Genomic DNA, 72,089 nt, shown 5'->3' with positions numbered 1-72,089 from the left:
AAAGCTTTTAAACTTTTTTTTTAAATATTTTTTAATAATTAAAATTTAACATATATAATTAATTAAATTGTGTTTTTTTTAATTAAACCAAATAAATCAATTTAACCGAAAAATTAATGAATCAAATTTTAAACAAATTTAAATTAATTTTTTTTATAAAAAATTATTATAATATTTTTATTATAAAAAATAATTAAAATACTTCTATTATATATATATATATATATATATATATATATATATATATATATATATATTGAGTTTAAAATACAATTAATTTAATGATAATAACAAACATTAAATTATTGAGTTAAACAATCAATTGAGTTTGAATTGCTTCATTTGAATGATGTAGGTCCAAATGATAGTAATGAAGTTTAATGGACTCAAATATGTTGAATAGAATATTGATCTACAAATCATGCCCAATCCTTAGTACCATCATATGAGAGAGAGAGAGATTACAAACACGTGAAAATTGGATAATGTATGTTTTAAAAGATTTAAAAATTTTGATAAAATTAAGTAAATTTAGAAATGTATTTTCAAAAAGATTTTAAATATTGAATTTTGATATAATTTTTATAAATATAATTAAAAATAGAAATTTTTATCCTAAAATTTAATAATTTTACTCTATTCTTTTTTTTATTTTTTTTGTAAATAACTGAAATTGAAAAAATGAGAAATTTAGAGATCAAATTTTGTATGAATTTTTTAAAATTATACAAAAAATTTATACAAAAATTTGATTTAAATGTACAAATCATATTTCAAATAAAAAATTATTTTACTTATAATAATAATGTAATTTTTTATACTTTTGTCACTTCAAAATTAAAAAAAAAAAATTTGTCATCTATAATTTTCTAAAAATATTTTGTTTACGAAATCTTTTAGTATCATTTTAATAATTTCCCCCAAAATATAACTCAACAAAGATATTTATATTTACGATTTATTAATAATTTTCCCACATAGATTTTAACATCATTTTTCAACTAAGTCCGAACATCAAATCCAAAAGATTCAAGTTCTCCCCACAAATTATAAAGTTCCTTAATAGCAGCATCATTCATGTCCTTTACATCTTTATGACTCTTTAGAAAATGAAAAATTCTTCCCAAAGCCATGAATGACTTTTCAGTAAATTTTTCACTCCCATTTCTTCTTTTCATTCCTTTAATAAGTTTAGGATGCTTAGAACACGCTTCCTCCAATAGTTAACCTCCAATAGTTAAACAAAATATTTTTCTTACTTTGCATAAACTCTTGAAATCCACTTATTTGTTGTTGCTATTTCTTGTAATCAAAGGCATTATGTGATTGTCATTAGGAAGATGTTGATGGTCATCATTCTCAACACAAACTTCAGCTATAATGGCACAAGAATCGATCACAAGAAACCCTTTGTTAGATGATAAAACTCAGTTGAAGTTATAAACGATGAGTAATCTGAACCACTGAGTTTTCATATTATCTCCAACTAAATGAAGTAAAATTTAAAAAAATTTTAATTTTGGGTTGGATAGGATTATCTCCAAACATTTTTAAAATGGCAATATTAAATATATTAAAGTAAATATGAAATAATCATAATATTTAAATAAAGTCAAACATACTAATGAAGTTCAAAAAATTAAGCCAAACACACACTACTTACACTGAATTTTTTTGTTTTTGTGCTGGAAAAAAATAAAGAAAAAGAGAAACAAAGAAGCTAAGTTAAATCACATTATAAAAGGTGCAACCAAGACTCAGAAGGTTGAAGTAAAGTCCTCTAATCACAGTTACTTTGAACCCCAAATTTAACTAAGAGAAAGTCTGTTGTTCAGGTCAAACACCTTGTCAATAAGAGATGCTCTTCATGCTTTGACGGAATATTCTAATAAGTCACTAGAGGAAAAACTTCAGCCGAGTCTCCCCTGTTTCACACACAATGAAATTAGTTCCATATTATAAGCTCATCACTAAACTAAATCATATTACCCAAAGTTCACACAGGAGCGCACGTATTACCGAGACCATTCCAGCACTTCCGTCATATATTTTTTAACATCATTTTCCAACTAAATCAGATCATCAAAGATTTAAGTTGCTCCCACAAATTCTAAAACTCTTCATCATAAGTATCATCATTCATATCTTTTACGTCTTTATGACTCTTTAAAAGATATAGAACTCTTCCCAAAGCCATAAATAATCTTTTAGTAAAATTTTCACTTCAAATTTCTCCTTTTCACTCCTCTAACAAGTTCAGGATGTTTAGAACACGCTTCCTCGAATAGTTGAACAAAATTTTTTCATACTTTGCATAAACCCTTGAAATCCACTAAGTTGTTGTTGTTGTGGTTATATTTTGTAAACAAAGACATTATGTAATTATCATTAGAATGTCGATGACCATCATTCTCAATACAAACTCCAACCACGATAATACAAGTATCCTAATCAAATTCATAAAACTAATAGATTCTTAAGAAATAAGAGGTGTTTGATTTGAGTTTCTATTTTTTTTACCTTTTGTTTGTATAATTTGTGTGATATACAGTACACAAACTCTTAGATTTTTCATAAATATAATAACCTATCTAAAAGAGGAGATTAATATTAGCTTCAATAGAGAGATTAATATTAACTTCAATAGAAATAAGTGTCACGTTTTACAAAATTTCTACAATTGTGTGAGTTAATTGATAATCTTCATTCTTTGTGCAACTCCTTCAAAACTAGTTAGGACTGTTTATGGTGCAAGAAATTATGTTATTGCACAAGGATTCACTTGTTCCTTACAATCTCTGCATAGATTAAGTGAAATTTCAACAAAATAAGTGAGTCTATGGTCAATATCCTAGTTCACCATCCAAATCTCTCTTTTCAAAACCTTCTTCAACTTTCACCAATTCATTTCTTGCCATTTCAAGATCAACTTCTACAACAGCAACCATTGCCTTCAGCTTCTTCATTTCCATCTCCAGAGCAGCCACATTCTCCTTCACACTTTTCACCTTAGCGGATCTTTCCATATAATCATTGGAATTTGTGTTTGCTCCTCCTTCTTGCTTTTTTTCTTTCTTCTACAGCAGCAACCATTGCCTTTAGCTTCTTCATTTGCATCTCCAGAGCAGCCACATTCTCCTTCACACTTTCCACCTTAGCGGATCTTTCCATATAATCATTGGAACTTGTGTTTGCTCCTCCTTCTTGCTTTTTTTCTTTCTTTGATTTTGCATAGTCTTCTTGCCTCAATTCCGCTGTTGTTTTTTCTTCTTCCCTCAATTCTTTTTTACCCTTCTTAGGGCTGTCGACCACTTTTTTCTTTTCACTTTGCTCTTTTTCCACTTTAGTAGCCTCTTTTACAATCCTTTTCTTTGGTCGAACTGGTCGTTTAAGCACAGGTTGCTCTACCTTTGACTTAACCAGCCCCTATAACACATGCATAATTAGTGAAATTTCATTCGTTATGGATAAAAAATGAAATTTTATTGAACGAATAATGTAAGTACCATATGGGCAGAAAGAAGTTCCTTTGTCTAATGGGAAAGCCAAGGCAGTTGTGGTTCTTTCTCAAAATCAAAAGGTCCATATTTTTGCTTATGGAAGTATAATATCTGAATTCAATTAATTAAAGTTATATTATAATCAAACATGCTTTAGATAAAAGTCAAAAAAAATAGTTTAAATGAAAAATACCTGAAGCACATATATGCACCCATTCAAACTTGACACCAATCCTTTTTTATAGTTGTTCGCTCCATCAATAAGACCATCAACAATGCATCTAATCCAACAGTACTTCATTGGATTATCAACATCAATTACAAATGGAAAAATTTTATCCCGAGTCATTGTTGTATTTATTGGTAACAAAAATGTTATTAATGCATACAACAAAAACGCTCTCCTAAATGTGGGACCGCCTTCTGGATTTTCTAACATAATTTGTTTTAAAGCATTCGGACTTTTATTTTTGAACTCTAAAAGCATGGACTCATGCTCTTTAGTTACCTCCTTGGAGGATTTAAATGGTTCACCTGTTTTAAAGAAAATAATGAGAGAAACATGATTATAATCAAACTCGGTAAACATGTAAAATCAAACTCATCGTATAATCAAATTCAGTAAACATGTATAATCAAACTCAATAGTCAACATGATAATCAAACTCAGCATAGCACGATATTTTTAACATCAATAGCTTCAATATGTAAAAAATTCATCAAGCAAGTCATCAGTAATGCAAGATTTAGATTCAATATATAGTTATGCTTCAATATGTAAAAAATTCATCAAGCAAGTCATCAGTAATGCAAGATTTAGATTCAATATATAGTTATACTTCTATACGAATCAAGTGATATTAAAACATGTTATGCAGCATGTTTGATCTTATACGGTCAATCCTAATTAATAAAACTAAAGGATCTTAAAGTAATTTTAATTATTACCGAATGCAGGCATTCCAAAGACAGCTGCAACTGATTCCCAAGTAACATCTACTTTTCCTATTGGAGTGAGAAGATGAAATTTGGAGGGATTATAGGCGTTTGCAAGGGCCAAAATCAAATCATGGTTTAAATTCCCCTTGGGAATACCCAAGAGAGATCCAAAACCCATTGCTCGGACCTCATTGCGTTGCGCATCATTCAAATAATCAGAAGAAAGTGTCGCTAACATGTTTGGTGCGCATCTCGTGTCAACATAGCACTACATTAATGAAAATACTAATCATACTCAAATCAAATTATAGATATAAAGTAGTAGCATGCTCAGTTTCAATTCAAATTACCAACTTGCAATTAGTTAAAATAATAAACATTTCAGTAAGGTAATAATGTAACATCTATATGAATAACATTGTAATCAAATTATGTAGTTGCTATATAGAATGAGAATAGTAGAATACTGAATCTCCCATTTTCCCTTAGTAATTACCATTACTGCATTGTCAGGAGAAAAAAGGATCATATCAGAGTTCCTATTAGTGACTATATATAACAAGAAGGAATGCTGTTTCTTGAATTGCGACAACCTAATAGATGATGAACTGGTTTCCAATTAAAAGAACATGCAGATTCTTCATGGACTCAACACTACATTCAGTGGCTATTATTTCTGAAATTCAAAGATAATAATCAAACACTTTATACAGCATGTGTTAGCTAAAGTGGCATTTGTTTCGTTTTGTAAACTAATATTAGTAATGCACTATACATAATAAAATCAAAGCATGTAAAGACCTTATCAGATGGAAAAAAAATCTAGCATAGAAGATAAAAAAATAAAGACAAAATACCTTTCTCCATTCCATCTCCTTCGAAGTTTCTTTGGATACATTTTTTCTTTTTTTATCTTTGGTGTCCCTATTTTCTGGTTCTTTTTCTACTCGTTTTGGTGCAGTCTTCTTTTGCATATTTCAAAACTAGCAAATTAAACAACCAAAATTCAATCAAATTCAAAAAGTAAAAAAGTTATACATATAATCAAATATAGCACTGAACTTGAGCATAATCAAACCCAGCAAACACGTATAATCAAACTCAGCAGTTAAATATAGCACTGAATCTAAATATAATCATACTCAATAAACATGTATAATTAAACTAAAATTATAATCAAATTTAGTAAACTTTTTGTTGTTTACTTTGAAGCCTTATGCCTATGTTGCTATTACACTCTCTGTTTTATTTCTTAATTAAATTAAACTATGGTGCTTCTTTACTTTCCTTTATTTGATTCATGAATATGTTAATTAGATTGATGATTAAAGCATAAATTTGATTTTTAATTTTAAAATTGAGACTAGATTGGATATATGTTTGAATTCAGGACAAAACTTATAATTAGATGGGGGGAGTTCTACAGCTATCCTTTCTGGTATGGGTATATGAACACTGATAGGATAAATAATGAACTAGCTCATAACTACAAGTGTGACATAGCGGTAAGGTCTTGCTCAAAGTAACAAAACAGACTATCCATTTTAATCAGTTCATACTCTATAGTGATAAATTAATGACAGACCAATCCAAATTTTGTGCATATCTTGAAAACAAACAAGACCAGAAAACAGTGTTCTTTTGGGCCATTTCAGCAAACAGTTTCTGTGCAATTAAACTGAGTATAATCAAACTCATTCAGTATAATAATCAAACATACTCTAACTCATATCACAAAAATTCAATTATAATTAATTAATAGTCTACTAATAATCAGTTGTTAAAATTAGTTAACTGAGACTTCACTTCAAAACCCTGACTTTAAGTATTTTTAGTACAAATTATGCACAACACAAATTCATTTATAGAAACTCAAAATGAAGAAGGAAATCACAATTGAAGAAGCTGATAGAAGCTCAAAACGAACAAGAAAAATGCCATCGAAAAAGCTGATAGAATAAAATAAGAAAAAGTACAAAAAAAATGCAGAATCAAACAAGGAATAGAAATTTACCTTATAGAATCAAACAAAAGAGATGCAGAGAAATAACTGAAATATTATCATACAAGAGTAGTAGGTAAGTGAAATCTTGGCGACTTTGATTTCATATAATAATTCTTACATTTTATATTTTCGAAAATAAGAAATTACGAAACTAAAGTTATATATTATCAAATCAGAGCATGGAGGAATTACGTACCACGTTGAAATAAAAGCAAAGTGCAAGGACACAGAGAAAGAAGAAGGATATTGACGAAGTTCATATTCATACTTACGTGTATATATATATATATATATATATATATATATATATATATATATATATATATATATATATATATATATATATATATATATATATATATATAAGGGAGGAGGAAATCAAAGGAGTCCAAAGGTTCATTCTTGAGTTATGATGGTACGTTGGTATTGATGTCTAATATAATTGGTTGCACAGTAATCACTCTTTATTTCTAGGTTGAACATGCATTGGAAAATGTTAAGAGTAATATTTGAATTATGTTTACGAGACATGAAATAATACAAACGGAGAGGTGGAAATAAATTGAATAATGTATATCTAAAAAAATTTAAAAATATATATGATAAAATTAAATAGATTTAGAAATGTATTTTTAAAAAGATTTTAAATATTTATTTTTGATATGATTTTCATAAATATAGTTAAAAATAAAATATCTTTATTTTAAAATTTGATAATTTTACTCTAATCTTTTTTTTTATAATTTATTTTGTAAATAACTGAAATTAAAAAAATGAGAAGTTTAGCGATCAAATTTTGCATGAATTTTTTAAAATTATTCAAAATATTTATACAAAAATTTGATTTAAATGTACAAATTATATTTCAAATAGAAATTTTTTTTACTTATAAAAATGTAATTTTATATATTTTTGTCATTTTAAAATTTTTAAAAAAATTGTTTGTCATTTGTAATTTTTTTAAAGCATTTTATCCATAAAATAGTACCATTTTAATAATTTACCCAAAAAGTAACTAAACAAAATATTTGCATTTACTGTTTGTCAAATATTAATATATCATAATGACATAATTTGCTGTCTTTGTTATTGTTATAGACAACGATTTTTATAACAATTTTAAAGAACACTTTAAAATTGTAATTAGATAGGTAACAGTTTTACGTCGTTATAATTTTATTATTAATTTGGACAACGATTTAAAAATTGTTGTATCTTTTTATTTGTATAATTATTTAAACAATATTAAAAAATTATTGCTTGATAAAAAAGTTGTTATAATAGTTATAAAATCACTCTTTAAAATAGTAAAAAAAAAGAGAAAAGCTTAGTATACAAGCGATTAGGGCTTGTAACTATTACAAGTTCATTAACGCCTAATCCGCTAAAACACGCTGCAACTCCTACGTCACTTACACGCGCCATACAAAGATCCCGCGTTTGTATAACTACCAAATTTAAAAGATTTGTTTCCTTCTTTGTTTTCTTTCTTTTCAAATTTCATCGTTCTTCTTCTCGCGCGTCTTCCCCTGGTTTTTCGATCGTTCTTTTCCTCTCCTTTCTTATTGGTTTGTTCTTCGTCATTGACGTTAGTTTTTCTCTCTGTAACTCCAGCTTCGTTTTGACATGGTGTATTTATAGTTTTTGACATAGTGTATTTTGCAACCTCTCTGTTGTTGATGACCAGTTTGTTCCGAAGGTTGGAATGACCTTTACCACCCTTGAAGATGCTCGAAAATTTTACAGAAACTATACCAAGGTTGCAGGTTTTTCTACAAGAGTTCGGAGCACAAATAGAAAGGAAAATGAGATTAAGAATCAATTGATTACATGTAGCAGAGAGGGAAAATGAAACTCTCATAGCAAAGACTCATTTGATAGGAATTGGAATGATTTCCTGCTAAACTTTGGTCTTGTGGACAACAAGTGGCTTTCATGTAGTGTTGGGTTAAAATCTGCAGCAGGGGTGTAAATTTAATTTGTTATCGGGTGTATTTATAGTCTGTGTTTGGGTGTATTATGCAGATCTCTATGCAGACCGTCATATTTGGGTTCCAATCTATCTGGATCACCACTTCATATTATAGTGCCTGTAAATCAGACATTTTGAATACACCAGAGAGAGTTTAATTAATTTTGGTCTTGTGGACAACAAGTGGCTTTCAGGTAGTGTTGGGTTAAAATCTGCAGCAGGGGTGTAAATTTAATTTGTTATCGGGTGTATTTATAGTCTGTGTTTGGGTGTATTATGCAGATGTCTATGCAGACCGTCATATATGGGTTCCAATCTATCTGGATCACCACTTCATATTATAGTGCCTGTAAATCAGACATTTTGAATACACCAGAGAGAGTTTAATTAATTTTGGTCTTGTGGACAACAAGTGGCTTTCAGGTAGTGTTGGGTTAAAATCTGCAGCAGGGGTGTAAATTTAATTTGTTATCGGGTGTATTTATAGTCTGTGTTTGGGTGTATTATGCAGATCTCTATGCAGACCGTCATATATGGGTTCCAATCTATCTGGATCACCACTTCATATTATAGTACCTGTAAATCAAACATTTTGAATACACCAGAGAGAGTTTAATTAATTTTGGTCTTGTGGACAACAAGTGGCTTTCAGGTAGTGTTGGGTTAAAATCTGCAGCAGGGGTGTAAATTTAATTTGTTATCGGGTGTATTTATAGTCTGTGTTTGGGTGTATTATGCAGATCTCTATGCAGACCGTCATATTTGGGTTCCAATCTATCTGGATCACCACTTCATATTATAGTGCCTGTAGATCAGACATTTTGAATACACCAGAGAGAGTTTAATTAATTTTGGTCTTGTGGACAACAAGTGGCTTTCAGGTAGTGTTGGGTTAAAATCTGCAGCAGGGGTGTAAATTTAATTTGTTATCGGGTGTATTTATAGTCTGTGTTTGGGTGTATTATGCAGATGTCTATGCAGACCGTCATATATGGGTTCCAATCTATCTGGATCACCACTTCATATTATAGTACCTGTAAATCAGACATTTTGAATACACCAGAGAGAGTTTAATTAATTTTGGTCTTGTGGACAACAAGTGGCTTTCAGGTAGTGTTGGGTTAAAATCTGCAGCAGGGGTGTAAATTTAATTTGTTATCGGGTGTATTTATAGTCTGTATTTGGGTGTATTATGCAGATCTCTATGCAGACCGTCATATATGGGTTCCAATCTATCTGGATCACCACTTTATATTATAGTACCTGTAAATCATGCATAATTCAGAACTCTTTCTCTTTCTCCTCCTCATCTTCTGCTGCTTCTTCTTCTTCAAAAACGATTTTACCATGAAAAATCGAAAAAACGAGAAAACAGAGAGAAAAGACGTAAATGAAGAAGAAGAAGAAAAAGAGGAAAACGAGGAAGAAGAACGTGCAGAAACGAAAGAAAAGGAGAAGAAGAAGAGTAAGAGGAAGAAGAACGTGCAGCAAGAAGAATAAGAAAAATTTCAGAAACCATGAAAATCGAAAAAAAAAATGAAGAAGAAGAAGAGGAAGAGGAAGAGGAAGAGGAAGAGGAAGAAGAAGAAGAAGACGAAGAAGAGAAGAAGAAGAAGAAAAAGACGAAGAGAACCGTTTGAGTGGGGCGCGTGTAGTTACGCTCCATTCAAAATGAGTTAATGCGCGTGTTAATGAAGTTTGGGCTGATAACTTGTAAAACTTGTACGGCCTTTTTACTTGTATGTGTAGCAGGCCCCAAAAAAAACAGTTTTATTTGTTGTTATAACATAATAAAAATTTAAACTTCAACAACAATATTATAAAAATTATTGTCTAAGATTATCTAATAAAATAGTTTTAAAGTATAACATATTTTGACAACGTTTTTTGTATGTATTATAAATTAAGTATTCTTAGAGAATGATTTTTATGCGTATCGTTTGTATAATTATTTAAATAACATTAAAAGATTGTTGCTTAAAAATAAATCATTATAACGATTATAAAATTATTTTTTAAATTAACCAAAGAGAACGATTATATTTTATTATTATAAATAATAAAAAATTAAATTTTAACAACAATACTATAAAAGTTTATTGTCTAAAATTATCTAATAAAAAACGAATAAAATTTTATAAATTTTGATATTATTAAAGGTCATATTTATTGTATTAAATATTTCACCACGTTTTCCTTCAACTTTTTTATGGTATAGATTTTAATATTATTTTTCAACCAAGTCACATCCTCAAATCCAAAAGATTCAAGTTTCTCCCACAAACATATTAATGAAGTTCAAAAAAATCAAGCCAAACACACTAATGGCACTTAAATTAAGCCAGTTGATTGGAAAATATTATAGTTGTAAAAAGCAAGAACAGGATATATGCGCATTTTTCTTTCATTTTTTTCACTTTATATTTTTTAACATTATTTTTCAATCAAGTAAAATCATCAAATCCAAAAGAGTTAAGTTGTTCCCACAAATCCTAAAGCTCCTCGTAAGAATCATGATCCATGTCCTTTACATCTTTAAGACTCTTTAAAAAATGTAGAACTCTTCCCAAAACCATAAACCATCTTTCAGTAAAATTTTCACTCCAATTTCTCCTTTTCATGTGTCTTAGGTTTTTACATCTTTAAGTTCAAATTAATTTAAACTCTAATTGCAAAAATAAATAAATAAATAAATAAATTATAATAATCTTTTCACATAACATGATAATAGATAGGAGTTGAATACACTCTATTAATCAAGTACAGTACTCGAATACTAAATAATCATAACATTTAAATAAAGTCAAACATATTAATGAAGTTCAAAGAAATTAAGCCAAACACACTAATTACGCTGAATTTCTTTGTTTTCGTGCCTGGAAAAAAAATAAAGAAAAAAAGAAACAAAGAACCTAAGTTAAATCACATTATAATAGGTGCAACCAATTCTCAGGAGGTTGAAGTAAAGTCCTCTAATCACAGTTACTTTAAACCCCAAATTTAACTTAAGAGAAAGTCTGTCGTAATTTTCAGGTCAAATACCTTGTGAATAAGAGATGCTCTTCATGCTTTGACGGAATATTCTAATAAGTCACTAGAGGAAAAACTTCAGCCGAGTCTCCCCTGTTTCACACACAATAAAATTAGTTCCATATTATAAACTCATTACTAAACTAAATCATATTACTCAAAGTTCACACAGGAGCGCACTTATTCCCGAGACCATTCCAGCACTTTCAACCACCCATGTTCTTTTATGATCGCGCAAGACACAACCAAAGCCAACTCAACTGGAATTGAAAATGACGCTACCATCACAATTTAATCACACTTAAATTAAGCCAGTCGATTGAGAAATATTATAGTAGTAATAAGCAATAAGAGGATATTTAATTATTTATATATACTAAATGGCAAAGCCTTAATTCCACTTTCAAAAATTCTCCTTTTTCTCCTTCAATATCCACATTTTTCCTCATTTTTTCCGCCATATATTTTTTAACATCATTTTCCAATCAAATCAGATCATCAAATCCAAAAGATTTAAGTTGCTCCCACAAATCCTGAATCTCTTCATCATAAGTATCATCATTCATGTCTTTTACATCTTTATAACTCTTTAAAAAATGTAGAACTCTTCCCAAAATCATAAATAATCTTTCAGTCAAATTTTGACTCCAATTTCTCCTTTTCACTCCTCTAACAAGTTCAGGATGTTTAGAACACGCTTCCTCGAATAGTTGAACAAAATCTTTTCGTACTTCGCATAAACCCTTGAAATCCACTAAGTTGTTTTTGTTGTTGTTATATTTTGTAACCAAAGACATTACGTGATTATCATTAGGATGTCGATGACAAACTTCAGCTACGATAGTACAAGTATCCTAATCAAATTCATAAAACTAATAGATTCTTAAGAAATAAGACATGTTTGATTTGAGTTTCTATTTTTTTTTTTTACCTTTTGTTTGTATAATTTGTGTGATACAGTACACAAACTCTTAGATTTTTCATAAATATAATAACCTCTCTAAAAGAGGAGATTAATAATATTAGCTTCAGCAGAAATAAGTGTCACATTTCACAGAATTTCAGCAATTGTGTGAGTTAATTGGTAATCTTCCGTGCAACTCAACCAAAACTAGTTAGGACTGTTTATGGTGCAAGAAATTATGTTATTGCACAAGGATTCAGTTGTTCCTTATAATCTCTGCATAGATTAAGTGAAATTTTAACAAAATAAGTAAGTCTATGGTCCATATCCTAGTTCACCATCCAAATCTATCTCTTCAAAGCCTTCTTCAACTTTCACCAATTCTCTTCTTGCCATTTCAAGATCAACTTCTACGGAAGCAACCATTGCCTTCAGCTTCTTCATTTCCATCTCCAGAGCAGCCACATTCTCCTTCACACTTTTCACCTTAGCGGATCTTTCCATGTAATTTTTCATACCTAAGGCAGATTGAACATGTGGCTCCAGCCAAGTTAAATTGAATCTAAACGTCTCGAGTTCCTCCCATAAGATTTGAAGATGGCTACAAGCCTCTTCATCCATATCTCTCACCTTTTTAGTCTTGAGGAAATGCAGAACTCTTCCCAAAGCTGTGAATGCCCATTCGCTAAACCTTCTACTTCTCTTCTTCTGGCATCCAATAACTGAGGGATGCTTTGCATATACTTCGTCTAGAAGAGGAACAAACGCTTTTTCTACTTTCCCTAAACCCCTGAAATCAACAAGCTCATCAATTGGGATTGCAGATATGTCCATAGGTAAAGGATTATCAGCATGTTCAATAGGCTTAGCAGGAACTTGCACAGAAATTGGTGGAGCAGCTTCATCAACCTTTTTCTCAAGTTCTGGGTGGCTGACGGAAATCTTGGCTTCAATAATACAAGTGTCGTCCACAATAAACCCCTTGCTATGATCATAAAAGTCAGCTAAAGGTATAAATGATATGAAGCCCCAGTCACTCTCTCTGGCATTGAATGTGTGTTGAGTTTCTGGAAAATCCATATATACATATCAAGAGTCAACTAGAGTCAACTTATTGTAAGATAGAGCATTCGTTAACACCATGCTAGTATTGTAGATTAGATAGAACTCATACTTTTGGTATTATTCAGACGAAACTTGTAAAGAAAGTAATCTATATAATAAGAATCACCAGAAGACTATGCATATCATAAGGTACATGGCCCATGTGTAGAAATGAGTGCATAAGCTTAAGTAGTCAAAACAAAACAAAAAATAATCTAAAACCGAACAAAGCATAAGGGCATCAGGGCAGGGGAGAGGGAAATATGAAAGTTACCTCTTACTTCTGTCATTTTGCTATTAACCTGATTAATCAGAACCAACTGGAATTTGGAAAATCTGGTCCATCCATTTGGCAGAGTAGCAGCATCACCAGCGTCCAAATACATCGACAAGTAAACCACCTTGTTACCTTTCGGAAACATAAGAATCCGCCTAAAATCAAAGTCCACAACATTTTAAAGAGCACACCTCAAAGATCATGTCAACTAATTAGGTATCACGCATATATATAAATCAGAATTAGTTCAAGTACCATGAATGTCCACCAATGAAGAATTCCTGAGAGTAAATCTTCTTGGTGTTCAACTTAGATAAGTCCTTAATGGTCCATTTGAACGTCTCAAACGTTTCACCAATACTTTCTTGATTCTCCATTTCATACCACACCACTACGGATAAAAAAAAGGACAAGTGACATTAAGGAAACAGTATAATCCCAAATAATAAAATGCTGCCAATATCAGAATACATAAATGAACTGAGCTCCAATTACCAAACAGATCATCATATATTCAAGTGAAATATTATACTTTGATGATTCAACATTATACTCCTACAGCTGCCCAATAATTCTTACAAAATAAACTGAAATATTATTATAAATTAGTAGTTGGTAAATGAAGTCTTTGTTGACTTTGATTTTTATAAAACGATTAATATTTGACGTTTTATATTTATGAGAATAAGAAATGAGGAAACTATATAAATTAATATAATAGAGAATAGAGATCATACGTACAAGTTTGGATAGTGGCAAAGTGCAAGCAAACGGAATGTAGAAGGTAAGGATATTGACATCATCATACTCATACTTCTATTTCTATATATAAAACGGAGGAGGACATTAGTCCAAAGATTCACTCTTGAGTTTATGATGATGAACATGCATGGGAAAATGTTAAGAGTAATAATAAATCTTCTCGTTTAATTTTATTGATTTATGTATACGAGGCATGAAATAGAAACGAAGAGGTAGAAATTGAAAATGTAAATATGTAATAGCTTGAGAATGTGAATCAGAGGCCACATTTTTCAATAAGTTGTAATGTAAACCACTGTAACGGTATCTAAAAACGTGGGATCATTAATAAAATTTGATGTTATTTAAATGAATAGTAATAAGAGATTTATATAAATATTTTAAATAGTATGAAATTTAAATATTTATAATATAAAATTTATTATGATTAATAATATTATTAAAACATTTTTAATATAGATGTTTATTACATTTAATGAGTTGTTTATAGAAATTAATAAATTAATTATTGAGATTATAAATTTATTATATTGTTTATAATGGTAAGAGATAATAAATATAGGAATATGGATTCAATTTTTTTGTAGATTACAAATTTGGTTAGACATTATTAATTTTTAATTATTATTATTGGTAAATTTGCACCCTAATTTACATATATTTCTATTATTTGCTGATTTAGAAATAATAATTGATTGGCAAAAATTGAGTAGTTGATTTTAAAATTGTGTCAGATAAGTGATGTTGCTGATATGGTATTAATAAGAAGAGAAAGATGTCTTAGAAGTAACGTAAATAAACTTATCCATTTACTTTTATATATTAAGAAATAGATAGTTACAATATGCTAAAGTACAACAAAGCAAAGGTATTGCATTTAATTAAAGAAAGAAATATACTTTTGACTATTTAAATGAGAAAACTCTAATAGAGTGCTTTTGCCATTTTGGAGTATTATTTTTTATACATTCAAAAAGTGAATTGATTTATAATTAAAACTTATATTAAAATTAATAGATAAAATGAAATCAACCTCATCGAGACGATATCATTTTGATAAAAAAAAACTAATAAAATTGTTACAATTTGTATAATTATCTTAGATAAAATAATTAAAAATAATATAAAATTATAAATGAATTAAGACAAAATATTACAATAAAAAATATCATTTTTTGTTTTAGATAATTTTATGACATATAATTCTAGGTGTCATTCTTAGAATCCAAAATAAAATTAAACTTAAAATTAGCTCCGAGAGATACTCTTATTTTCAGAATATGCATGTATTATTGTTTCTTCTTCAGATTTTACTACCATCTTGTTATTGAGTCAACCAATATGTCTATATTGATACTTTGATATTTTAGTTTACTTAATATATGGGCATTATTCCCCTTGGCGATCTCAATAAATCTTTCCTAACTACTCTAAAGTTCATGTTAATAATAATAAACAATTATACTAACTTCTCCTAATATTAGGTGATATAGTACACAAACAGTCAAACACTTAGATTTTTCATACCTACAGTAACCTCCCTAAAAGAGGAGATTAATATTAGCTTCAGTAGAAATAAGTGTCACGTTTCACAAAATTACAGATATTTGTTAGTTAATTTAATTGGTAATCTTCCTTCTTTGTGCAACTCAACCAAAACTAGTTAGGACTGTTTTCTTGCACAAGGATTCATTTGTTCCTTACAATCTCTGCATAGGTTAAGTGAAATTTCAACAAAATAAGTGAGTCTATGGTCCATATCCTAGTTCACCATCCAAATCTCTCTCTTCAAAGCCTTCTTCAACTTTCACCAATTCTCTTCTTGCCAATTCAAGATCAACTTCTACAGCAGCAACCATTGCCTTCAGCTTCTTCATTTCCATCTCCAGAGCAGCCACATTCTCCTTCACACCTTTCACCTTAGCGGATCTTTCCATGTAATTTTTCATACCTAAGGCAGATTGAACATGCGGCTCAAGCCAAGTCAAATCAAATCTAAACGTCTCGAGTTCCTCCCATAAGATTTGAAGATGGCTACAAGCCTCTTCATCCATATCTCTCGCCTTTTTAGTCTTGAGGAAATGCAGAACTCTTCCCAAAGCCGTGAATGCCCATTCGCTAAACCTTCGACTTCTCTTCTTCTGGCATCCAATAACTGAGGGATGCTTTGCACATACGTCGTCTAGAAGAGGAACAAATGCTTTTTCTATTTTCCCTAAACCCCTGAAATCAACAAGCTCATCAATTGGGATTGCAGACATGTCCATAGATAAAGGATTATCAGCATGTTCAATAGGCTCAGCAGGAACTTGCACAGAAACTGGTAGAGCAGGTTGATCAACTTTTTTCTCGAGTTCTGGAGTACTAACGGAAATCTTAGCTTCAATTATACAAGTGTTGTTCACAATAAACCCCTTGCTATGATCATAAAAGTGAGCTAAAGGTATAAACGATGTGAAGCCCCAGTCACTCTCTCTGGCATTGAATGTGTGTTGAGTTTCTGGAAAATTCATATATACATATCAAGAGTCAACTTTTTGAAAGATAGGACATACATTAACACCATGCTAGTATTGTAGATAAGATAGAACTCATATATTACTTAATGAATTAGAAAATAGCAATGTTGTTTTCACACAATTGGAGTGGTTTTGAACTTGTGAAATTTGTATGTATCTAACAAAACTCATAAAAATAAGTATATTTAGGTCTTCTAAAGTGAGGAAATTGGTAAAGTGATAAAGTGGGGAGTTAATCACTATTGAATTTGTAACTCCTATCATATGTGAGAGCCACACTATCTTAATTTAAAAGTAATTAACTCCTCACTTTATCATTTTACCAACTTCTCCCTATAAAGGATCTTGATCCAAAAGAGTAATCGATATAATTAGTAAATTAGAATCACCAGAAGACTATACATATAGTAAGACCTTCATACATGACCCATATAGTCAAAACCAAAAATCTAAAACCCAATCAAAACATAGACTTTACAAGAAATTGTTAAGAAACACAATTTTCATTCATGAAAAACATAACACAGCTAAAAGAAGCAACAAAGAAAAGAACAGGAAAACACAAACAGGACAGCGGAGAGGTAAATACGAAAGATACCTTTTGTTTGTGTCAATTTGTCATTGACCTGATTAATTAGAACCAACTTAAACTTGGAAAATCTGGTCTCCACACAAGGCAAAGTACCAGCATCTAAATAAATTGACAAGTAACCCACATTGTTTCCCTTTGGATACATAAGAATCCGCCTAAAATCAAAGTCCAAAACATGTTAAAACGCACTTGTGAAACGGTCATGTCAACTAATCAAGTATCATACATATGTAGTAAACAAGAATTAAATTCAATTACCATGGATGACCACCAATGTTGAAGTTCTGAGAGTAAAGCTTCTTGGTGTTCAACTTAGACAAGTCCTTAATGGTCCATTTGAACGTCTCAAACGTTTCACCAATTTTTTCTTGATTCTCCATTTGATACCACCGCTAAAAATAATAATTAAAAAAAACTAAAATCAATTGAATTTGATATAATATAACAGCAAATCAACAATTAGGCCTTCTTTAACTGCTAAATTACAAATACTTCACTTCACTTTTACCCCAAGTCCCCAACCAAACATACCCTTAGTGGAATAACTATTTTTTTCAAATCTTTTTATTAAACCACCTTGGTAAAAAGTTTGGTCTTTCTCACCATGAAACCTGACTTTGCACTTGACTCACTTCCCCTAAGCTAACTCCTACTGTGTGTACCTAAATCGTGTTGTAAGTTATAGTGTTCTATTATAAACTAAGTCGAATTTAATGAACAAAAAACAAAACTTGAGGATCAACCACGAAAGATAAGGATTTTGGGTATAAGAAATCACAGAGAAGTTGAATAACAAATGAAGAATGAAGAAGTAACATACAAAAGTGAGAGTAAACCAAACAAAAATCATACATAATAAAATGCTGCCAATATCAGAATGCATAAATGATGAGCAAAGCTCCACTTATCCAAAACAGAGTTTCCACTGAAAATAACTCAAGTTCACACAACAGCAACAGTTACGAGGAAGAAAAACACTTTTTTTTAGGAATGAAGGAGGAAAATTCGTCACCAAGAGCAACATACCTTTGATAATAGAAATTAAATAATCAAATATGAGAATTAAACCCCTAAAAAAGGGACAAAAAAAACCCACAAAATCTGATCCAGTAAAATTTTTCGCTATCAAAACAATGGATATATAATCAGTCTTCTTAATAGCACTAAGATATCTCAACAATCAATAAAATACATCATCAAAACTGATAAAATCAACATAAAATCTTCGCAAAATAAATATCTCAACTCAAATAAAAAAGGGCAATACAACTAATAAATAATATTTTTATATTCATCTCTACACCAAAAATAAAATACTAAAATTTCATAAAAATTAAAACAAATTTACCAATTTAACGTGTGGAATATTAGACTGATCTTTTCTCCCTAATTTCTTCCTCTTTTCGACAACGAGCTCCCACAAACTCTCTGTTTTCATTGTTTCAAAAACGAGACTATGAGAGCAACTCCAATGCTAAGAAATAGAGTTCCTCTTCTGACATATGGGGACTCAATTACCATTGGAATGAAAAGGGAAAGAGGGCTCTTCACGGGGATCAAGGTTGAGAGTCCCTCTAAACAGGGACTTGCAACAACCAATAAAATTATGCCATGTGGTAAGTTAATAAAAAAAATAAAAAATATATTAAATATATATTAAATACTTATATATCTATTTAATTAATTATTTATATTAATTATTTAATAATTAGTTATATTAAATTATAATTAATATAAATAATTATGTTAAATCAATATCAAATATTATTTATATTGTTATATTAAATCATAATTAATTAAATTTATTTTACATAAAAAATAAATTTAATTTTTATATATTATAAAATAATTTTTAGTTGGATTATTTATTTTTATTTATAAAATTTAAAATACTAATCAAATTTAAGTTATTTATTTTAATATTTTATAATATTGAATTATTTTGAATTTATAAATTTAAATAATATTATTAAAAAATAATAATTATTATATTAATTTTAATTACTTAATTAATTAATTAGGTGGGACCACAATAGGGATTAAAGTTAGTTCCTTCTAATGGAGAAGAGAGAGATTCATTGAGTTCCTATTTATTGGTTATGACGCAAAATCTGATGTGGAGTCACTTTTTATGACAAGTGGGCCATAAATAGGGACTGAGATGAGTTCCCTACTGGAGATGGTCTGAGAGGCTTATTTCTCTCTCTCCCTTCCCGGGGCTATATTATTATTATATGCCACTTTTCCTTTCTTTTATTTTTTCGTTTTTAAAATTGTGTGACCCCACTTGACGTTGGGACCCACCAACAGTCATAACATCATTCCAAATTTCCTATCCACTTTCGTAAGGATTGGTTTCATAATTCATATTGTGCATTAGGATTCACATTTCACTAATCCCAAAGAGGATTAGTATTATTTTAATACTCAAAAGCTAAGATTATGATCATGACTTTGTTCAACATTAAAAGAGGAAGAGGATTCATTATGAGTTTATTAATATTTTAAAAATACGAACTCATAGTTCATGTGTTGTTTATCAAAGGTTTCATTTGAATCTCGGTTGTAACATAAAACAAAAAAAAATTATATGCTCATATGAAAGTATTAAAAATAAATAAGTATAAAAAGATTTAAACACTCAAGATTAGTTTAGCTGAATCAACAATACTATGATATGACAAATTATCATATTAATTTAAAAAAATAAAGTTAGAAAAAAACCAAATTAGAAGAAAAAGAGACATATGTATGCAAAAGAACACAGAAGGAGTAAATATTTATTTAGGATCCATGATAACTCATTTCACACTAAAATAATTTAATCACTTATGTACAAAATTATTAACCAATATTTTTAATTAAAGACATTCTACACAAAAGTGAAACCAACCTAGCTATGTAGGTATTCAATATCCCAACACATCATTCAAGTCTCTTTCTTCAAAACCTTCTTGAGCTTTAACCAATTCTTCTCTTGCCACTTTAAGATCAACTTCAAGAGCTGCCACATTCTCCTTCATTTGTTTCACATGCATAGTTCTCTCCTTATGATTCCTCATGCCCAAAGCACACTTAACATGAGGCTCCAACCAAGCCAAATCATCAAATCCGAAAGCAATGACTTCTTTCCATAAAACTTGAAGTTCCTTGCAACCTTCATCATTCATATCCTTCACCTTCTTAGTCTTAAGAAAATGTAACACTCTTCCCAATGCAATGAATCCCCACTTGGTGAACATAGAACTATGATTTTTGTTCTTATGACATTCAATGACTGATGGATGCTTATGACAAGCTTCCTCTGCCAATTGAACAAAACCCTTTTCATTTGTGTTCTCAAAATCTTCATAAACTTGAAAACATGGTTTTGAGGAATCATCAATAATAGTGTTACTAGTTCCATCGTCTAACTGTTTATGATGATGTGGTGATTCCTTCACGAAAAATTCGGCAACAATGATTAAATTATCATTAAAAGTAAGTTCTAGTGGATTCAAAGACGTCCTCCAACTGAAAACACAACTTCCACGACGAGTATCTTCAGTGAATCTTACTTGTCCATCTTGCATAGTAAAAAGAAAAAATTTGACTAAATTAAAAATTGGAAGCTAATAGTAAAAGAATCTTAAATCTTAATCTTGAATCTTAAATCTTAATCTTCATGCTTATTTTATTTTATTTTATTTTATTCAATTTTAAATTATATTTGAGATAAAATTTTATTGTGTTAATTAACTCAGAGAATTTAAACATAAAAAACATAGATACCTATTGCTATTGATTTTACGAGTGTGTCAACCCTCTAATTAACAAATGAGAACTTAAAATTTATAGTGATACTGTGTCTTTGAATCCAATCAACAACATCCAAGATAAAATCCATAAAGCGGTTCTCATCTATAGCCACAGAAATGCTCCTAAAATAATTCCAAAATTATAAAAAAATGTCAAAATATATCAATGGGCACATACAAATAATATAATGTTTTTATATAACTTTGAAATGGGTATTCATAACTATTTTGAGTGTACCATGTATAGCCACCAAAAACAAACTGGTACTTATCAAACTCCACCAGCACGGAGAAATTATTGTTGATGGTCCATGTGAATTTCTCAAACTTCTCACTCATTGTTTGATGATTTTCCATAATTCTTACAAAATAACTGAAATATTATCATACAAGAGTAGTAGGTAAGTGAAATCCTGGCGACTTTGATTTTCATATAATAATTCTTATATTTTATATTTTTGAAAATAAGAAATTAGGAAACTAAAGTTATATATTATCAGATCAGAGTATGGAAGAATTACGTATCAGGTTGAAATAAAGGCAAAGTGTAAGGGCATAGAGAAAGAAAAAGGATATTGACGAAGTTCAAATTCATACTTATATGATGAGTTCTATGGTAGCATGGAATTAAGTGGCTAAAGGTGGCTAAAGTTTGACCGACTAATATTATAATAACATGTGGCAAAAAGAATCTTTCTATTGAGCATATCAATGTTGAGCGCAGTAAGTGAGAGTAGGTTACTGCAAAGATATTTGGGAGATTTTCCCAACCAATAACTTTTTTTTCTGTTACATAGGTCTAGTATAGATAGATGAAAACATGAAATGAAAATTTTGGTTGGGTGTTTCAAAAAAAATAAATATGGTATTTTAAAATGCAATCTAATTTAATAGATACTATTGTATTGTATTATATATGAAATTTCATTCTTATCTTTAAAAAGGATAAATATTTTCTCTTCTAGAAAGAAGTATTCGTGTGAAGTTCGTAAAAGTACAAACATACTTTTTTAATAGTCACAAAAAAAAACTTTTTTAATAAATCTTTGTTCAGGAATAAATTTGTCTAAGTCACTTATGATTTATGTTAATTTTTTTAATAAGTAATTTACTCTCTTGGTTTATTATAAAATTGAAAAATTTTTTGAAATATGAAATTTAACCGTATTAAATTACTTCATTAAGGATTAATTTGAAATAGATTGAAATGACTTTGTACTATTAATTCAATTTAATTTCAATAAGATTAAATATTTATTTGGGTAAATTTTTAAAATAATTATTTTTTTAAAGATTTTTTAAAATAATTTGATATTTGAATATTTTATATAAAAATAATTTTTTATTTATCAATTATGTTTAAGTACAAGAATATAAAGTACTTATTTATGTATTTAATATGTTGAAAGTATTTTTTTAAGTAAAAATGTTTTTTACCGAAAATAAAGAGACTCAAACTTATAACTTTTTACAACTTTTTAGATAAACATAAGAACACTTAAGACATTTGAATTATAGTTTTTTGGTAAAAAAATATATATTATGATAAAAAAATGTAAATCTTAATAATGAGTAACGCTTAGATTCAATTAAAAATTTATTCAGGTGCCATTGTTGACATAACAGATATGCAATCAGGGGCGTGTGAATTATTAAAACAAGTTTAAAATACACTAACTTTACTAACAATTTATATTTCTATTGATTCATAAAAATACAATAAAAAATAACAAAAACTATTAAGTCATTATTCGTAATTTTATTTCATCAGTGTTAGAAATTTTTCACTAAATGATTCCGTTATATATTTTATTTTACGACGGACAATTTACTATTACAAAAATATAAAAATATAAATAAAAAATAATTTAAATACATTCTTAACGATAATTAATTAATTATATATTTATTTAATAAAGAGGAATATATCCTTTGTAAGCTATATAATTGCACTTACAAATATAATCTAATAGTGAAAATAATGACATACACTTCTAATTAATTTCTAAAATAATGACATCTCTTTTTTTTTATAATGTCCTATTCATCTTAGTTTATATTGAATTTTTAAAAATTATATTTATTTATTTTCTAATATTTTTAGATATCCAACTATTTTTCTATTTCATATTTGGTCCGTCTAAATTAAGGTCGATATAACAAAAACATATTTTTGGCCAGAAAAATCCATAAAGGTCCTTGTAATAATTTACTTATTAGTTATTGTACTTGTGCTACATTACAAATAGAACATTTTTTTTTCACATGTCATTACGAGATTGGTCGGTCAAATTTAGCCATCCTTAACTACCGAATTACATGCCATCACAGAAGTCACCTACTTTTATATATATATACAACGGAGTACGAAATCGCAGGAATCTAAAGATTTAGTGTGTGTTTGGATTTCAGTTTACAAATAGGAGTTTGAATAAAATTGATTTTGCAAACTTGATTTTGATGAAAAGTAAGTTTGTGTTAACAGATTTATGTTTGACAATATTTATATCAAAATGGATTATAGTAAAATAAATGTTATTTGGATTACACTATTTAAAATCACATTTAGATACAAAATTTGTAAACCCCGATTAATTAGTAGATAATTAGTCAATAAATTAATTTTTAATAAGAATGATTAGAAATGCGAATATTATATCAAATTAGGATAGAGCTCATCGAAACGAGAATTTTGACACCAATTTTAAAGAAAACGGTCCAAAATTGGACCGAACGGGCCGAACCGGTTAAACCGGCCCAAACCGGACGGTGGGCCCAACCGGACCAGCTTTTAAAAAGGACCCACGTCCTCATCTTCCCCATTTCAGCAACGTTGAAGTTGCAGGGGAAAGGAGAGAAAGGAATCCCGTAACCCTTACGGTGAACTCCGAACGCCGTATCTCCTCCGTCCGAGCTCCGATCGCTGCACCGTTTGTGGCCACGCGACCACCGCATCGAGCTCTACGTTTCTACCGGAACAATTTCATAGGTAACTTGTTTTTTAATTCTCAGCCTCTTCTTCCCCAATTTTTGGGAATTTGAGTGGAGGTATTGAATTTCTTTAATTTTTGATGTTTTAGGATCCAATTAGCTTGAGGAAAACGTTCACTCTTGCTTATGTGAAGTTTGGGTAAGGTGAGGATATGATAATTCTATTTTAATTTTATTGAATTTGAGCTTTGAGTATTAAATTGGATATATGTGTGTTATAAATGTGTATTAGGTTGTGAATAAATAATTGGAGCTTGAAATTGTGAATATTGGAACTTGGAGGAAGCGGATTAGTTGAGTTTTGAGGGGCTGCCTTCATTTTAAATAATTTGCTTTGGTCGTTACGTGGAAATCGGCCAAGGTATGGTTTAGGTTTCTTGCATTTAATATATAATGTTCTGTGAAAACTTAGGCTAGATGACCATAGAATAAGTTGGAATGCAGGTGTATGTTTAATGTTTAGTAATTTGTCGATGAATATAATTGGTTGAAGTTTATTGGATAATTAGTTATTAATTTTGGATGGTGAATGTTGTTATGTTAATTTGGAGAGAATTATAGTTGAATGTTATTGTCGATGAACATGGTTGGTTTGGTGCTTGTTGATTAATTAATGATTCGGTGAATTATTGATTTGAGGTATTGTGTGTTAAAAGCCTAGGATTTGTGAACTATGACTCTTAGTTAATTTTGGTTGTTGGATTTGAATATTGTATGAGTTTAATTGTTGATATGAGGTAGATTTTTTGTGGAGATTGTTATGATAATGAGGAAGGGTATGTTGAATTGAAAAGAAAACAGGTTTGAACCCGAAAAGGGTGGCAAAGTCCGAGTTTTAGAGGAGATGCTGCCGAAATTTTATAAAAATTAGAGATTTTGTTTATATGATTATTTAAAAAGATTTAGATTCAAATGTTATATGGTTTGATTTAGAGTTATTAAGAAAATGAGCATGTTTTAAGTTTGATTTATTTAGAAAAGAATGAGTTATGTTTTGAATTGGAACTATTGATGGACGGAATGGGAGGTGTGATAATGAAGGATAAGGATTGAATATGATTGATGTATGATGATGAATGAAATGCGATTGAGAATGATGTTAAAGTTGATGAATTATAATTGAATTATTTATATGGCTTATGAATTTGAATAATCTGAGATACGAGATTCCCTGGATTAAGTGCCGTGGCTTGCCACCACGTGTACCAGGTTGAAAACTCGATACTCTGTTGACCCTACGACGTAAGTGTGTGACCGGGCACTATATAAATTCCCGGGAATGTTACCCCCATTGAGTATTATTGATTATTTGAAAAAAAAAACTATGCATAGACTCTTGGGGATGCACGTCGGGGGACAGTCTAAGTACAATTCAGACTTGTCGGGTTGGCTGGATAACCGACAGATGAGCCTCATCAGCCATAGGACAGGCATGCATCATATGCATATTACTTGAATTACTTGCTTGTGTATTAACTGGGTGTGCCTAAATGTACTTGTCATGTTAAATGTATATTTGTTATCTGCAGTACTTGTAACCTTCTTGTACTTGCCTTTGTTTGTTTACTTGTCTGTGAAAATGCATGATGGAGTTGGAGGTAAGGAGGAATGGCAGAATGGGATTTAGATTTAAGGTTAAGTTAAGTTAGGTTTAAATATCCTTAGTAAACCACCTTTTATGGCTTCTGTTTAATACTTTAAGCTCTATAATCTGAGTGTCGGTGTTCTAGGATTGCCTCTGGCATTCCCAGGACCTTATATATTATGTGTGTGGCACCTTTACCATACTGAGAACCTCCGGTTCTCATTCCATACTATGTTGTTATTTTTCAGATGCAGGTCGAGAGGCATCTCGTTAGGCGTCTGGACTCTTGAGGCGGAGTGGTTACTGGGATATTTTGTTATGTTATGATGTATATATATGTACTTAGCTTTCTCTCCGCATAACTTATTCTTTTTTATCCTCTTAGAGGTTTATGGAGAGGCAGGATTGTGTATATGTACTTTTGGGTTTTGGATATGTATGTATATATGTGTAAATATTCTCCGGCCAGTCTTGACTTCGCAGGCTGAGTTAGGAGCTTGATATTATGTATCTTTGGCACTCTATTCCCACTTCTGTTATCTTGTGTTTAATAGTTATGATTTTCTTAGCACGCAGGTTAACTCGTTCCTTGAGCGTTGCGCTTTTATATTCGTGATTTTTATTTCCTCTATTCTTCAAGGCTCATAGCATATTATAATTCTTCTGCTATTATGTGTACTCATTTTATTTTAGAGGTCGTAATACCACTTCTGTTTCTTTGAACATGTTGCCAAACACACCCTCATTCTTGAGTTATAATGGTACGTTGGAATCAATGTCTAATCTAATTGGTTGCACAGTAATCACTATATTTTTAGGTTGAACATGCATTGGAAAATGTTAAGAGTAATATTTAAATTATGTTTACGAGACATGAAATACAAACGGAGAGGTGGAAATAAATTGGATCATGTATATCTAAAAAAATTTAAAAATATGTATGATAAAATTAACTAGATTTAGAAATGTATTTTCAAAAAATTTTAAATATTGAATTTTGATATAATTTTTATAAATATAGTTAAAAATAAAAATATTTTTATTTTAAAATTTGATAATTTTACTCTAATCTTTTTTTATAATTTTTTAAATAATCGAAATTTTAAAAAATGAGAAATTTAGAGATCAAATTTTGCATGAATTTTCTAAAATTATTCAAAATATTTATACAAAAATTTGATTTAAATGTACAAATTATATTTCAAATAGAAAATTATTTTACTTATAAAAATGTAATTTTGTATATTTTTGTCACTTTAAAATTTTTAAAAAAATTGTTTGTCATTTATAATTTTTTTAAATATTTTTTCCACAAAATAGTATCATTTTAATAATTGATCCCAAAACATAACTAAGCAAAGATATTTGCATTTACCAATTTTTTTACCAAAAATAAGGAGATTCGAACTCACGATCTCTTAGGTAAGTATGAAGAGATTATATCCAATTGTATGTGTCAATACTTATTTGATAAGTTTTATGAAATATATTAACAAAAAAAACTACATATATATATCATAATAAATGTATTAACTTGTATTCATCAAATGTAATGAGCCACTGCAACCATATACACATATTATAAATTTTTATAAATGTTAAAATAAATTTGACTAATTAAAAATTGGGAGCTGAGCTAATAGTAAAACAATCTTAAATCTTAATCTACGTAATTAATTTATTTTATTTTATTTTATTCAATTTCAAATTATATTTGAGACGAAATTCTATTGTGTTGATTAAGTCATAAATTAAACAAGGCTTAGTTCAATTATGAACCATTCTTCTAATAAAAAGCATAGATATATATCTATTGATTTTGTGAGTGTGTTAATCCTTTGATTAACAAGAGACACCTTCAAATTTGCAGTGACGCTGTGTCCTTGAATCAAATCAAGAGAATAATCAACAAAATTCAAGCAAATGCCCACAAGGTCCTCATCTATATACACAAGAATGCGCCTAAAAGTAATTCCAACATTATAAAAATGATCAAAATTTATCAATGGGCACATACACAATAATATAATAAGAGTGTTTTTATATAACATTGAAATGGGTATTCATAATTATTTTGAGAGTACCATGTGTAGCAACCAACAATAAAATATTCCAGCCTCAGTCTCCTGCTCGGAGAAATTGTTGATGGTCCATGTGAATTTCTCAAACTTCTCATTCATGGTTTCATGATTCAACATTTCCACAGCCCTCTAATAATTGTTATAGAATAACTGAAAATATTTTTATAAAGTGGTAGTAGGTAAGTGAAATCTTCGGGACTTTAATTTTTATAAAATGTCAACATACACTTGGACATTTTATTTTTATAAGAAGGGTTTAACTAATATACGTCTTTAGTGCACCCGATAAAATTACCAATTAAAAATATTTTTATAAAAAATAATACAAAATTTAAATTTTCAATGTAATTATTGTGTATTTATTAAAATAAAGTATCTAAAATTTTCTATTACTAGCAACCTTAATTTATACAAGATTAGCTAGACCCTTATAAGAATAAGAAATTAGGAAATTAATGTTATTTATTAACAGGGCATGAAAAAAAAACGTACAAGTTGAAATAAAGGCAAAGTGCAGGGAAACAAAAGGTAGATGGATATTGAAATTCATATTCATATTCAGAAGAAAATATTAACAGTAATAATGATGGTACAAAATCAAACGAGTCCGAAAGATTCATTCTCGAGTTATGATGGTACATTGGTATCGATGTCTAATTTAATTCGTTACACAGTAATCATTCTCTTTTTTTGTTGAGCATACATTGGAAAATGTTAACAGTAATAAAGTTAGAGTCATACGTCTATTTGAATTACAGATATGAAATACAACCGGAGAGATGAAAATGAATTAGATAATGTATATCCAAAAAAATTTTTAAATTATGATAAAATTAACTAGATTTAGAAATGTATTTTCAAAAGATTTTAAATATCGAATTTTGATATGATTTTTATAAATATAATTAAAAATACAATATTTTTATTTTAAAATTTGATAATTTTCCTCTAATTTTTTTTGTAATTTTCTTTTGTAAATAAATGAAATTAAAAAATGAGAAGTTTAGAGATCAAATATTACATGAATTTTCTAAAATTATTCAAAATATTTATACAAAAATTTGATTGAAATGTACAAATCATATTTCAAATAGAAAATTTTTTTACCTATAAAAATGTAATCTTTTATATTTTTGTCATCTGTAATTTTTTAAAAATATTTTGTCTATGAATCTTTTAGAACCATTTTAATAATTTACTCAAAAACATAACTAAACAAAGACATTTATATTTACTGTTTACTAATATCAAATATCAATATATGACATAATCTCTTGTCCTTGTTATTATTAACAATTTGAAAATCATTGTATCTTTTAATTTTTATAATTATTTAAATAATATTAGAAAAAATTTTTTTACCAAAGATAAAAAAATTTAAACACCTGATTTCTTAGATAAGTATGAAAAGATTATGCCATTTTAGCTATAATTCATTGACAATATTAGAAAATTATTGGTTGATAAAAAAAATATTATTGTATAATTATAAAATTATTTTTTAAAATAGTCAAATAAAACAGTTTTATTTGTTGCTATAAACAGGGATGATCCAAAAATTTTAATATCGAGGAGCTGAATTTAAGATAATTTTATTCTTTCCATAAAGATAATCAACATATAGTTATTAGAGTTAATTTTTAAAAAAATTTATCAATATATATATATATAATTTTTTTCATAATTTTATATTTAATATGATAATTACACAAAAGAAATATAATAATATATATAATACTTTATAAAATTTAAAAATACCAATAATTTATAGCATGTTTAGTTAAAAATTATTACATATTTTATTAATTAAAATTAATTCTTTAAAAAATTTTAAAAAATTTGAAAATAAATTATTAATTATTAATAATTTAAAAGACACCGTACTCTTATAGAATACAATATATAAGATATCTTTATAAAAATTTTTCTTTTAACAATGTAAATTTTGAAGAAAAATGAACATTTTTTACAAAAAAATAATATCTAAAGTATATCATGTGATTACCAAAATATAACTACGTAAGTCAATATTAATATAATAATATAAATATTAAATATATTAATATAAAAAATAAATAATTTTTTTAAAAATAAATATAGAGATTACTATATAAAAACAAATTTGAAAGATATAAAGACTTGAAGGTATGATATTAAATTAGTTAAGTAAAAAATATTAGTGAATTAAACAATTAAGATATAAATCCATCACATAGTAAAAAATAATACATATAAATCTATTAAATTACATTTTTTTATTTTTTAAACACATATCTCATATATAATAAGTATAGTATCTTAAAATTTTGGAGGGGAGCCGAGGCTACTACTTGTCCCCCTTTAGGTCCATCCCGGGTTATAAATACATAATAAAAAATTAAATTCCAACAGTAACACTATAAAAATTATTATCTAAAACTATCTAATAAGATAATTTTAAAGTGTAACAAATTTTGACAATAATTTTTATGTGTATTATAAATTAAGTATTTTTAAGAAAGGGTTCTTATATGTATTTTTTTTATAATTATTTGTACAATATTAAAAAATTATTGCTTAAAAATAAATCATTATAATAGTCATAAAATTATTATTTAAAATAGTAAAAGAAAATAATTTTATTTTGTTGTTATAAATAATAAAAAATTAAATTTTAACAATAGCACTATAAAAAAATTATTGTCTAAAATTATCTAATAAAAGAATGATTTTAACGCATTACGAATTTTGATATTGTTAAAGGTTATATTTATTGGAGTGAACATTTCACGGTCAGGATCTACGTTCTCTTGCAACTGTTTTACCGTATATATTTTAACATTATTTTTCAACCAATCAAATCCAAAAGATTCAAGTTCTTCCAATAATTTGAATATATAAAATACATATTTTATAAATAATTACGATAAAATAAAATTTGATAAAAGATATTAAATAAAATTTTAAATAAAATTATTGAGATTGATTTAAAAAATTGAATGTACATAAAATCTTACTATAGAAATTATTTTATTCATTTTCACAGAGAGCGCGAATTGTTCTTGTGTAGATAAACTTTTGAGGTATATATATCTCGGTTTAGAGGAAATTAAATTTGTCTCTTTATCTCCAAAAATGTATACTTTGGCAAAAAAAACACGGAGGGTGAGTACCTGCAAAAGACATTCCGACGCTCAAGTCAGTAATTGTTTAAGCAAAGATGGAGCTAGATGAAATATTATAAGGGAAAAAAATATTTACATAATAAAATAAGACTAAAATAAAATTTTAATAGAGATTAAACTGAAATTTACATATAATTTACATGTAAAAATTAAAATTAGGGGGTCATTGCCCCCTTTGTCACTATGTGGTTCTGCCACTGTGTTTAAGAGGTATAAAGATTCTATTATTATAAAATGTTAAACATGAAATAGAACATATCATGTATGTATGTGTTTTGAGATGTAAATCAGAAATTGGTATTTTTTATAGACATGTTAATGTTATAACCTTTGGTCATTAAATTAAAATAATAGTTATTAAGATCATTCGTTATAAACTTAGAATGAAAATAAATAGAGTTGAGTTATAACTCATAATATATAATAAATAATGGTCATTAAAATTATCCGTTACAAACTTAAAATAAAAATAAATGGAGTCGAGTTATTATAACTCATAATATATAATAAAAACCGAACTTTGATTAATTAAAATTTATTATAGTAAACATTGATCCATGTTCTCCTTCAATTTTTTCATCGCATAAATTTTAACACTATTTTTCAACCAAATCAGATCATCAAATCCAAAATATTAAAGTTCCTTTCACAAATTCTGAATTATGATCATGAATTTGTTCAACAATGAAAGAGAAAGGAGAATCATTATGAGTTTATTAATATTTTTAAAATACAAACTCATATTCAAGAGATTAATTAACAACTAATAAGTCTTTTAAGTTTTTCTTTCATAACCTTTCATGATCAAGTGAAGTTTATATGTTGTCTATTAAGGGTCTCATTTAAATCTCGGTTGTAACATATAGAAAAATTATATGCTCAAATGAAAATATATTTAAAATAAATAAATATAGAAAAGTTTAAACACTCAACAAGATTAGTTTAACTGAATCGACAACAATATGATATGACAAATTATCATATTAATTTGAAAAAAAAAGTTACAAAAAAACCAAATTAGAAAAAAGAGAGAGGCATATATATGTAAAAGATCAGAGAAAGAGTAAATATTCATGTAGGATCCAAATAACTGATTTCACACTAAAGTGATTAATCACTTAGATACAAAATTAATAGCCAAGATTTTTAATTAAAGACATTCTACACAAAAGTGAAACCAACCTAGCTATGTAGGTCTTCAATATCCCAACACATCATTTAAGTCTCTTTCTTCAAAACCTTCTTCAGCTTTAACCAATTCTTCTCTTGCCACTTTAAGATCAACTTCAAGAGCTGCCACATTCTCCTTCATTTTTTTCACATGCATAGTTCTCTCCTTATGATTCCTCATGCCCAAAGCACACTTAACATGAGGCTCCAACCAAGCCAAATCATCAAATCCGAAAGCAATGACTTCTTTCCATAAAACTTGAAGTTCCTTGCAACCTTCATCATTCATATCCTTCACCTTCTTAGTCTTAAGAAAATGTAACACTCTTCCCAATGCAATGAATCCCCACTTGGTGAACATAGAACTATGATTTTTGTTCTTATGACATTCAATGACTGATGGATGCTTATGACAAGCTTCCTCTGCCAATTGAACAAAATCCTTTTTGTTTGTGTTCTCAAAATCTTCATAAACATGAAAACATGGTTTTGAGGAATCATCAATAATAGTGTTACTATTCCATCATCTAACTGGTTATGATGATGTGGTGATTCCTTCACGAAAAATTCGGCAACAATGATCAAATTATCATTAAAAGTAAGTTCTAGTGGATTCAAAGACGTCCTCCAACTGAAAACACAACTTCCACGATGAGTATCTTCAGTGAATCTTACTTGTCCATCTTGCATAGTAAGAAGAAAACTTTGACTAAATTAAAAATTGGGAGCTAATAGTAAAAGAATCTTAAATCTTAATCTTCATGTTTATTTAATTTTATTTTATTTTATTCAATTTCAAATTATATTTGAGATAAAATTCTATTGTGTTGATTAACTCAGAGAACTTAAACATAAAAAACATAGATACCTATTGCTATTGATTTTACGAGTGTGTCAACCCTCTGATTAACAACAGAGAACTTGAAATTTGCAGTGATGCTGTGTCCTTGAATCCAATCAACAACATCCAAGATAAAATCCATAAGGCGGTTCTCATCTATAGCCACAGAAATGCTCCTAAAAGTAATTCCAAAATTATAAAAAATTGTCAAAATATATCAATGGGCACATACAAATAATATAATTTTTTTTATATAACTTTGAAATGGGTATTCATAACTATTTTGAGTGTACCATGTATAGCCACCAAAAACAAACTGGTACTTATCAAACTCCACCAGCACGGAGAAATTATTGTTGATGGTCCATGTGAATTTCTCAAACTTCTCACTCATTGTTTGATGATTTTCCATAATTCTTACAAAATAACTGAAATATTATCATACAAGAGTAGTAGGTAAGTGAAATCCAGGCGACTTTGATTTTCATATAATAATTCTTACATTTTATATTTTTGAAAATAAAAAATTAGGAAACTAAAAGTTATATATTATCAGATCAGAGTATGAAGGAATTACGTACCAGGTTGAAATAAAGGCAAAGTGCAAGGGCATAGAGAAAGAAGAAGGATATTGACGAAGTTCAAATTCATACTTGTATGATGAGTTCAATATGGTAGCATGGAATTAAGTGGCTAAAGCTCGCTAAAGTTTGATCGACTAATATTATAATAACATGTGGCAAAAAGAATCTTTCTATTGAGCATATCAATGTTGAGCGCAGTAAATGAGAGTAGGTTACTGCAAGGATATTTGGGAGATTTTCCCAACCAATAACTTTTTTTCTGTTACATAGGTCTAGTATAGATGGATGAAAAATTGAAAATATGAAATGAAAATTTTGGTTTGATGTTTCAAAAAAATGAATATGGTATTTTAAACTGCAATCTAATTTAATAAATACTATTGTATTGTATTATATATAAAATTTCATTCTTATCTTTAAAAAGGATAAATATTTTCTCTTTTAGAAAGAAGTATTCGTGTGAAGTTCGTAAAAATACAAACATATTTTTCTAATAGTCACAAAAAAAAACTTTTCTAATAAATCTTTGTTCAGGAATAAATTTGTTTAAGTCACTTATGATTTATGTTACTTTTTTTAATAAGTAATTTGCTCTCTTGGTTTATTATAAAATTGAAAAATCTTTTGAAATATGAAATTTAACCGTATTAAATTACTTCGTTAAGGATTAATTTGAAATAGATTGAAATGACTTTGTACTATTAATTCAATTCAATTTCAATAAGATTAAATATTTATTTGGGTGAATTTTTAAAATAATTATTTTTTTAAAGATTTTTTAAAATAATTTGATATTTGAATATTTTATGTAAAAATAATTTTTTATTTATCAATTATGTTTAAGTACAAGAATATAAAGTACTTATTTATGTATTTAATATGTTAAAAGTATTTTTTTAAGTAAAAATATTTTTTACCGAAAATAAAGAGACTCAAACTTATAACTTTTTACAACTTTTTAGATAAACATGAGGACACTTAAGACATTTAAACTATAGTTTTTTGGCAAAAGATATATATTATGATAAAAAAAATGTAAATCTTAATAATGAGTAACGCTTAGATTCAATTGAAAATTTATTCAAGTGCCATTGTTGACATAACAGATATGCAATCAGGGGCGTGTGAATTATTAAAACAAGTTTAAAATACACCAACTTTACTAACAATTTATATTTCTATTGATTCATAAAAATACAATAAAAAATAACAAAAACTATTAACTCATTATTCGTAATTTTATTTCATCAATGTTAGAAATTTTTCACTAAATAATTCCGTTATATATTTTATTTTACGACGGACAATTTACTATTATGAAAATATAAAATTATGAATAAAAATAATTTAAATACATTCATAACGATAATTAATTAATTATATATTTATTTAATAAAGAAGAAAATATCCTTTGTAAGCTATATAATTGCATTTACAAATATGATTTAATAGTGAAAACAATGACATACATTTCTAATTAATTTCTAAGATAAATGACATCTCTTTTTTTTATAATGTCCTATTCATCTTAATTTATATTGCATTTTTAAAAATTATATTTATTTATTTTCTAATATTTTTAGATATCCAACTATTTTTCTATTTCATATTTGGTCCATCCAAATTAAGATCGATATAACAAAAACATATTTTTGGCCAGAAAAATCCCTAAAGGTCCTTGTAATAATTTACTTATTAGTTATTGTACTTGTGCTACAACATTACAAATAGAAAAAAATATTTTTCACATATCATTACGAGATTGGTCGGTCAAATTTAGCCATCCTTAATTACAGAATTCCAAAGATTCACATTCTTGAGTTATATTGGTACGTTGGAGTCGATGCCTAATCTAATTAATTGCACAGTAATCACTCTTTATTTTTAGGTTGAACATGCATTAGAAAATGTTAAGAGTAATATTTGAATTATGTTTACGAGACATGAAATACAAACAGAGAGATGGAAATAAATTGGATCATGTATATCTAAAAAAATTTAAAAATATGTATGATAAAATTAACTAGATTTAGAAATGTATTTTTAAAAAATTTTAAATATTGAATTTTGATATAATTTTTATAAATATAGTTAAAAATAAAATATTTTTATTTTAAAATTTGATAATTTTACTCTAATCTTTTTTTATAATTTTTTAAATAATCGAAATTTTAAAAAATGAGAAGTTTAGAGATCAAATTTTGCATGAATTTTTTAAAATTATTCAAAATATTTATACAAAAATTTGATTTAAATGTACAAATTATATTTCAAATAGAAAATTATTTTACTTATAAAAATGTAATTTTGTATATTTTTGTCACTTTAAAATTTTTAAAAAAATTGTTTGTCATTTATAATTTTTTTAAATATTTTGTCCATAAAATAGTACCATTTTAATAATTTATCTCAAAACATAACTAAACAAAGATATTTGCATTTACTATTTTTTTTACCAAAGATAAGGAGATTCGAACCCGCGATCTCTTAGGTAAGTATGAAGAGATTATATTATTTGAGTTATAACTCATTGACTATTTACATTTACTGTTTACTAACATCAAATATCAATATATCATAATGATATAATTTGTTGTCTTTGTTATTGTTATAGGCAACGGTTCTTATAGCAATTTCAAAGAACAGTTTAAAATTATAATTAGATAGATAACAATTTTATGCCGGTATAGCTTTGTTATTAATTTGGACAACGAATTAAAAATCATTGTATCTTTTTATTTATATAATTATTTAAATAATATTAAAAAATTATTGCTTGATAAAAAAATTGTTATAATGATTATAAAATTATTTTTTAAAATAGTCAAAAGAACAGTTTTATTTGTTGTTGTAATATAATGAAAAATTGAACTTCTATAGCATATTTTGACAATATTTTTATATGTACTATAAATTAAGTATTTTTAGAGAATGATTTTTATGCGTATCTTTTGTATAATTATTTAAACAACATTAAAAAATTCGTTGCTTAAAAACAAATAATTGTAACGGTTATAAAATCGTTCTTTAAATTAGTCAAAAAGAACAGTTTTATTTTATTTCTATAAATAATAAAAAATTAAACTTTAACAATAACACTATAAAAAATTATTATCTAAAATCATCTAATAAAAAAACGATTTTAAAGCATTACAAATTTTGACATTGTTAAAGCTCATATTTATGGAGTTAACATTTCACAGGTCAAGATCCACGTTTTCTTTCAACCTTTTTACCGTATAGATTTTTAACATTATTTTCCAACCAAGTCAGATCATCGAATTCAAAAGATTTAATAAGTTCCTCCCACAAATTATGAAGTTCCTTAACAGCATCATCATTAATGTCCTTTACATCTTTATGACTCTTTAGAAAATGAAAAACTCTTCCCAAAGCCATGAATGACTTTTTTCAGTAAAATTTTCACTCCAATTTCTTCTTTTTACTCCTTCAATAGGTTTAGGATGCTAAGAGTACGCTTCCTCCAGGCCAATAGTTAGAACAAAATATTTTCTTACTTTGTATAAATCTTGAAATCCACTAAATTGTTGTTGTTATTTCTTGTAATCAAAGGCATTATGCGATTATCATTAGTATGATGTTGATTGATGACGATCATTCTCAACACAAACTTCAGCCACAATAACACAAGAAATTCTTTGTTAGATCATGAAATTTGGTTGAAGTTATAAACGATGAGTAACCAAAACCACTAAATTTTCATATTATCTCCAAATAAATAAAGTAAAAATTCAAAATGTTGAATAATTTTGGGCTGAATAGTATTATCTCCAAACATTTTTAAAATGGCAATATTAAATATTAAAGTAAATACGAAATAACTCATTTCAGTTCCTGTTTATGGCCCACCTGTCATAAAAAAGGAACTCCACATCAGCTTTTGCGTCATAAACAGTAAATAGGAACTCAAAACATCTCTCTCTTCTCCATTAGAAGGAACTAACTTTAGTCCCTGTTGTGGTCCCACTTAATTAATTAATTAAAATACTTAAAATTAATATAATTAATTTTTTTAATAATGTAATTTAATAGAATTATAATTAATTATTATAATTATTAATAAATTAAATATAATTTAATTATTTAATATACTTTTTTAAATAACTAAATTAAATACTTACATCATATTTAATTTATAATAATTATAATATTTAATTATATACCTAAAGTTAAATAAATTGATATATAATAAGAAGAAGAACAACCCTTTATTGATAATATATTATGCAACGTTATTAGTTATTATATTAATATCATATTATTTTATTTTTTTTAATTTAAGTGCCAATGAAAACAAAGTCCCTCTGAACAGGGCCTTCCTTACTTTGAAATATGTGCGAGGACTCATGTATGTATTGTTTCAATGGTTGGGTTTTAACTTTTGTCAGAACAAGGCCTTCATTTTTTTGCCGTTGGAGATGCTCTATGTTAAATCACGTTACGCTTGTTTCCGAAACCATTCCAGCACTTCCAACCACCCAGTTTCTGTCATGATCGCGCAAGACAACCAAAACCAGCTGTACTAGAATTGGAAAAGACGCTACCATCACAATTTAATCACACTTAAATTAAGCCAGTCGATTGAAAAATATTATAGTCTTAAGAAGCAATAACAGGATCTACGCGCATTTTTCTTCATTTTTTCATCATATGTTTTTTAACACCATTTTTCAACCAAGTCAAATCATCAAATCCAAAAGAGTTAAGTTGTTCCCACAAATCCTGAAGCTCCTCATAAGTATCATCATCCATATCCTTTACATCTTTATGACTCTTTAAAAAATGTAGAACTCTTCCCAAAGCCATAAACCATCTTTCAGTAAAATTTTCACTCCAATTTCTATTTTTCACTCCTTTAACAAGTTCCGGATGTTTAGAACACGCTTCCTCCAATAGTTGAACAAAATCTTTTCGTACTTTGCATAAACTCTTGAAATCCACTAAGTTGCTGTTGTTATTTCTTGTAACCAAAGGCATTATGTGATTATCATTAGGATGTCGATGACCATCATTCTCAACACAAACTTCAGCCTCGATAGTACATACATCGTTCACAAAAAATCCTTTGTTAGGATCATGAAACTCAGTTAAAGTTATAAACGATGCGAAACCAGAGCCATCATGTTTTCCATTGCCGAATTCATACGTACCCTCTGCAAAATCATATACTAAATTAAAATTATGTGATAACAATCAAATTCATAAAACTAATAATAATACAGAATATTTAATTCTGGTACTCGTATGCTTGTGATTCTTAAGAAATAAGGCATGTTTGATTTGAGTTTTTATTTTTATTATCTTTTGTTTGTATAATTTGTGAATAAAAAGAAAAATAATTTAGTTTAAAATTTTTACTCTTTTATTTTTTTTAAAAATTCAAAAACTAAAAAAAAAATAGAAACACAGACCAAACAATCAATAAACCAAATGAAATGAGAGTAACCAAACTCCAATGTTGATTTTGTGTCTTTGGAGCTTGTACTTAGGACATTTTATTATTAATTATTTAACTTTGATATCACGGTGGTACTACATTAAAACTAAATGAAAAAACTTTAATTTAAATCTTAAGGACCAAAACAGAATTATATTTAAACATAAGAACCAATTTAGTAATTTATCTCATTATGTGGATGAGATGGAAGATAGACAAAGGGCGAAAGGCAGAGGAAGACCTAAGAAGACCATCCATGAGGTGGTCAAACGAGATCTACATGTAAACGGTCTCTCTGTAGACATGATACATGATAGAGCACAATGGCGTCGTTTGATTCATGTAGCCGACCCCACTTAGTGGGACAAGGCTTTGTTGTTGTTGTATAAACTTTGATATTGTTAAAGCTCATATTTATTGGAGTGAATATTTTACCAGTCATGATCCACATTCTCTTTCAACTTTTTTACCGTATAGATTTTAACATTATTTTTCAATCAAGTCAGATCATCAGATTCAAAAGATTCAAGTTCCTCCCACAAATGATGAAGTTCCTTAAAAGCATCATCATTCATGTCCTTTACATTTTTATGACTCTTTAGAAAATGAAAAACTCTTCCCATCCAAAGCCATGAATGGCTTATCAGTAAATTTTTCACTCCAATAGTTGAACACGCTTAGAACACGCTTCTTCCAATAGTTGAACAAAATATTTTCGTACTTTGCATAAATTCTTGAAATCCACTAAATTATTGTTATTTCTTGTATTCAAAGGCATTATGTGATTATCATTAGGATGATGTTGATGACCATCATTCTCAACACAAACTTCAGAAAATTCTTTGTTAGATCATGAAACTCAGTTGAAGTTATAAAACCATGAGTAACCTGAACCACTAAGTTTTCATATTATCTCGAAATAAATGAAGTAAAAATTAAAAAAATTGAATAATTTTGGGTTGAATAATATTATCTCCAAACATTTCTAAAATGATAATATTAAATATTAAAATAAATACGAAATAACCATAACATTTATATAAAGTCAAACATATTAATGAAGTTCAAAGAAATTAAGCCAAACACACTAATGGCACTTAAATTAAGCCAATTGATTGGAAAATATTATAGTTGTAAAAAGCAAGAACAGGATACATGCGCATTTTTCTTCGTTTTTTTCACCTTATATTTTTTAACATCATTTTTCAACCAAGTCAAATCATCAAATCCAAAAGAGTTAAGTTGCTCCCACAAATCCTGAAGCTCCTCGTAAGTATCATCATCCATGTCCTTTACATTTTTATGATTCTTTAAAAAATGTAGAACTCTTCCCAAATCCATAAACCATCTTTCAGTAAAATTTTGACTCCAATTTCTCCTTTTCACTCCTCTAACAAGTTCAGGATGTTTAGAACACGCTTCCTCCAATAGTTGAACAAAATCTTTTCGTACTTTGCATAAATCTTTAAAATCCACCAAGTCGTTATTTCTTGTAACCAAAGGAATTATGTGATGAACATCATACTCAATATAAACTTGAGCCATGATAGTACAAGTATCGTTCACAAGAAATCCGTTGTTAGGATCATGAAGTTCAGTTAAAGTTATAAATGGTGAGAAACCACAGCCTTCATGTTTTTTTTCACTGCTGAACTCATGTGCACCACCGTCTACAAAATCATATACTAAATTGAAATTATGTGATAACAATCAAATTCATAAAACTAATAATAATACACAATATTTAATTCTGGTACTCGTGTATGCTTGTGATTCTTAAGAATTAAGGCATGTTTGATTTGAGTTTTTATTTTTACTATTTTTTGTTTGTATAATTTTTGAACAAAAATAAAAATAATTTAGTTTCAAATTTGTACTTTTTTATCTTTTGTATAAATTCAAAAACTAAAAAAAATTAGAAATACAAACCAAACAATCAATTAAATGTGAATCAATAAACCAAATGAAATGACAGTAACCAAACTTTATTCTAAATAAACTACATGTATGAAAAAATGGTGAAAACTCATAATTTCACAATTTGATAATTGAGAATCGTTAAATAATTTGACTAAATATTTATCTAATTGACAACTTCACATAAAATTGACTGCACTTGAGTTTCTACCATAAAATTTTTTTCTAAATTGAGAGAGTAGAAAAAAAAATGTACCTAGTGTTTTTTCTTTATCGGAGTAGTAACTTTTTAGACTGAACTTGAATTTAGCGGTTTTACTCCAACTACCCGTCGGTAAAAAAGAACTATCACCAAAAACTAGATAAACTGATAAGGAGTTCTTTTCAATTTCATATGACAGAAGAATTCGCCTAAAATCAAATCCAAAAAAAATATATAATTATTTATATATATATATATATAGATAAGTTTATTAAACTGCAGGTATATATAATATGTAATTAACTAATTATATAATTACATACCATGGATAGTCCCCTGTAAAAAATGTATCTGAGTATTTGGGTTCGTGGTTTAATTCAGAGAAGTTACAAAGCATCCATGTGTACTTCACAGTTGTAGAGCTTTTTGTTTCAACTCTTCCTTCTTGAATAAATTTCTTCCTTTTCTCCGAAACTGAAAGTGATATTAAAGTAGGAATTATTACAAAAAAAAATGGAAAGGCTTATGCTAAGATATAGTAGATAATTAGACAAATGATTTCATGGTCCAAAACTATATTACTTTAGTTTTAATTAACATCATTTAAGTTTTATACATATCTTTTCTATTTATATTAAAATAAAATTTAGGTGTAGTTAACTTTTTTATTAATTGTCCTTAGATAAAAATTTAGTTAGATCAATTATTTAACTGTTTCAGTTATCAACTTCATGTACACATAATTTTTCACCTTATATTAAATATTAAAATAAATAAATGAATAAGAATGGAGACAAAAATATATTAAAATTTTAAATTTGACTTGGCAAACAGCAATAATGCCACTTTTATTTAAAAAAAATAAATGAAGTTTTTTTATATATTTAGAATTTAGATCCTCTAAATTTTAAATTTTCACTTTAAAAGATAAAGTGTAATCTCTCACACTTAAATATTTTTTCTCTCTTTTTTTTGTTTCACTTATGAAATAAATAATGAGAAATTATATTTTACTTTCTAAAATAAAATCTAAAATTTAAAAGATCCAAATTTATATATTTGTCACAGGAATATTCGCAACTACTTATATTTTAATTGATAATATTAAAAATATTAAATAAAAATTCCAGAATCAGTCTAAATACATGTGCAATAATTTTTCAAATTTTAAGATAATAACTGACAATGCAAAAATCCATATACCTTTGACCCAAATTATTTAATAACATAAATGAATATTTTTTATAATTGTAAAAAACCAACTCAATCCCATATATGTGAGACAAGGGGATGAAACAAATAATAGTAAAATATTAACATATCAAACATTAAACATTAAAGTAGATTAGTCAACAAAAAAAAGGAACATTGAATAGATTAAAATAAGTCGAATCCTACAATATATCAAAAAATTAAAAAATTAAAAGCCCCTGCAATAGTAGTAAACAAATTAAACAATAGCATACTTTTTATTTGGATAAAGTAAGTTTTTTATTCTTGACGTTTGTAATTTTTTAATATTTTTAATATTTAATTTTATTTTTAATATTTTAAAATTATTTTTGGACATTAATTTTGTGTAAAATGTTAGTCACAGAAGAATTAGAATTTTTTTTAAAGATAATTTTAATACAAGATGTTTAAAATAAAATTAAATAAATTAAAAACGATAAAAATAAAAGTAAATAAATTAGAAATAAAAAATATATTTTATTTTTTATTTTTAATTATCTAAATTCTAACCCAAATATTCAAATCTTGTTACTATAAATAAAACCGATGAAACTAGTTAAACTCTACTAAAGTCTCGGAGTAGAAGTAATCAAACCTTTCTCTGATAGCTTGTCTTTCACCATGTCCGTTCGATTTTCTGCTTCCATGACTGCCACGGTGCCCACCTCTTTTTTTAAAAAATAATAATTAATTCATAAATCTTAAATTATAGAATATAGTATCAAGCTGTAACTACTGAGAATTCACACATACACATATATAGAACCATGTTTTGGGAGTATTATTTCATTATGAGAAAGACCATACATGCAACTATATTTTAATTAATTATTTAATTTCGTCATAGTAAGTAGTAACATCATAATAATGCAATGAAAAAGGAATGAGAAAAAGAAAAGAATGATAGAAACAAGTGTTGGAATAATTAATTTTCAATAACGCAGATCATCCATATTGAATCACCAAAAATATAACATAATACAGAAGCGTATCTGAATTCATAAACATGAATCATACGATCGGAAGAATTTGGATCTTGTGGTTCTTTCGATCTTCCTCAACCAAAGCCTTCTGTATTCCTAGGCGGCTGAAATGTAACTCTTTTGATGGGGAAAGAGCAACAAAGGCGGCTTTGGTATATTGGGACCCTGTGTCTATTTATATTTGAGCATGACACCCATTAAACCCTTAAGCCCAAATAAAATAGTATCTAAAGCCCAAAAAATAATATATCTAAAATCCAAAAAGATAATTATCTAAGGAACAAAAGATAATATCCGGTTTTATTCTCATTTAATTCCAAATCAAAAGTAACAATGACTTATTCAATTAGCATTTATAACAATAAATGAGATCATCATTATATAAGTCATTTAATTTGAAAATAATTAATAGTAACAACTAACAAACGAGCGACTCTTTAGTTTTCATATCATAGACTCATAATCTACTTCTACTTAATATACTAAAATTGGTTTTCTCCAACTAATGAAAGTGAGATGTCACTCTCTCGTGAATCCATTTTCCCTCCAAAATAAATGCATTTAATGAATAATGCATAATTATACTAATTTAAGAAAATATCTTTATTATAATTATATAAAATCAATATTTAATGCATTATTAAATTACTTATCGATTATTAATCAAAAATATTTTTAATTATTTTAATGAATAATTAATAATTATACTAATTTAAGAAAATATCTTTATTATAATTATATAAAATTAATATTTAATGTATTATTATACTAATTATCAATTGAAAATATTTTTAAACATTTTAATTATATTCATTTTAATTATATTGATATCCTTCTAATTTTTATTCATTATCCAATGATTTTATTAGTGGCAAGTTGTTAATCCATTCATATTGATAATAATAATAATTTTATTAGGATAAATATCAAATTCTATTCCTAATATAAAAATATAAAATTTAATTTCTTCTATTTTTATTTTACCACTATAAAAGACCATGTATGTTAGAAGAAAATATCATTCGTTTACCAATTACTCTTTCATTTGATAGCTTTTACAACAATTTTTTTCTTTCTATGAGGCGTCGTTGCAAGAAGGCAACTATCGTGGACACAAACTACCACACTCTCCAACTTTCGTGCTTATCATTCGGAGCTATATAAGATATGTTATCTATGAAGTATTTATAGACCATGGTGTTATCATGTATGCATAAATAAAAAATGTTTCGTATTTAAATTTAAGTCATTTACCTGTTTGTGGTATATTGTAGTGTGAAATTATTTCTAATATGTGTTGTGTAATGATATTGTGTTCTAATTTAAGCTTTAACTTTAGAATTGTATTATGATTTTATCTCATCATTTTTTCTTAGATATCAAGTTGACATATTTTTATTTATTATTATTATTGAAACGGATGTGATATGAAATGTACCCAAAAAAAACTCCACATTCAATTTATTTTATTGTAGTCTTCTATCTATTCTATTTATTTTTATTTTCTTCTTATTCATTTTATTTTCTTTTAAAATGTTATATAATTTATTATAATTTATACCAATCTATCTACTTAATATACTAAAACTGAGTTTTTCCCCAACTTATGATGGTGAGATGTCATTTTCTCGTGAATCCATTTTTTCTCCAAAATGATTGTACTATTTCTCTCTTTTAAATTTATTTTTAAAAATTATCTTTAATTGATATAATTATATTATAATTAGTAATTAATAAATGATACATAATTATACTAATTTAAGATAATCTCTTTATTATAATTATACTAATCTCTTTTAAATTTATTTCAAAAAATTATCTTAATTATAATTATATAACAATATTATATTTAGCATTTAATGAATAATTCATAATTATACTAATTTAGGAAAATATCTCTATTATAATTATATAAAATCAATAATTAATGCATTATTAACCTAATTATCAATCAGAAATAATTTTAACTATTTCAATTATATTGATTTTAGTTATATTGATATAATTCTATTTTTTATTCATTATCTTAAAATTTTATTAGTGACAAGTTATTATCTTAATGGTGACCTATATAATAATAATAATAATAATAATAATAATAATAATAATAATAATAATAATAATAATAATAATAATAATAATAATAATAAAATAAAAAAATATATTTTAGAGAAATATAAATTGATTATTAATAATTGATTATTAATAATGATAATTATATGATTAATTTTTAGTAATCATTAAATATATTTAATCTAAATAACCAAGTTTAATTAGTTAACAAATGAAAAAAATATTATTACACAATTGTAGAAGCAACAATAAATATATATATATATATATAAATAACTAATTTAATATTAATGATAATTCAATATATATATATTGATATATATTAATAACCAATTTAATATTAATAACGATAATTATCATTATTATTCAATAATAATAATAATAATAATAATAATAATTATAATAATAATAATATTTCCTTTTATTAAAACACTCATCTAATTGAATTAATATAAATATTTAATGAAAATAAAGAATATATTTTTTGGCTTGAAGGATAATACAATCGAATATTCTTGAAGATTTTAAAGTTATGAGTATATATTCTTCCTATATTAATATACGCATGCATGTTATCTCATTTTTTTCATAAATGAAAAATAACATTTACCCGTTAAATTTGTTAGTTGCTCAACCGATTCATCTTATTTATTGTGATTGACATTGATATATAGTCATAAAGATTTTTTTCCTCCATTAATTTTAGTAAAGAAATCCATGACGTAAATAAAATAAAATAAAGTCAGTATCTACTTTTTTTCTCAATATTTTTTATATTTACGGTAAATATTAAATATAAAAAAGAAAAAATAATATTAATTATTATCACTTTTATTTATTTACATTCATAATTAAATTTAATATAATTATAGTAAGTTTCTATAATTATAACAATTTATATCTCTTACAAATATAGCAATTATATTATATATAATTATATATCTCCTCTTTTATATATACTTAACAAGTATTTCTATTTATATAATTTATTTAATATATTAAAATTAGATTTTTTCTCAATTAATGAGAGTGAAGTTTGAATTCCTAGTGAATTCATTTTCCCTCCAAAATGAGTGCATTTAATGAATAATGCATAATTATACTAATTTAGGAAAATATATATCTTTATTATAATTATATAAAATTCATATTTAATACATTATTAAACTACTTATCAATTATCAATCAGAAATATTTTTAATCATTTTAATAATAATAATAATAATAATAATAATAATAATAATAATAATAATAATAATAATATACTTCTACTTAATATACTAAAATTGTATTTTTCCCTAACTAATTGAAGTGAGGTGTCAATTTTTTATAAATTCATTTTTCTTCTAAAATGAAAGCACTATTATCTCTTCTAAATTTATTTTAGAAAAATATCTTTATTATATTTATATTACAATTAACATTTAATGAATAATGTATGATTATACTAATTTAGGAAAATATATTTATTATAATTATATAAAATTAATATTTAATGCATTATCAACTAATGAAAGCGAGGTGTCAATTCTTCATGAATTTATTTTCTGTCCAAAATGAAAGTACTATTCTCTCTTCTAAATTTATTTTAGAAAAATTAAAATTCCATACTGAATATAGGTGGCAAGTTAAAAAAAATAAACAAGTTAATGGAATCAAATCATATTTCTATAACATATATAAGAATGTATATTTTTATTATATAAAAATTAAATTTCTGCAATTCATGATGGGAGTGACATACTTCTTAGTGTGTTTCTTAATTTATTTTTTATAACTCATTGAATACAATTTATTACAGCAAATTAATTATATCGACTAATTGATTTGATTAGGTATTTAAATATCACACGATTTATTATAATTTATATCAATCAAATAATTGTAAATAAAAATTAAAATCGTATTAATGAATTTAATATTAAAGTTAATTTGGCTTTTTATTATTTAGAGTATTTTTCAATTAATAATTTTATACTCTTTACTTTTTTTTCAGTTTTATTTTGAATTTTAATTTAGTACTCAAAGGTAGTGAAATTCCATTGATACTGAAATAAAGTTACATAAGGGTCCATAGGGTGGAATAAATAAAATAATGTGATACCCACATTGCAACATCCAAATGAAACAACTTAGGATCTAAAATATTTATCTTTCTCTTTTTCACCGTTTATTATATTATCTATTCTATCCATTCTATTATATAAAAATTGAATTTTTACCTTTAATGATAGAATCAACGTAGCATGCTTCTGCTTTATTTATTTTGTTTAACTCATTAAAGACAATTTATTATGATGAATTAATTATATCAACTAATTGATTTGAATAGATATTTAAGTATCACACAATTTAAAATTCAGATGTTTCAAATTCTATACTTATAGGAAATCACAGGAATCCAAAGGTTCCTTCTTGAGTTACGATGGTACGTTGGAGTCGATGTCTAATCTAATTGGTTGCACAGTAGTCCCTCTTTATTTTTAGGTTGAACATGCATTGAAAAATGTTAAGAGTGATATTTGAATTATGTTTACGAAACATAAAATACAAACGGAGAGGTGGAAATAAATTGGATCATATATATCTAAAAAAATTTAAAAATATATATGATAAAATTAACTAGATTTAGAAATGTATTTTTAAAAAGATTTCAAATATTGAATTTTGATATAATTTTTATAAATATAGTTAATTTTACACACCCTAACTTCTAAGACCGCGTGAGTTTTTCTTTTTATTTTATCTTCTTTTTATTTTATTTAGTTTTTTCTTTCTTTTTCTTCAACAAACACATAAAAATATAAATAAATTAATTTAATATATATCAATATAAATTTATTAGAGATCTATTAAACCAATATCACATCATTAGTTATTCTAAACGCTCTTTTAGCTTGTTCTCAATTAGATTCTTATTTTAAGGATAAACAAAAAAAATTGAGTACATTTATCTAAAAAAGATTTAGTACATTTACATGATTATTTTTTTATATTAAAATAAAGTCAAACATATTAATGAAGTCCAAAAAAATTAAGTCAAACATACTAATCACACTTAATTTTTTTTGCTGAAAAAAAGAAAAGAAAAAGAGAAACAAAGAGTCTAAGTTAAATCACGTTACACTTGTTTCCGAGACCATTCCAGCACTTCCAACCACCCAGTTTCTTTCATAATCGCGCAAGACAACCAAAACCAGTTGTACTGAATTGGAAAAGACCACCCAGTTTCTTTTATGATTGCGTAAGACAACCAAAACCAGCTGTACTGAATTAGAAAAGACGCTACCATCATAATTTAATCACACTTAAATTAAGCTAGTCTATTAGAAAATATTATAGTCATAAGAAGTAATAACAGGATCTATTGTAAGAAAATAGTACCGAAAATAATTTTTTTTGTTGAAGAAAAAGAAAGAAAAAACTAAATAAAATAGAAAGAAGATGAAATAAAAAAAAAAACTCAAGTGGTCTTAGAAGCTGCTGCGCGCACAATTTTCAAGATTTTATATATTATTAAATTAGAATATGAAAGAATTACGTACCACGTTGAAATAAAGACAAAGTGTAACGGCACAGATAAAGAAAAAGGATATTGACGAAGTTCAAATTCATACTTTTATATATATATATATATATATATCTTTATAGTAATACAAATGGGGAGCTCATTTGCTGATGTGGCGCTCATATGTTGAGTCTGGGAGTTTATTTGCTTACGTGTCGTCACTAGAAACTTTTAGATTTACATTTATAAATTATAAATTATTATTTACTCAGATTGTTATTTTCAAATTTTAAGTTTGGGTTGTTTTACTTAAGTTGTTATTTTTTAAATTTTAAATTGTTTTATTTGTTTGGGTTATTTTACTTAGGTTGTTATTTTTTAAATTTCAAATTATTTTATTTAAGTTGTTATTTTTTTAATTTTATTTAGATTGTTCTTTTTTATATTTTAACACTATTTTTTAAAAATCTGTTAATTCTTTTTAGCATAATTTTTTAAAATTTTGTTGATTTTTTTTAAATTGCAGCTACATAAATTCTTTTAAAGAAATTTAGAATTTTAAAAAAATTTACGTTAATTATTCTTCGGTTGTTACATACTAATATTACAATAAATAAATATTTACGTTAGTTTAGAATTTTAAAATTATTATTTATTTAAGTTGTTATTTTTAAATTTTAAATTTGGGTTGTTTTACTTAGTTTGTTATTTTTTTAATTTTAAATTAAAGTCAACCAAATTTTAAAAAATTTAGTTATGATGCAACTATAAAAGGATAAGTTATGGAATATGTAAAGCACCACAATTTAAAGTACATCAATCCCTTTCTTTATATATATCCAAAATCTCTCTACTTATTCCAATGGCTGATATTCACAAAATTGCTGACATCAATCCTACAATCGGCAATTTGTGTGTACGTATACGAGTGATATGGTTATGGACACTATCAAGTTACGGAAATTCTCCATTGCCATACTCAATTGAGATGGTTTGACTCGATGAAGACGCGAGTTTTCTACTAATATCCTTTTATCCATGACTCCAAGGTTATTTATTTATTTATTTAAATTAAAGTCTATGTACATTGGATTAGATATTAAATAAGTCTATATTTAACTTTTTCTTATGTTATTTTCTTTTTTAAGCAGATATCGAATAAAGCTTGGTGTTATTGATGATTCTGACTGTGCATGTTATGTAGTTTTTGACAAGGAGGCAAAACAAGTTTTGGAAGAGAGCTGTGTAGAGATACTTGATCCACTCCTATTGGTAAGATCTAACCAATATTTATTTCTAAAAGCATTAGTGATACTCAATTGAGATGGTTTGATTCGATGAAGACGCGAGTTTTCTACTAATATCCTTTTATCCATGACTCCAAGGTTATTTATTTATTTATTTAAATTAAAGTCTATGTACATTGGGTTAGATATTAAATAAGTCTATATTTAACTTTTTCTTATGTTATTTTCTTTTTTAAGTAGGTATCGAATAATGCTTGGTGTCATTAATGATTCTAACTGTGCATGTTATGTAGTCTTTGACAAGGAGGCAAAACAAGTTTTGGAAGAGAGCTGTGTAGAGATACTTGATCCACTCCTATTGGTAAGATCTAACCAATATTTATTTCTAAAAGCATTAGTGAAGATATTTTTATTGGTACTTTTTATATTATTTATTATTAATATATTATGTAATATCTTGCAGAAAGGAGATCTATCAGATACACCTACACTTTTACTCAACCTAATTGATAAGATCTTTCTCTTCATCGTTGAAGTTCAAATATATGATATTTCATATTTTTCACCTTCTTATAAAGTTAAGAAGATGACTAATAATGTGGATCTCATAAATAAATTCAAAGAGACTCACCCTATTCAAATTGTGAGTATATATAAGTGTACTTCTATTAAAAATTAATTTATTTTTTGCTTTCTTGGTCATTAGTAGTATCTAATTTATAAATAATAATTAATTATAATTTTAGGATATTGACTACACCGGTGGTTTGTTTCCAATTTCAAAGACATCCTCAATCATTAAAGGGGAGAAAGTAGAAGGTATTAAGATATTTGTTCAAAATTTTTTTTTGTTCTCTCAAAATTAGATCTTAATTTTATCAAAAAATATTAGTGAGATAAAATCAAAGGTTAGAAAGAAGTCTTTAATTTAACGTTGTTTTTTGTACAGAATTTATTGCTTCAATTCTCCGATGAAGTTGCGGCCAATGATGAATCTGAATTGTTGAAAAGTGTTATTACACCAACTAAGTGACTATCCTCGGAGTTGGAAGATTCGAAAGTGGAAGGAGATACCTTAACTTGCAAGAAGATCAAGATTGAGAAAGAAACTTAAGAATTTGGATGCACATGTTTTGGAATCTATTTTAGAGTCTATCTAATAGAATAATGCCAAGCATATGTTTGTTTTGGTGGAAACATTGTCTTTTCTTGAGTTGTTATTTTTTTTTGTTCTTTTCGATTTTTATGTTTGGAATTTAGAATTTTTTTAAATATAAATTGAAGTTATTTGGTTATTACTTGTGATTTTATTTTTAATTTGATTCTCACCGTTGATATTCTGATAATTTTTAATTTAATATTTAATGTCATAAAGTTATAAATTTCTTCTTTGAATTATTATTGATACAATTAAGTTAGTTATTAATTTTTAATGTGTACTTATTTAAAAAAATCTAATTATAATTTTTAATTAAAGTATTATGTTTATAATTTTAAATTTAAATTCAAATATATTTTTTTTGAATTTTTTCGTAAGTAATTGAATTTGAGAATATTTTTTAAAAATTTATATAATTTATAAGTTACTATGCTAATTACAAAGAATTATAATAAAATAAATAGAATTATCAATCTTATTAAGATGTGAAATTATTTATACTATTTAAAAAAAATGTAATACTGTTTAAATTTTAGAAAAAAGTATAATAAAGTTAATACTGTTTATGAATAGTCCATGAAGTAATTCGGGTATCACACATGAAGCATATAATAGTCCATGTCATCAGACAAGTCAACAACATCTTCAACAAACATTAAATAATATCTACCAGTTACTATGTTAATATGTTTTTATTACGTAAAGACCAAACATTTAACTTTTTAATTGGTCTATTAAAAACAATCATTGGTATATGCTAAATAATTATTATAGATTCATTGGAGTACACAAATCGAATTAGATTGCAAAGGGATGTAAGACTGAATAGGAAGACTATGCTACTTCAAAAGAGACATGGTAAGACAAGCATGATAGATTGTAATTATCACAAAGCTAAAATTTTACTTCTTTTATCTTTAATACTACCTTCATAATATATATTCATAATTCAGCTGATTCAAACATTTAACATATATTCATTTTTCTTTTTTTATAATATAAAATACTTGATATATTATCTCTAATGATTACAGGAGCAAGTACATTTAATTCAAATTTAGATACTAAAGAATTAGAAAAAGTGTGCATAGCTGAAAAAAAAGACACCTAATACAAAGAGAAACATTTTTGAAGGAATTGACTACAAATCTTTCAAAAAAATTTCAAGAAGTTGAGGATGTTACTGAAAATACGACTATTTTAGATGATTCTGTGCAAATTTAATACCCAGCCATATTCGATGTTGCTGAGAATACAGGTAATTTAAGAAGTAGCAATATCAGCACTTTATTATTTACTATTGTTATACTTTTTATAAACAAAAAATTATCGTTTAGTGTTCAAGTTTTAAAATTCAAACTAAGATATGGTTATATATTATAATTTTTGTATTTGAACATTAATTTATTGTAAAACTTAAATCTTGAGGTTGGCACAATGAAATTGTATTATATGATCTCATCTTTTTAATCTATAAATTGCATTCTTCGATAATCTTTTATAAATATTATTTTTATACTTAACATGGTGAAAGAAAGGTATATTTTTATATAAAGTATTTGTTGCAGATATAACTAAAACAATTTATTATCTTGGTGATTATTAGATGTGATAGATATTGGTGACCCAGAATTTTTTGTCGGCATTGCGACGCCATGATGTGGTATGAGGAGAGATCAGAGAAGTCTAAAACAGGATCCAATTTTGAGTTCTCAATATGTTGTATGCGAGGGAAGGTACAACTGCCGTTTTGAAGCACTTGATCGGACGCTCAGGAATCTTATGTCAGTTACCGATCAACATAAGACACATTAACCATTTGGTGGTAAGATTGTTGTTCTAGGAGGTGATTTCAGACAGATACTTCTGGTGATTCCGAAAGGAAGTAGACACAATATATTAGCATCCGTTATATATTAACTCATCCCATCTGTGGTCATTTTGTAAGGTTTTGAAACTGCATACGAATATGAGGCTTCTAATGTCTTCTTCGGATCAAGACGAAGGTGAAATGAAGATATTTACTAATTGGATACTTGATGTTGGAAATGGAAATATTGGCTCTGTTGTTGGTGATGAATCAGAAGTTGAAATTTCAGATGATCTATTGATTACAACTACTGATGATCCTCTCTCTCATTTGGTAGACTTTGCATATCCAAATTTGTTGCAAAACATGTCAGATTATAGGTATTTTCAGAGTAGAGCAATTCTTGCACCCACACTTAAGAGTGTCGAGAAGGTAAACGATTTTGTCTTGACAATCTTTCCAGGGATGGAAAAGGAGTATTTGAGCTCTGACACAACATGTCAAACTGATGAGAATGAAGATATAAAACAAGAGTGGTTCACACCAGAGTTTCTAAATAACATCAAATGTTCGGGACTACTCAATCACAAGTTGACTTTGAAGCCAGAAGTGGCTATAATGCTACTGCGAAACATAGACCAGACTTCAGGTTTATGCAACGAAACAAGATTAATAGTTAACAAACTTGGCAGCAACGTAATTGGAGTGACGGTAGTGACCGGTAAAAATATTGGAGATAAAGTGTACATTCCAAGAAGAAACTTGATTCCTTCAGATTCAGGATTGCCATTTAAGTTCCAACGGAGACAATTTTCATTAACAGTATACTTTGCAATGACCATTAACATGAGTCAGGATCAATCATTATCACATGTATGGCTTTATTTGCCAAAATCAGTGTTCACCCATGGACAACTTTATGTTGCTTTGTCAAGAGTTAAGAGTCGCAGTAGTCTCAGGGTTTTAATTCTAAACGAAGACGGCAATCCAAAGTCATCAACAACAAATGTCGTGTTCAAAGAGGTTTTTAATAATATTTAGGTAAGAATAATATTATTTTCATTTTAATAGCATGTTATGATTTACACTTTTGTACAAATCTTTACTATAGATATAACTAATTTATCTATAACTCTTTTTTCAAATTTGAAATGAAATGTGTAACAAGGAACACAACATCCAATGATTTTGTAATGAAGTTAGTAAGATACTAGGTTGTCGATAAATTTTTATTAGCTTTTTGATATAAAATTTAGGGTAAAATTAACATGCTATTATTACAGTTATATATGTTCTTATTTTTTTATCTTCCTCCTTATGGTTCAAGAATATTATAAACTTTAAACTCTTCTATTCATATTTTACTTTGAATAAAAATAAAATAACATATTTAACACGTTTATTATATAATGATGATGATAGTGTTATACTAAATTTAAAAAATATATGATTATAAAATATTATTTTTAATTTAACTTATCAAGTTTAAATATAAGTCCGTGCATCGCACGGGTTTAACACTAGTATATATAAAAGGGAGGACGAAATCACAAGAATCTAAAGATTCATTCTTGAGTTACGATGGTACGTTGGAGTTCGATGTCTAATCTAATTAGTTACACAGTAATCACTCTTTATTTTTAGGTTGAACATGCATTGAAAAATATTAAGAGTGATATTTGAATTATATTTACGAGATATGAAATACAAACGGAGAGGTGAAAATAAATTGGATCACGTATATCTAAAAAAATTAAAAAATATATATGATAAAATTAACTAGATTTAGAAATGTATTTTTAAAAAGATTTTAAATATTGAATTCTGATATAATTTTTATAAATATATTTAAAAATAAAATATTTTTATTTTAAAATTTGATAATTTTACTCTAGTCTTTTTTTATAATTTTTTTTAAATAACCGAAATTTAAAAAATTGAGAAGCTTAGAGATCAAATTTTGCATGAATTTTCTAAAATTATTAAAAATATTTATACAAAAATTTGATTTAAGTGTACAAATTATATTTCAAATAGAAAATTATTTTACTTATAAAAATGTAATTTTGTATATTTTTGTCACTTTAAAATTTTTTAAAAAATTGTTTGTCATTTATAATTTTTTTTAAATATTTTGTTCACAAAATAGTACCATTTTAATAATTTATTCCAAAATGTAACTAAACAAAGATATTTGCATTTACTGTTTTTTTTTTTACCAAAGATAAGGAGACTCGAATCTGCGATCTCTTAGATAAATATGAAGAGGCTATATTATTTGAGTTATAACTCATTGACTATTTGCATTCACTGTTTACTAACACCAAATATCAATATATTATAATGATATAATTTGCTGTCTTTGTTATTGTTATACGCAACGGTTTTTATAACAATTTCAAAGAACAGCTTAAAATTATAATTCGATAGGTAACAGTTTTATGCCGTTATTGCTTTGTTATTAATTTGGACAACGAATTAAAAATCATTGTATCTTTTTATTTGTATAATTATTTAAATAATATTAGAAAATTATTGCTTGATAAAAAAATTGTTATAATGATTATAAAATTATTTTTTAAAATAGTAAAAAAGAACAGTTTTATTTGTTGTTGTAACGTAATGAAAAATTGAACTTCAATAATAATATTATAAAAACTGTTGTCTAAGACTATCTAATAAAATGGTTTTAAAGTGTAGCATATTTTGACAACGTTTTTTATATGTATTATAAATTAAGTATTCTTAGGGAATGATTTTTATGCGTATCTTTTATATAATTATTTAAACAATATTAAAAAATCGTTGCTTAAAAAGAAATAATTGTAACGGTTATCAAATCGTTCTTTAAATTAGTCAAAGAGAACGGTTTTATTTTATTTCTATAAATAATAAAAAATTGAATTTTAATAGTAACACTATAAAAAATTATTGTCTAAATTCTTCTAAAAAACGATTTTAAAGCATTACAAATGTTGACATTGTTAAAGCTCATATTTATGGAGTTAATATTTTACCGGTCAAGATCTAGGTTTTCCTTCAACCTTTTTATCGTATAGATTTTAACATTATTTTTCAACCAAATCAGATCATCAAATTCAAAAGATTCAAATTCCTCCCACAAATTATGAAGTTCCTTAACAGCATCATCATTAATGTCCTTTACATCTTTATGACTTCTTAGAAAATGAAAAACCCTTCCTAAAGCCATGAATGACTTTTCAGTAAAATTTTCACTCCGGTTTCTTCTTTTTACTCCTTCAATAAGTTTAAGATGCTTAGAATACGCTTCCTCTAGGCCAATAGTTAGAACAAAATATTTTCTTACTTTGCATAAACCCTTGAAATCCACTAAATTGTTGTTGTTATTTTTTGTAATCAAAGGAATTATGCGATTATCATTAGTATGATGTTGATGGCCATCATTCTCAACACACACTTCAGCCACGATAGCATAAGAAATCCTCTATTAGATCATGAAACTCAGTTAAAGTTATAAACGATGAGTAACCAAAACCACTAAATTTTCATAGGATTTGACTTCTCTGAAGTTGTTCATTTACTTTAGAGAAAAAAGTATTGCAATCTAAGCCATTGATAATATAAATGGTTCTGATCATCCTAAATAAATAAATAATAAACAAATGCATTAAAAGAATCTTAAAAATCGTGCGAGTAGCAGCTTTTAAGACTGCGTGAGCTTTTCTTTTTATTTTATCTTCTTTCTATTTTATTTAGTTTTTTGTTTCTTTTTCTTCAATAAACACATAAAAATATGTCAATGAGTAATAGCTCAAATGGCATAAACTCCTCATACTCAATTAAGAGGTTGCGGGTTCGAGTCTCCTATCCTTCCAAAATTGCGCAAGACAACCAAAACTACCATCATACTTAAATTAAGCTAGTCGGCGGTCTTGGACGCTACCATCATACTTAAATTAAGCTAGTCAGCGGTCTTGGAAGCTGCTGCTCGCACAATTTCAAGATTTTTTTAATGTATTTATTTATTATTTATTTATTTAAGATGATCAGAATCATTTATATTATCAATGGCTTAGATTGCATTACTTTTCTCTAAAGTAAGTGAACAACTTTAAAGGAGTTAAATCCATTTTCATATTATCTCCAAATAAATGAAGTAAAAATTAAAAAAGTTGAATAATTTTGGACTGAATAGTATTATCTCCAAACATTTCTAAAATGACAATATTAAATATTAAAATAAATACGAAATAACCATAATATTTAAATAAAGTCAAACATATTAATGAAGTCCAAAAAAATTAAGCCAAACTTACTAGTCACACTTAATTTTTTTTTGTGTTGAAAAAAAGAAAAAGAAAAAGAGAAACAAAGAGCTAAGTTAAATCACGTTACAGTTGTTTCCGAGACCATTCCAGCACTTCCAACCACCCAGTTTCTTTCATGATCGCGCAAGACAACCAAAATCAACTGTACTGAATTGGAAAAGACCACCCAGTTTCTTTTATGATTGCGCAAGACAACCAAAACGAACTGTTTTGAATTGGAAAAGACGCTACCATCACAATTTAATCACACTTAAATTAAGCTAGTTGATTAGAAAATATTATAGTCGTAAGAAGCAATAACAGGATCTATTGTGAAAAAATAGTACCGAAAATAATTTGTTTTGTTGAAGAAAAAGAAAGAAAAAACTAAATAAAATAGAAAGAAGATAAAATAAAAAGAAAAACTCACGCGGTCTTGGAAGCTGCTTGTCACGGTAAATTTTAGAAGGTTAAATTTAACAGTGTTTGTATAATTTTCTGGAGTGTTTGAGAATGCTCTAGATGGTTCCGGAACGTTCTAGAATGTCCTAGAAGGTCCCGGAATACCCTAGAAGGTTCTAGAAGACTTTAGAAGAGCATGGAATATTCTAGAAGAGTATAGATGTATATAGAAGTATAAAGAGTGATATGGAACAATCTAGAAGTATTTAGAAAGTTGTGGTAGGATAGATATTTGTAAAGAAGGTTCTGGATGATTAATCTGGACCGTTAATTAGATTTAATCCTAACCATCCATTGAGGAGGTGGATGGCTATAAATAGGGGTAAGAGTTAGAGTTTGGGAGTGTGAATCATTTGTAACCACACTTGAGCAATAAAGTGTTCTTTCCACCAAGCTTCCTTTCTCTTGTGTTCTCTTGTGTTCTTAGCTTTCTTGCTAAGTATTGAGGGTTTGGCTGACTTGGTCTTAGCTCAAGAGGTTGAGTAAGTCCGAGTGCCGGCACGGTAGCGTTGGAGTGTGTCCAAGGCCGTGACAACTTGGTATCCGAGCAAGGTTCGAGAGGGAGCACAAGTGGTTTGTGGGTATGGCTTCAAATATCACCATGGAGCATGTTGAGTCACAAAGGGGAAGGGATACTATTCCTTCTCAATGGGGAGGCAAGAAGGTACGTTCTTCAAGTGAGCCTAGAGGTAAGGACTCTAACTTCTTAGAAGAAAGAGTTTCTATGTTGGAGAATGTTCTATCCTCTATGGATGAGCGTTTCCAAAGGATAGAACATGATAAGGAGACCCTCGAGGCTCACGTGTTAGGAGAACTAGATGCTTTCAAAGAAAGCATGCTCCAAATTGAAGAGAAGCTTGAGAATTCCTTGAAGCTATTTGAGGAAGTTCGAGTTTGGTTCGAGGAGGCAAAATCTCGACCAACCATTATAAGGGAGACAACAAAGATTGATCTCCCCAAGCCAAAGGAATTCAAGGGCGTAAGGGACGCTCGCGAGGTGGAGAACTTCCTATGGCAAATGGAGAGGTACTTCGAAGGCCAAGGGGTGGTCGAAGAAGCAATAAAGGTACGCACTGCAGCTCTCTACCTTTCTGATAATGCTACTTTGTGGTGGAGGAGAAAGTGCGTAGATATGGAGAAGGGTACTTGCAACATAACCACATGGGAAGATTTCAAAAGGGAGTTGAAAAGACAATTCTTCCCTGAAAATGTGGTTTATGAAGCAAGGAAGAAGTTGAGGGAGTTGAAGCACAAGAGTACAATTAGTGACTACGTAAAGGAGTTCACTACTCTCACGCTTCAAATCCCCAACTTAGCATCAGAGGATGCATTGTTCTTCTTCATTGATGGACTCCAACCTTGGGCAAAACAAGAACTACAAAGAAGGAATGTTAAGGATGTCGATGAGGCCATCGTGGTGGCCGAATCACTCACTGAGTATCATAGGGGAGACTCTAAACCCAAGTCTTCCTCCAAGCCTAGTTCTGCTAAAGGTGGGGGAGACAAGGGGAAGAGTTTCTCAATCAAGAAGGAAGGAACATACTCTTCAAAGAAAGAGTACGAGGAAAAGAAGAAGGCTTTCGTGCCCAAAGGAGGATGCTTCGTGTGCAAGGGACCACACCAAATGAAGGATTGTCCCAAGCTAGGGACTTTGGCATCTATCGCTGAGGAACGAGAAGCTCAAACTCAAGTAACTGAGTGTGTTGGATCTATCCAACACATAAATGCTGTGAAGGCCAAAGAGGCAAGCACTGCAGAAAAGAAAGGCTTGATGTATGTCAAAGCCTTTATAAATGAAAAACCCGTCATGGCTATGATCGACACTGGTGCTACACACAACTTCATCACGCCTGATGAAGCAAAGAGGCTTGGGTTGAAGATCACCGAAAAGAATGGCTGGTTCAAACCCGTGAATACCAAGGGTGAACCCCTTAAGGGAGTAGCAAAAGGGGTTGAGATGACTCTTGGTTCTTGGAAGGGCCTTGTGGATTTCTCAGTAGCACCCATGGACGATTTTAAAATAGTCATCGGGCTCGATTTGCAAAGGAAGGCAAATATAATACCTATGCCATACTACAATATAATATGTGTCATGGAGAAAGGGTCTCCATGCATGGTCCCTACAATCTCAAAGGCGGGAGGAATCTCGATGCTCTCGACCATGCAACTCAAGAAAGGTTTCAAGAAGGAGGAGATGATGTCTTTGGCTTTACTACAAGAGGAGTCAACAGCCAAAGGAGAAGATGTTCCCTATAAAATCAAGGAAGTCCTTGAAGAAAATAAGGGTGTGATACCTCTCGAGTTGCCAAAGCAGTTACCACCTAGAAGAAAGATGGATGACAACATTGAATTGGAGTTAGGAGCAAAACCACTTATCTCAAAACCATACAGGATGGGGGCTATTTCTATAGTTGAAGGAGATATTGTGCATACCATCAAGGAAGGGTTGCATCATGATCCATTAGCCAAGAAGTTGGTGGAGTTGGCTAGAGAAGGTAAGACCAAAAGATTTTGGTTAGAAAACGACCTTCTCTACACAAGAGGGAGAAGACTATACGTTCCTAAATGGGAAAATCTAAGAAGGAAGTTGGTAAGAGAATGCCACGACACCAAGTGGGCTGGTCACCAAGGTCAGCAAAGGACCTTAGCACTCATTGAATCTTCTTATTATTGGCCTCAAATGAGAGATGAAGTGGAGAGCTATGTGAAGACTTGTCTTGTGTGCCAACAAGACAAGATTGAAAATAAGACACCAAGTGGGTTGTTGGAACCTCTACCTCTATCAGAGCGACCGTGGGAAAGTGTTTCTCTAGATTTCATCTCTGCCTTACCGAAGTCCGAGGGGTTTGGATCTATTCTCGTGGTAGTGGATCGATTTTCGAAGTATGCTACATTTATACCCGCCCCTACTGACTGCACTGCAGAGGAGGCAGCACGACTATTCTTCAAGAATGTGGTGAAGTACTGGGGATTGCCTAAGAGCATCATTAGTGATCGAGATCCACGCTTCACAGGACGACTATGGACAGAGCTGTTTAAACTCCTTGGGTCGGAGCTTCATTTCTCAACAAGCTTCCATCCTCAAACCGATGGGCAGACTGAGAGAGTGAATGCCTTACTTGAGTGTTACTTGAGGCATTTTGTAAGCGCTAATCAGAAGGATTGGACAAAACTCCTAGACATTGCCCAATTCTCATACAATCTGCAAAGGAGTGAGTCTACAGGGAAGAGCCCATTCGAGATTGTGACTGGACAACAGCCGCTTACACCTCACTCTCTTTCTTCTTCCTACTCAGGGAAGAGCCCTGGAGCTTATCATATGATTAAGTCATGGGAAGAACAAGCAGATGTCACTCGTTCTTACCTCGACAAAGCTGCCAAGAGGATGAAGAAATGGGCAGATAAGAAGAGGAGGCATGCAAGCTATCAAGTGGGAGACAAGGTAATGATCAAACTTCTTCCACAACAATTCAAAGCCTTTCGCAAGGTTCATAAAGGCTTAATCCGCAAATACGAAGGGCCATTTGAGATCATTGGACGTGTTGGGGAGGTTGCTTACAAAGTACAACTTCCTCCCTCTATGAAGATTCACCCGGTCTTCCATGTGAGTATGCTTAAACCATATCACGAAGACCAAGACGAACTGAGTAGAGGTAACTCGAGTCGTGCTCCGCCTGTGGTGATTAGATCCTTCGATAAAGAAATCGAAGAGATCTTAGCTAATCGCGTTGTGAGACGAAGAGGGGTACCACCAAGTATTCAATATTTGATCAAGTGGAAAGGGCTCCCGATAACTGAAGCTAGTTGGGAAGCTCGTGAAGATCTGTGGCAATTTCAAGAACACCTAGAGCGCTATCATGAACAGAACGCGACGAGGACGTCTGCGCATTAGGTGGGGGAGAATGTCACGGTAAATTTTAGAAGGTTAAATTTAACAGTGTTTGTATAATTTTCTGGAGTGTTTGAGAATGCTCTAGATGGTTCCGGAACGTTCTAGAATGTCCTAGAAGGTCCCGGAATACCCTAGAAGGTTCTAGAAGACTTTAGAAGAGTATGGAATATTCTAGAAGAGTATAGATGTATATAGAAGTATAAAGAGTGATATGGAACAATCTAGAAGTATTTAGAAAGTTGTGGTAGGATAGATATTTGTAAAGAAGGTTCTGGATGATTAATCTGGACCGTTAATTAGATTTAATCCTAACCATCCATTGAGGAGGTGGATGGCTATAAATAGGGGTAAGAGTTAGAGTTTGGGAGTGTGAATCATTTGTAACCACACTTGAGCAATAAAGTGTTCTTTCCACCAAGCTTCCTTTCTCTTGTGTTCTCTTGTGTTCTTAGCTTTCTTGCTAAGTATTGAGGGTTTGGCTGACTTGGTCTTAGCTCAAGAGGTTGAGTAAGTCCGAGTGCCGGCACGGTAGCGTTGGAGTGTGTCAAAGGCCGTGACATGCTGCTCGCACAATTTTTAAGATTCTTTTAATGTATTTATTTATTATTTATTTATTTAAGATAATCAGAACCATTTATATTATCAATGGCTTAGATTGCGTTACTTTTCTCTCTAAAGTAAATGAACAACTTCGGAGGAGTTAAATCCATTTTCATATTATCTCCAAATAAATGAAGTAAAAATTAAAAAAGTTGAATAATTTTGGACCGAATAGTATTATCTTCAAACATTTCTAAAATGGCAATATTAAATATTAAAGTAAATACGAAATAACCATAACATTTAAATAAAGTCAAACATATTAATGAAGTCCAAAAAAATTAAGCGAAACTTACTAATCACACTTAACTTTTTTTGTGTTGAAAAAAAAGAAAAGAAAAAGAGAAACAAAGAGCCTAAGTTAAATCACTTGTTTTCGAGACCATTCCAGCACTTCCAACCACCAAGTTTCTTTCATGATCGCGCCAACCAAAACCAGCTGTACTGAATTGGAAAAGACCACCCAGTTTTTTTATGATTGTGCAAGACAACCAAAACCAGCTGTACTGAATTGAAAAAGACGCTACCATCACAAATTAATCACACTTAAATTAAGCTAGTTGATTAGAAAATATTATAGTCGTAAGAAGCAATAACAGGATCTATTGTGAAAAAATAGTATCGAAAATAATTTTTTTTGTTGAAGAAAAAGAAAAAAAACTAAATAAAATAGAAAGAAGATGAAATAAAAAGAAAAACTCACGCGGTCTTGGAAGCTGCTGCTCGCACAATTTTCAAGATTCTTTTAATGTATTTATTTATTATTTATTTATTTAAGTTGATCAGAACCATTTATATTATCAATGGCTTAGATTGCGTTACTTTTCTCTCTAAAATAAATGAACAACTTTAGAGGAGTTAAATCCATTTTCATATTATCTCCAAATAAATGAAGTAAAAATTAAAAACGTTGAATAATTTTGGACTGAATAGTATTATCTCCAAACATTTCTAAATTGACAATATTAAATATTAAAGTAAATACGAAATAACCATAACATTTAAATAAAGTCAAACATATTAACGAAGTCCAAACAAATTAAGCGAAACATACTAATCACACTTAATTTTTTTTTGTGCTGAAAAAAAAAAAGAAACAAAGAGCCTAAGTTAAATCACGTTACACTTATTTTCGAGACCATTCCAGCACTTTCAACCACCCAGTTTCTTTCATGATCGCGCAAGACAACCAAAACCAGCTGTACTGAATTGGAAAAGACCACCCAGTTTCTTTTATGATTGCGCAAGACAACCAAAACCAGCTGTACTATCACACTTAAATTAAGCTAGTCGATTAGAAAATATTATAGTCGTAAGAAGCAATAACAGAATCTATTGTGAAAAAATAGTACCGAAAATAATTTTTTTTGTTGAAGAAAAAGAAAGAAAAAACTAAATAAAATAGAAAGAAGATGAAATAAAAAGAAAAACTCATGCGCGGTCTTGAAAGCTGCTGCTCGCACAATTTTTAAGATTCTTTTAATGTATTTATTTATTATTTATTTATTTAAGATGATCAGAACCATTTATATTATTAATGGCTTAGATTGCGTTACTTTTTTCTCTAAAGTAAATGAATAACTTCAGAAAAGTTAAATCCATTTTCATATTATCTCCAAATAAATGAAGTAAAAATTAAAAACGTTGAATAATTTTGGACTGAATAGTATTATCTCCAAATATTTCTAAAATGACAATATTAAATATTAAAGTAAATACGAAATAACCATAACATTTAAATAAAGTCAAACATATTAATAAAGTCCAAAAAATTAAGCCAAACATACTAATCACACTTAATTTTTTTTTGTGCTGAAAAAACAAAAAAAAAAGAGAAACAAAGAGCCTAAGTTTAATCACGTTACACTTGTTTCCGAGACCATTCCAGCACTTCCAACTACCCAGTTTCTTTCATGATCGCGCAAGACAACCAAAACCAGCTGTACTGAATTGGAAAAGACCACTCAGTTTTTTTTATGATTGTGCAAGACAACTAAAACCAACTGTACTGAATTGGAAAAGACGCTACCATCACAATTTAATCACACTTAAATTAAGCTAGTCGATTAGAAAATATTATAGTCGCAAGAAGCAATAACAGGATCTACGCGCATTTTTCTTCATTTTTTCCATCATATATTTTTTAACACCATTTTCCAATAAAGTGAAATCATCAAATTCAAAAGAATTAAGTTGCTCCCACAAATCCTGAAGCGCCTCACAAGTATCATCATCCATGTCCTTTACTTCTTTATGACTCTTTAAAAAATGTAGAACTCTTCCCAAAGTCGTAAACCATCTTTCAGTAAAATTTTCACTCCAATTTCTCTTTTTCACTCCTCTAATAAGTTCAGGATGTTTAGAACACGCTTCCTCCAATAGTTAAACAAAATCTTTTCGTACTTTGCATAAACTCTTGAAATCCACTAAGTTGCTGTTGTTATTTCTTGTAACCAAAAGCATTATGTGATTATCATTAGGATGTCGATGACCATCATTTTCAACACAAACTTCAGCCTGGATAGTACATATATCATTCACAAGAATCCTTTGTTAGGATCATGAAACTCAGTTAAAGTTATAAACGATGCGAAACCAGAGCCATCATGTTTTCCACTGCCGAATTCATATGTACCCTCTGCAAAATCATATACTAAATTGAAATTATGTAATAATAACAATCAAATTCATAAAACTAATAATAATACAAAATATTTAATTCTGGTACTCGTCGTGCATGCTTGTGATTCTTAAAAAATAAGGTATGTTTGATTTGAGTTTTTATTTTTATTATCTTTTGTTTGTATAATTTGTGAATAAAAAGAAAAATAATTTAGTTTAAAATTTTTACTTTTTTATTTTTTTAGAAATTCAAAAACTAAAAAAAAAATACACAGACCAAACAATCAATAAACCAAATGAAATGAGAGTAACCAAACTCCATTATAAATAAATTACATGTATAAAAAAAAAATCTAATTTGAGAGTGTAGAAAAAAAAATACCTAGTGTTTTATCTTTATCAGCGTAGTAATAATTTTTTATCCTCAACTTGTATTTAGCAGTTTTACTCCAATTATCGGTTGTCGTCGGTAAAGAAGAACTATCACCATCATAAGTCAAATATATTGATAAGTAGTTCTTTTTAACTTCCTCGTGTGGATACAGAAGAATTCGCCTAAAATCAAATCCAAATATATATATATATATATATATATATATATATATAATTATTTATATATATACAGATGAGTTTATTAAATTGCAGGTATATATAATTATATACCATGGATGATCCCCTGTAAAAAATGTATTTGAGTATTTGGGTTCGCGGCTTAATTCAGAGAAGTTCCAAACGATCCATATATACTTCACAGTTGTAGAGATTTTTGTTTCAACTCTTCCTTCTTGAATAAATTTCTTCCCTTCCTCCGAAACTGAAAGTGATATTAAAGTAGGAATTATTACAAAAAAAGAAAGGAAAGGCTTATGCTAAGAAATATAGTAGATAATTAGGTAAATGATTTTATGGTCCAAAATTATATTACTTTAATTTTAATTAATATCATTTAAGTTTTATCAATCTCTTTTTTATTTATATTAAAATAGAAATTTAGGTGTAGTAATTTTTTTTTATATAGTTAAATCAATTATTTAACTGTTTTCAGCTATAACTTCATATACACATAATTTTTCACCTTATATTAAGTATTAAAATAAATAAATCAGAATGGAAACAAAAAATACAGTTAAAATTTTAAATTTGACTTGGCACACAGCAATGCTACTTTTATTTAAAAAAATAAATGAAACTTTTTTATATATGTGAAATTTAGATCCTCTTTTAAATTTTAAATTTTTACTTTAGAAAATAAATTAGTGTAATTTCTCACTTTTAAATATTTTTTCTCATATTTTTTCTTAATCCTAATTATGAAATAAATAGTGAAATTATATTTTATCTTTTAAAATAAAATCTAAAATTTAGAGTATCTAAATCTATATATTTGTTATAGGAATATTCACAGCTACTTATATTTTAATTGATAATATTAAAAATATTAAATAAAAATTCAAAAATTAGTATAAATACATGTGCAAGAGAAATTTAAGATAATAACTGACAATGCAAAAATCCATATACGTTTGACCCAAATTATTTTAATAACAAAAAGGAATATTTTTTATAATCGTAAAAAACCAACTCAATCCCATATATATATATATATATATATCTGAAACAAGGGGATGAAATAAATAATAGTAAAATATCAAACATTAAACATTAAAGTAAATTAGTCAACAAAAAAAACAAACATTGAAGTAGATTAAAATAAATCTGATCCTACAATATATCAAAAAATTAAAAGCCCCTGCAATAGTAGTAAATAAATTAAACCATAGCATACTTTTTATTTTGTGATTTTTTTAATATTTTTTATATTTAATTTTATTCAAATTTATTTTTAATATTTTAAAATTATTTTTGGACATTAATTTTATGTAAGACGTTAATGACATAATTAAAATTTTTTAAAGATAATAATGTTAACACAAATAAAAATATGTTTAAAATAAAATTGAATAAATTAACAATATTAAAAATAAAATTAAATAAATTAGAGATAAAAAATATATTTTACTTTTTTTTTTCACTATCTAACCCAAATAATCAAATCTTATTCTTTACTATAAATAAAACCGATGAAACTAGTTAATAAACTCTACTAAGGTCTCGGAGTAGAAGTAATCAAACCTTTATCTGATGGAAAGTTCTATGGTGTGGATAGGTAAAAAAATCCACACATGTGGATAATATGTGGCAAACCTCATACGTTAACACGTTTTGCTTGACATAGTGAGAAGTTTAGTTGATGGGACAGTTAAACAGGAAGTTGCAGTGGGTTTGCAGCGGTACTGTACAGTGCAGCAAAGTTAATAAGTTTAATTAGATGATAATTTTTTTGGCATATTGGGACTATTGGGCAAGTTTAATTTTTTTCTGTCTATGTGGCCAGGAGTGGGTTTTGGGCTTGGATGTTGTTGATAAAAGTTAGGGAAATATAACATTAAAAAGGAAGTGGGCTAAGCTTATTTAACTGCCAAAAATCTTTTGGGGCCGGTGATATGTGGAAGACCGTCGAATTAAAAACCATTAAGAAACTTACCAAAAAAAAAACTATTAAGAACTATCGAACCGAACCGGAAAATCGAACCGGATATAAACGAAACGGTTCAGAGAAGACGACGTCGTTTCATTACTTTAAAAGGGGGAAAAGGGATTGCACGCGTTATCCCCCCTTCTCCAATTCTTTCCTGAAGAAAATTGCTACTTTCACTATCCTCCGACGCAGTAAGCAAACCATAGCCTCCCGCAGAACTTGTCGCCGTCAGCGGGAGTGGTCAACTGCACCCGCCGTTCGTCGCACCCAAGGAATTCCGCTGTGGTGCTCTGATGCCTATCCCTGTATCCTCCGCGTCTGCTGCTCGCCTGTCCGACCTGTGCTAGGCAGCTCGCGGATCCGTTAGGCAGTGAGTGGTCTGCATGGTGGTTCCTGCACGCAGTCCGTGCCTGTACTTTTCGATTCTGCCTGCAAGTGTCACCCGAGTGTCGTCGCAGTTACTGCGTTCTCGTGTTTCGGCTATCTTGTCGCTGCCCGCAGAAGGAAGTCGCGGGAAATCCTGATTGCTTGCGTTTGGAGGGGAGGTCGCGGAGTCGCAGTCGCCCGTTGGTGAGTCTCTGCACCATGCCTACTCTGTTTCGTATTGTTCAGATTTACCTTCTCGTCGTATATATGTATGTTGCTGAAAATGTATTCAATAAATTTGCCATGTTGCGGAAGTATTGTTGCGATAAATCGGGACTTTACTAGGGTTTGTTAAATTTGTTGCTGTAGGTTGAATTTGTTACTTCCCAATTAGAGAACCAGAACTTAATGCTCAGTCAGTGTTTGGTTGATTGGCGTAGAACACTGATTGTATTTGATTGTGAATTCTAAATTCAGAACCATTAAATTTTAAATTTGCACTGCCTATGTAACTTATTCACTGTTAGTTCATTTTTTTTTGTTGTTGTTAATCATTGTGACGAGGGTGGTTAATATTGGGTTGAAAAGTGTTGAATATTTAATAATGTTTCGTTGTTCATAGCTTGTGTTCTTGTTAAATAATTTGCAATTCATGATCTTTTGATTTATGATACGCTTCATCTGTTTAATTTCACACTGGTTCTAGCATTTGAAATAAGTTTATGATAATTGCGATGCAATAATCTGCTTGGATAGGTGATGTAATTATTGAGTTCAATAGGTTGAGTTTTTTTGTTCTTGTTATTAGTAAGACATGGATACTATTTTTACTGCATTCAGAACCTTAAAATTTTAAATTTGCACTACCTATGCAACTTATTCACTGTTCGTTCATTACTTTTTGTAGTTGTTAATAATTGTGATAACCGTAATTAAAATTTGGCTGAAAAGTGTTGAAAGTTTAATCATGTTTCGTTGTTGATAACTTGTGTTGTTGTTAAATAATTTGCAATACGTGATCTTTTGATTATTATACAAAAGCATAATCATTTGTCTTGGCATATACAAAAGCATCAATGTTCAGGGTATCAGCGGAGTACAACACAATTGAATGAGACAAATAATAAACAAGACATAATCATAAAAATAATACACAGAATTAAATTTAAAAAAATGGGAGTTTGATCACAAAAGCATTGAAGGAATCTTATCAAACACTGTATACACTTCATTCGCTAATACAAGAAATACCTAAGACAACTTAATCAATCACTCCGTCCCCACCCCGACCTCTAAAAGGAGATTGTGCAATACCCGAGAAGGAGACGACCAATGAGGGGAGCAACGACCAGCCGACGCACGGACTGTGGCAGGCTGAGATCATTACTCAACATATCAGCCACAAACCAAACACTAATACCAGATGCATTTTTGTATTATTCAAGAGAAAACAGAAGGGTACCTGCTACACATGCATACTTTCATGGAGATTAGTAATTACCTAAGTAGCTAACTCTACGAAATTTACAAGAGTTTCAATTTGCCAAGTCAAAACAGCACAAATACCTCTAATTCTCAACATCTAGTTTCATGGCTGAACTATATGTGTGAAATATTGAATCTGGTTTGGATGGCCTGGGCAACTAGTCAACAAAATATATGAAGTTACCTAGTTTTGGATTAAAAATCTGGTTTTGGGCTTGCAGGACCAAAAGGAGTGCAGAGATGATCAATCAAGAACTGGAACTAGTTTCTGTTAGTGGAAGGTTCTAGGTCTGATGTGATTTCTTGAGTGCAGGAACTTACCACAGCACATATCTAACCCATTCATGTCACAGAAGGAGCAATCGCTCACTTATCAGTCACAATAAAACTAGCAGGGGCGATTCAGCACCTTACTCACAGCACACACAGTGTATAAGGTTAAAATCCTTTATCAATCTATAGTCTAAGAACATTTCAGTCAGTTGAGCAATTCTACCACAAGCTTTATACACTTCAAAGGTAATTTATTTTCACCATTTAACCTATATTAAGCATTTCAGTTCTACCTAATAGCATGCAGAAATTTAAAGAAGTTTCAGAAGCTTACCACAATGCATATGTATATTTAAGATGCAAAAACTGAGTAGTGTCATCAATTATTCTAATTAAATAACAACAGTTTTCCAACCATGCTAAGTACCTTTACAGCAGCCTACAAATAATCATAATGCAATCCATGATTACTCTCAAAACTTAGAAACCATAAATAAAATTAAAACAGCCTCAGGTCCATAAATACAAGAACTGAGTAAGCAACAGCCCCATTTAGAATCATAAGAAACTAGAACAGAATCTGGTCCATATACACAAGAACTCAAGTAGCACAATTCAGTCCCAGTAAAACAAAAATCCAGCAAACACATGAGAAAAAACACATACAGAGAGAAGGGGACGATAATTCGTGAAGCCTAACCCACAATACACATGATGCATTTCAATTCTGACTTAAACAACATGCAACCAATTAAACAGTTTTAAAAATGCAGAACCACGTAACATTATTAAATCAGTTACACATTTACCCACTTCACAATCAGATTTAAAGCTCTAAATTCATGCTGTACTATCCATTCATCATCTCTCAATAACACAATTAAATTCAAACAGAGTTTCAGATGGAAAAAGGGAATCCTAACCTACAATTACTCCTAATGCAGCCTAATGCTTCCTGCAACTGCAGCAACCCTCATGCACATTCATGAATACTTTCATAACTCATAAACCAGGTCCGAACTCGATCTTAGTATCCACTACTTGGCTGTTGCTGCCGCAGGAATTTGATAAAATAAAATTTCTCTACAGTTACCACCTGCTTCAGGCCTAAAGGCTGTGACAAGGGAGAATCTGCAACACTTGAAGGGCCTTGAGGTCTGAGTTCATGGCCTAACATCTATACTTGATTGTAGGACTAACACAAGGACTATGAGGTCTGTACTAGACACTAACTTGGACAACTAAGGAACTAGAGACACACTTCTTGAAGTTCTAGAAGCCACAACAGATTCTACTAAAGTAAGTTAGTTTTGGGTCTATGCCCAAGTTTTAGAATCTAGAATTGTTTTTAGGAACCTCGTTTGCTTTGTCTAGAACAGCCAGCAAAACAAAGTATGAGCCCCAAAATCATCAATCAGCACCTAATTCGATCATTACTTAACACTAATTACATTTCACAGCCAGCAACATTTGAATTCTCATCCTAGAGTTTCAGAAGATTATTCAGAAAATTAAAAGGAAGCAGAAGCTATGACCCCTACCTGAACAAAAGTGAAACGGTGAAACCCAAGCACCTAGAAGAAGAAATTTGGAGAAGCACCTGAAGCAACAGGGCCGAGCAAGGGCAATACAGAGAAGCAAGTTACTGCCAAGCCAAATCATCAAATCCAAAAGCCTTTACTTCTTTCCATAAAACTTGTAGTTCCTTGCAAGCTTCATCATTCATATCCTTTACCTTCTTAGTCTTAAGAAAATGTAACACTCTTCCCAATGCCATGAATCCCCACTTGGTGAACATAGAACTATGATCGTTTTTCTTATGACATTCAATGAGTGATGGATGCTTTTGACAAAGCTTCCTCTACCAATTGAATAAAACCCTTTTCCGTTGTGTTCTTCACTAAATCTTCATAATCATGAAAACATGATTTTAGTAGGGAATCCACAACAGTAGTTCTCCCAGCTCCATGATCTAATTGGTTCCGATGATGTGACGATTCCTCATTGATGGAGAATTCCGCAACAATTATAAAAGTATCATCCAAAATTAAACTCTTTATTTGAGCCGAAGACATTTTCCAAATGAAAATATATGCTGCATCATCAGCATCTCTATTGAATTGTATATGTCAACACTTATTTGATGAAATATAT

General features: G+C 28.4%; 3 protein-coding genes and 2 long non-coding RNA genes across 7 annotated transcripts; 2 read left to right on the top strand and 3 right to left on the bottom strand.

The window, feature by feature from the left end:
- Positions 1-12,665: 12,665 nt before the first annotated feature.
- Positions 12,666-14,108, bottom strand: LOC112756949 (MATH domain and coiled-coil domain-containing protein At3g58370-like). The gene is made up of 3 exons (XM_029290450.1): positions 13,987-14,108; positions 13,729-13,886; positions 12,666-13,417 (listed from the first exon to the last, which is right to left on the bottom strand). The coding sequence occupies exons 1-3, from the start codon at positions 14,106-14,108 to the stop codon at positions 12,666-12,668; spliced, it is 1,032 nt and encodes a 343-aa protein (XP_029146283.1).
- A 1,878-nt stretch (positions 14,109-15,986) lies between these two features.
- LOC112756938 (MATH domain and coiled-coil domain-containing protein At3g58370) lies at positions 15,987-18,739 on the bottom strand. The gene is made up of 4 exons (XM_025805547.3): positions 18,457-18,739; positions 17,863-17,996; positions 17,611-17,759; positions 15,987-16,993 (listed from the first exon to the last, which is right to left on the bottom strand). Exons 2-4 carry the CDS (start codon positions 17,982-17,984, stop codon positions 16,242-16,244), a joined length of 1,023 nt encoding a protein of 340 aa, XP_025661332.1. The 5' UTR covers positions 17,985-17,996; positions 18,457-18,739; the 3' UTR covers positions 15,987-16,241.
- Positions 18,740-24,218: 5,479 nt separating this feature from the next.
- On the top strand, positions 24,219-26,516 carry LOC140180592 (uncharacterized). Its single transcript, XR_011874735.1, has 4 exons — positions 24,219-24,390; positions 24,482-24,536; positions 24,625-24,753; positions 26,226-26,516. It is a non-coding gene; the product is annotated as an uncharacterized lncRNA (long non-coding RNA).
- A 5,979-nt stretch (positions 26,517-32,495) lies between these two features.
- On the bottom strand, positions 32,496-33,908 carry LOC112720454 (uncharacterized). Its single transcript, XM_025771399.2, has 4 exons — positions 33,815-33,908; positions 33,527-33,661; positions 33,261-33,409; positions 32,496-33,075 (listed from the first exon to the last, which is right to left on the bottom strand). The coding sequence occupies exons 1-4, from the start codon at positions 33,844-33,846 to the stop codon at positions 32,687-32,689; spliced, it is 705 nt and encodes a 234-aa protein (XP_025627184.1). The 5' UTR covers positions 33,847-33,908; the 3' UTR covers positions 32,496-32,686.
- Positions 33,909-67,945: 34,037 nt separating this feature from the next.
- Positions 67,946-71,835, top strand: LOC112756932 (uncharacterized). 3 transcript variants are annotated; one of them, XR_011874734.1, is made up of 5 exons: positions 67,946-68,381; positions 69,884-70,181; positions 70,830-70,948; positions 71,025-71,234; positions 71,396-71,835. It is a non-coding gene; the product is annotated as an uncharacterized lncRNA (long non-coding RNA). The 3 variants fall into 3 exon arrangements; XR_011874733.1 differs by having other exon boundaries at positions 67,947-68,381; positions 70,880-70,948; XR_003179397.3 differs by lacking the exons at positions 69,884-70,181; positions 70,830-70,948; positions 71,025-71,234; positions 71,396-71,835 and adding an exon at positions 68,547-68,796.
- Positions 71,836-72,089: the final 254 nt, after the last annotated feature.

The sequence above is a fragment of the Arachis hypogaea genome, chromosome 2 (assembly GCF_003086295.3).
Source record: "Arachis hypogaea cultivar Tifrunner chromosome 2, arahy.Tifrunner.gnm2.J5K5, whole genome shotgun sequence".
In the NCBI taxonomy this organism is placed as follows: Eukaryota; Viridiplantae; Streptophyta; class Magnoliopsida; order Fabales; family Fabaceae; genus Arachis; species Arachis hypogaea.
Note: the sequence above shows the minus strand (reverse complement) of the source record. Positions and strands in the feature narration are given on the sequence as shown.

What these genes read in the sequence shown, in the direction of transcription:
- LOC112756949 (XM_029290450.1), bottom strand. Translation starts at nt 14,108, where the DNA reads ATGGAGAATCAAGAAAGTATTGGTGAAACGTTTGAGACGTTCAAATGG. An exon ending in TTCATTGGTGGACATTCATG is followed by an intron (nt 13,887 to 13,986) that starts GTACTTGAACTA and finishes CTTTGATTTTAG; the next exon opens with GCGGATTCTTATGTTTCCGA. An exon ending in CAAAATGACAGAAGTAAGAG is followed by an intron (nt 13,418 to 13,728) that starts GTAACTTTCATA and finishes TGGATTTTCCAG; the next exon opens with AAACTCAACACACATTCAAT.
- LOC112756938 (XM_025805547.3), bottom strand. Translation starts at nt 17,984, where the DNA reads ATGGAGAATCAAGAAAAAATTGGTGAAACGTTTGAGACGTTCAAATGG. An exon ending in AACATTGGTGGTCATCCATG is followed by an intron (nt 17,760 to 17,862) that starts GTAATTGAATTT and finishes CTTTGATTTTAG; the next exon opens with GCGGATTCTTATGTATCCAA. An exon ending in CAAATTGACACAAACAAAAG is followed by an intron (nt 16,994 to 17,610) that starts GTATCTTTCGTA and finishes TGAATTTTCCAG; the next exon opens with AAACTCAACACACATTCAAT.
- LOC112720454 (XM_025771399.2), bottom strand. Translation starts at nt 33,846, where the DNA reads ATGCCCTTGCACTTTGCCTTTATTTCAACCTG. An exon ending in TTTGCCTTTATTTCAACCTG is followed by an intron (nt 33,662 to 33,814) that starts GTACGTAATTCC and finishes ATAATATTTCAG; the next exon opens with TTATTTTGTAAGAATTATGG. An exon ending in CGTAAAATCAATAGCAATAG is followed by an intron (nt 33,076 to 33,260) that starts GTATCTATGTTT and finishes TTACTATGCAAG; the next exon opens with ATGGACAAGTAAGATTCACT.